The sequence below is a fragment of the Centroberyx affinis genome, unplaced genomic scaffold (assembly GCF_046629955.1).
Source record: "Centroberyx affinis isolate AG114_WGS23_722 - 3 ecotype Tasmania unplaced genomic scaffold, CSIRO-AGI_Caff_v1 ptg000102l_1, whole genome shotgun sequence".
Classification (NCBI taxonomy): Eukaryota; Metazoa; Chordata; class Actinopteri; order Beryciformes; family Berycidae; genus Centroberyx; species Centroberyx affinis.
Genome location: NW_027278804.1, coordinates 299031 through 368976, shown reverse-complemented (window position 1 = coordinate 368976; position 69946 = coordinate 299031). Strand labels below are relative to the sequence as shown.

Sequence of the window (69946 nt, the reverse complement as noted above, 5' to 3'; positions counted from 1 at the left end):
TGAGAGACAATAGTCGAGTTGTTGTTGGTGTCCAGAAACCAAAGAAACCAAAGAAATGTATCACCTGCACTCTCCCTGTCTATTTTCTTTTTTTGTTTTGTTTGGCTATAAATGATAGGAGGGTATGACCAGTTGTTTGTGTTTATGTATTTCACAGATCTACATCACCACAAAGCGCCTCCCCTACTTCCCCATCATCAACTTCCTATTTATTATTGCTCAGCTGCCTAAACTACAGTACAGCGCAAAAACCAAGGTGAGTTGTTTCCCATCAGTTACCTGCATTATAACTATAATCCAGCTGTTGTTGCTATCAAGTTGTACAATCATGTTTAGTGCTGAAGGTCAAACCAGTATTCTATGATGGCGAGCTTCATTTATTAGTTCCTCTTTACCCAACAACATCAGAGGTATTTCTCTAAATCTGGCAGCAGTGTTTCCCCTGGATGTTTTTGTAGCTGTGGAGGTGGGTGTCATGTTTAGCTGGGACCTGGGTGCATTCACAGCCCAACTGAAGTATCAGTTACTGTACCTCTTATGGTTTGAATATGGCTCTTATTTGGATAGGCTACTTATCACGATATAGTGTAAAGATGGATGAAACTCCTGATGTCTTGTGCTTCCCTAGGTATGACATGCAGGAAAGCTGCGGACCCAGTTGACTGGCCTCCCCTGGTCCTAGGCCTGCTCACCCTGCTCAAGCAGTTCCACTCCAGATACACAGAGCAGTTCTTGGCTCTCATTGGCCAATTCATCCGCTCTATAATGGAGCAGTGCACCAGGTAACACAACAGACGTGATTACTTCGGAAACATTGCTAACTTTACAGACTTTTTTTCTGTCGTTTTAAGGAAATTACTAAAATAACATTGTTTCCCTTCATTTGAGTAGATGCTGTGTTTGGCTTGGGTAGAACTTGATCTGAATACTCGTATGAAATGTATCCAGTTATGGCTATGTAAACTTCTATTTAATTCCATTGTAGTCAGAAGATCCCTGACATGCCTTCTGATGTGGTGGGAGCTCTGATGTTCCTGGAAGACTATGTCAAGTACACAAAACTGTCACGCAAGGTAGGACAACATTCACACTAGTTCTAGACAAGACCGGCTTCAGTACACTTCAGTGATGCTCTGAAAATTTTATAAAATAATTTAACAATAACAAGGGGAGTGATGCAGAAGCATTGATTCCTGGTAATTTTACCCTATCTGTGGAAAATTAAGTGCATTACATATTTAATATAAACAAGAAGGATGCCATTTAACCTCCCCTCAAATCACTCTCTGGTCTGGTTATGTGGTCTAATGCGTTTCTAATGCCAAGAAATGGTTAATCATACTGCACCATTCCCTGAATGAGACACAGCTATAGACAATATTGTGAGGAGAATCTCTTGCATTGTATATAGTGTGTTATAGTTATGTAAATGTTTGTAATTCAGTTATTTTATTTTTTTCTGTATTCTAAAGGTGGCCGAAGCCCATGTGCCCAGTTTCATCTTTGATGAGTTCAGAACAATACTGTGAAGATCTGGATGAAGTCTCTTCATCGGAAATTTCTGCTTTTGTCTGTTGAATTGTTTACTTACACATTTCATGGTTTTGACCATCAATGTCTTAATGCACTAATATTAGACTGTACATAGATAGAAAGACAGTTGTTATAATTGCCTATGAGTTGACTTGCCAACTTTGTGTACTATCACTTTGTGCCATTGCCTAATGAAATTCAATAATAAATATAATTGTTCATATTCTGTCATTTTGCTTCTTTTTGCTGAAAATGTTCATTCCCAGTTCCTCAATTTTTGGTGTTGGTGGGGCCTACTGACTTGGCTATACATGTAATGTAGATTTTATTTGCCCCACGATTTTCTTTTCTTTTAACACTTTCTAGAATATAAATTGTACCTTTGATTTAGGTGGCACTTCATAGGTGTCTTTTTGGTCGAGGCTTTTACTTTGGAAAAAAAAAAAAATTAGACCCGGAAGTCAAAGCCGAAATTTCCTCGCCGCTGTTGTGAAGTTTTCCCGGATGTTTCGTGTGTTTTCCAATAACTTATTTTACTTTGTCAGTTATCTTCACATTTATTAGCATTAAAACAAACTGGACAAAAGAGAGATAAAGACACTGCTGCGTCACATGCATACATGTGGCAAGTTAGCTTAGCATAGCAAGTTAGCATAGTTAAAAGGGTAACTTAGCAAGGCAGGTTAACGTAGCTTGAGTTGTGTTTCTGGCTTTAGAAGATTACAGCCATCACAATAATGTCTCTTGCCGCCGTTCATGCAACGCTGTCGGGTCTGAAAGCATGTCAGGTAGACATTGGGACGGGGATGGACATAGTGACAGATGTGGCTATGGACCTGGCGGAAACTCAAGGTAAATTGTTTATTATTGCAATCTCTATCTGGCTGTCTCTCAGACTTATTCTGTTTGCCAGGCCCCGTTTCAGCTACTGTTGTGTTACAGAGGGAGCGGATAACTCTGGCATCAGTAAAATGGAGGCCATGATCCTGGAGTGTGCCAAGCTGGACAGGGAGATAAACCACTTCGTTGACATTGTACAGCAGGTCACGGCAGAGGTGAGAGCAATCTGGCTTGGCCTAATCGCATCATTGTGAAACATTGTTTCCTCTGAATGAGCAGGTCGGTCCACCCTCCCTACAGGAACTGCCACCCTGCCCGAAAGGATTGAATTTGTGTTCATTTCAATGACAAGTTTCAGCGTCACGTTTCAGGCGGTCTTTCTGCTGCCTTTCCATTGTCAAGATTGCCAATTGCAAAAAGATGATTGCTTCCTTGGATTGAAGCACTTCGTACAGTGTAATGTACACTTAAGGTTTCTGGACTGGCAACAGTGAATGTCAAGCTATGGGATTTTCATAAGCACATGGTGTATTGAGCCCAACCAGTTTTGTTTAAAAAAAAAAAAAAAAAAAATTAAAACCATATTGATTTTTAGCCAAAGTTCAGCGCTAGACATATTTTCAGATAGTCTAATCTTTTCATTCAAACTGCCATTTCACACTGCATTTCCATATCTCTTTGACGTGAAATAGATTTAAATAGAGTATTGAATCGTCCTTCTACAGCAGGGAAAACACTGATAAAGGTGACTCCAATTCTAACGGTCAAGGAAATAACCTGACCGGCCTCAATTTCCGTAGGTTAGCGCGCAGCCTCCAGAGGCCATGTTCAGCCTGACAGCCAGGGTGAAGGAGCAGTTCACAGAGAAAATAGCCAGGCTCTCTGATGGCGAGCTGCAGAGACACCAGAAGGTGCTGGCCTTCAAGGAGAGCATCAGGAACTCTCTCAGCCAAGGTGAGACCCACTGATAGAGAGTGAGAAATCTTGGGATGTGTGATTTCTTTTTTTTCCCCAGGATAATTAGCTTATTTTATACACACAACTCCCTTTGTTTACTGTTGAATAATTCTGTTTGTCTGTCACCCTCTAGCCATTATTTCCTGCTTTTTTTTGTTGTCCTCATTACATCCCTGATTAATAAGTTGCCCACACATAGACCGGTGCCATGCATTTGAGATGCACAGTAGACATTAAAAGTGAATATGTTTATATGCAGGCCGCACCAAGGTTATCTTAACCCGACTCAAAAGCAGCCGCAAAAGTTGCATTGGATTAGCTACTGAAAAACGTGAGAAAACTCATTTTGAGGTGTCAGTTGACTGAGATCTTTATGAGATAATTTCATATGCAATACATGTAAATTCTGTATGCTGTGAACCCGCAGCCAGCAAGACATCGATAGCGCCTGTTGGATGAGTGTCAAAAGTATCACCTCATGTTCCCATTGTGGAATACTTGGTAACGCTTTATTTTTTCCAGGTCCACAATTTCCTAATAATTTCCTGTTAATTTGTTAGAAAATTTCCTAGAAAGAACCATGAAATGATGTAGTAGTTATAAAGAAAATGTCAGCAGTCTGGTGGAGTCGATAAGATACTGTACATTTCTAAAAGAATTTCCTGGAAAGAACTGCAAAACTATAAACTATTTATTGGAAAATAATAGGCAGAGGTCAATTATCAGAAGTCACTATTCATATAATTATACAATATAGTTATTTGTTGAATTCTTAATTTCAGTTAATTTCAAATTTTCTATATGACTACTACATAATTTCATGGTTCTGTCTTGGAAACAGCAGAAGATATTGGTGGACCATAATTCCCTATAATTAGTACATAATTTCACTTTCCAGGAAACATCCTAAGAAATTAACAGTTCCTTTCTCGGAAATAATTAGGAAATTGTGGACCCGGAAAATAAAGCGTTGCCGTTGACTTTTTGAATCTTGCATCTGGTTGTTGTGAAGCCAGAAATGAAAAGCATTGGCTGTGTTACTGCATCATAGTCTGGAAGATGAACAGGAGTTTCAGGAGGCAGTGTGCTGAGGTTGATCCAGATTTAATTCGAATATTTAGAAAGCAATGGTGGAACCCAGGTTTTATACCTTTAGCGGCGGATGACCTATTTAATTGATAGTTGAGCGCTGGTGTGCTGGCTGTGCTGGGGCAACAACAGTAGACATTGTGAACTTTGTACGCTGGCTAAGAAAGGGGAGACAGCTCAAACAATGACACAGTGTGTGTGTGTGTTAGATATCTGTGTACCTGTGAGTGGGTGTTTGCATATGTGTGTAAGTAGATAGCTGTGTGCATCTGTGTTGGTGTAAGTCTTTGGGCTATGTGTGGTAGGTGTATGTTCTATGGCAATGTTAGAGTGTGTGAGTGGCAGCGGGTTAGGGTTCGATAAACGTAAGACTACTGACTGGTGGAAAGCGGCTAGTAGTTGAAAATGCATTTGATAATACTTAAGAGTTCTAGATCTACTAAGTGGCACATATGACTGTATTCTCTAGATGGAATTTTACGCAAGCGCACAGCGGGTTGTGTTGGATATTGTCCAGCCTGTCTTGTCAAAGCTCCAGTTCACCATTTCTGACTGTGTTTGGAAATGTGGAAAACATACAGCGTGTCGTGCTTTCAGCCAACCCGGAGTCAGCGGAGAACGTGGAGGATGTGGATGAGGACATCGCTGTCACACAGAGCCAAGTCAACTTCACCTGCCCACTCACACAGGTAGGCTCCTCCAGCCTCACGAATCACCTTGGTTGATTTGTCGTTATCTCTGGTCCAACACTTAAGTATTGGCAACTAATGGTGCTGTTTAGTTATATCTTATCTAATGCACCGTTATGCTTCTGTGCTCAAGGTGGATATGGTGAATCCGATGAAGAATAAGAAGTGCAACCACCACTACGATGAAGGAGCCATCCTGGGCCTGATCAAAACAAGACACAGCCAGAAAAAGAAATGCCGGTAAAACACACTCCCTCGGCGGACCGTTAGAAAGTCGAGTCAGGTTTTTGCAGCGGTAAACAACTCGGCGGGCCGGTGTGGGACCAGCACTCTGCCTTAACTCACATTTTCTTTATTATACCGCTTTGATGTTTGAATCAAATTAATTTTGGCTGGGTCCTAGAGGAAAACAGATGAAATCCCAGCACCGGGCTAGTTGTTGTCAGGGAAACGTGCTTATTGTCTTGACCTTGGTTACTGTGTAGACCTTACATGCTGAATTATAGCTTTATATTCTATTCTCTATTCTCTATATAGTAATATCTGTTCTTTATCGTGAGTAGGGGTTATGACGGAGATTAAAACATAGTCGCACTTTGCTGCACCTCGTACTGTCAGCAGCCCTGAAGACCGGTAATCAAAATACAGAACATCTTGTAGGGTTTTAGGGCTTTCATACAACGGTTACCAACGCATGTGTACTGTTTGAAAAGTTTCCTACAATGTAATATACATCCATTTTTTTAAATAGATTTTTATTGTTGAGTAGAGTAAAACTAACATGCATTGCACATTAATTTACAACAATTGCACCATTTCTTTTTTTACATTTATGCACTTACAACTGAGACTCCCCATTCTACAAAATCATGCAACAATAGTGATAGAGGCAGTATTAAGCTGATACAGATTTGATATACACTACCAGTCAAAAGTTTGGACACACCTGATTGAATGTACTATGTTTTTCATTCTCTTAAAGCCATTTTGATCTAAAGGCTTATGCTTAAATGCTTGAAATTTGTTTCTAAAAATAGTGAAGTTGAATGAATGAATTTCTTTCCAAAGCCTTTGTCTTTCCATCAAGGCAAAGGGCGGCTTCTTTAAAGAATCTAAAATATAAGATAGTTTTGATTTGTTTAACACTTTTTTGGTCACTGCATAATTCCAGTTGTGTTATTTCATAGTTTTGATGTCTTTACTCTTATTCTAAAATGTGGAAAATAGTAAAAATAAATAAAAATGTGTGTCCAAACTGTGTGTTACCGCAGGGCCGTTGTGGCACTTGTGTGTATATTTGCGCACCCTCCTTCTAAGTTTTTAAGCAGCCTTCTCTTTGTCTCTCCTCCAGCTGTCCTGTGGTGGGTTGTGGGAACACAGACGTGAGCCAGTCAGACCTGGTCCCCGACCAGATGCTGAGGAGAATGATCCAGAACCAAAAGAGACAGAGCAACAGGACATAGCACTCCACATCTGTCTGGGTATAAAGTCCCTTATCCGTTTGCACTTGCCTTGTTAATTCTTATTTGTATATGAAGAGAGGAAACTGTTTTTGAGCCAAGTGTTTTCAGCAGTAATGAGCTGAAGTTGTTAACCAGGTTGTGGAAAATTTAGTCTTTCCCTTTTTTTGAGAGAGAGATTTGTTTGTACCCGTTCATGAACATCAGGCAAACTTTGCTGTCCACTTTTGAAATAATCATTTGTTAATATTCAGCCGGAGCCTTTTTGTGTACTTGTTGAATGTAAATAAAACCTGGAGATGTTTGCGTACAGTTGTGTGACTTAAACGCGATTTGTAATGTCAAACTTCAAACTTTGTAATTACGAGTATAGATGATTGATTTGTTTCAAATATTTTCCTCTCTATATGATGATGCAGTGAGTTTATAGAACCACAAGAGAGCAGCCTATGCTTGAGGCCATTGGATCACTGCAGCCTGCACAGCCAGTACAGAGGAGAATCTGCTGAAGGGGTGGACTTGAAAAATCAATTTAACTTCACACCTCTGGATCACACAGTTTCCTACTCTGGCACCCTATAGGATTATTAACCGGGTTCCTATGGAAACTATCACCACACCAGTAGCACCTATAAGAACAGGGAGCGCTAATCTAAGTGTTGGCTTTGGTTAATGATCCTAGATGTACTATTAAAAAAATTATTAATATGGACCCTGATGTAATATATGAAATGACATCACTGACAAAATATGTGATCCTCCCTTTCAAGAGAAAAGACAATCTCTGTCAGAGTGGAATTATTTTAAGTAAAGAGAGGAGATGGATAATTAGCCTAATTTTCCTTAAAGAAACAGGTTTGTGAATGATAAATGAACAAGCCTTTGTATCAAATATGAGGGAATGCACTTGTGTGATTAAATCTCCGCCTGCCTGCTCTCACTCACTGTGAAGGGTCTTTGTTCGGAACAGAAACAAACAGGCTGCGTTGAGATGAAACTAGGTGAAGCTAATCTTTTAATAACCTTGCATCAGGCTTTTTTTAAATCGCTAATTGTTCTTTCCCTCCAAAGTCTGCGTCACGCAGCACTAAGAGCATGTTGGCAACAAATGATCCAGATACTGTTGAGTCATTCATTTCTCCACTCGGTCACTTTGAATTAGGATTCTGACGTTTGCCAAATCAAATCATGTTTTCCGCACAAGATGGTTATGTCACAGGTAATTTCACAATGAGGGTAATTTGTGGGAAACAAACACACACACATGCTCCTTCCACATAGCTTCTACACATAAGAGCTGCTGAGCTGTACCTTGGAGGATTGCAGTGCTGTAAATATCTTAAGAACATCAATCAAAGCATTGTAAAGTACGGACATACAGTGCTGAAAAAAGAGCATAATCGACTCCCAATAGATGCTTGCTTTCTTCTCACCCGTGGTGATGTTTGATCTCTAATTCACATTCATCCGTTCAGCATCTGCTGAACGGAGTAGGAAGAAGGTATAGTGGCTGCCTGAGACACTGTAAGCCTCAATATCTCTCCCGTCCACGGAGGATTCTACCTCTGGCTTCCCAAACTGGGAGTGCTGGGTTTGAATTTAGTCTTTCTCACTGGCACAGTACTCTTAACCCCGCCCCCAACACACACACACACACACCTGGCTGGGCAATACCGGGGCCTGGGTTGAGAGTGTATGGGCACTCATGGGACCAGCACTCTAAAATCCTAGCTTGATACTGGAGTCCTGCTTTCCTTCTACTCCTTTTTGGGGCTGAATCAAAACAGTTTGGCTTTCCCAGCAAAAAGGATTCCAGCCCAAAGTCAAAACTACTTTCCTTAAAGCTTAGTTGAAGTATGATATCACAAATGATGAATGATGATTTTAGTGAAGGGCAAAGAGACAGTCGAACGTCACTGTTTAACATCTGTATGAATCCACTTGAGTGATTAAATCCTTGTCCATTAGGATTCCTAGCCTCACTCTGCTGGTGAGTGGAGAGCGGGGACTTATAAGGTTCTGTCTGGGTAGAGTGCAGGTCTGAGAGATCCAGCATCAAAGTTTGAACATCCCAGCTGGCAAAACCGTTATGTTGTGTAATCTATCTTTATAGCTCAGCAAGGCCTGAGGACTTTTAATGCAACATATCATAGGGAAAATTAGAAATTTTATTTTTTTAAAGGGCCCAAACAAGTAAGTTGATATTGTCATTAACTTGTCAATATTATTATTATTATTATTGCTATTATTATTTTCTTTTAGTTTATTTTTATTACAATTGTAGTTCTTATATAGGAAATACAAACATTACCACCATTTCAGGCTACATTAGCTAGTCTCTGACAAAGGTAGATTTTGATTGGCCCTTGCTGAAAAATTGGAGTTTGTGATTGGATGGGAAATAGAACCTTATAGCACCAAGCTGAAATGTACTTTCTGAGATAGAGCTTTCTTTTTAAACATTTAACTCCAAAAGGTTCTTAAATATAAATAAATAAAAAATACAATAAATAACACCACACAAGCATAAAATAACATTCAAAGATTATGAATATGTGGGTAACTGAATTTTGGTCAAATGGAACCTTATAATTCCAAGATCACAAAATGGAGGTCTATGATGTCTGCTGTTACTGAGCTGACTCATACGGGGTTATCATCCAACTGGCCACTGGTTCATGTCAGTATGACAGTAGAGGAGTTTCTCCTGACTCAGAATAATAACACTTGTGCTGACCACCTCCTTCTCTTCCTTCTCCTCCTCCTCATATCCCCATCGTTCCCTTCTCCTTCGTCTCGCTGCGTCACCCTTCCCCTCTCCCTCTCAGCACCCTCCTTTCTTACCTCCCTGTTCTCTCCCTCCAAACCTGTTACTTTTTATTTTTCTCTTCTCACCATCCACAATAGTTTAGTCATAGATAACGCAGCTGGGGATGTGTCTTCTGACCTTGTGTGAGGAGGGCGTGTTTTGTCAAGCCAGTCCCATCCGGTGCCTGGGTATGGCTTCACTTAAAAGGAACATCAAGAGCTAATCTCCTAAACACTGATAAAGGCCCATCTGGAACAAACATGCCAATGAATGATGCATACCTCCTACTTGCGCAAGTACTTTTTGGCCCTAAATCTGTTTTTGGACTCCTGGAATGGCGTTGTTACAGCTAATGTGCTGGCTCAATTTCAGCGCCCAAATCAGCCTCCATGGCTCCAGGACTTGTTCTCAAGGCTGTTTCATTGGGTCCAATCAGCTCAGTGAACTGTATCAGTAGACCTATATTTGCCGTTTTGCCCCATCTGCACTCTGGTCTATTTCCTCCTGACCCTCTGAGTCTGTAAGTGAGGACGGTCTGGCCGGGTTACGCGGGAAAGCAGCCCAGATAACCAGGGCTTATTCATTATTTATTCCCATAAATTTCAAAACAACATCTCTGCGGCATAATTTGTCGGCTGGGGCAGTGCTTCTCAAACTGGGTGTTGGGAACCTCCCAGGGGGGTCGCGAGATGATTTTGCGGGGTTGTGAGATGATTTATGGGATAGGAAAAAAACATTTCTACCATACAGATTTATTATCATGTGTAATTTGTCTGATTTTTCTCTAGTTTTTGCTTTTGTCTCATGAAATACTGAGCAAATGGAATGACCTGAAAAAGGAAAATCATCCTTTGGTTGAACTGTTCACCACTCCGCACATGCAGCCTGTGATGGAGGTTGCGAATAGGCATCGGGTCACAAGCCAAGACGTTTGAGAACCACTCAGCTGGGGGACAGTTTTAGATAACGAATAGTGCGTTTGATTTCGTGATATCAACATGTTGAGTTAACCCTGACCTTCGCCTTGTTTTGGAAAAGAGGCCTGTCTGTGATGAAGATTTGGTTTACATAACTAACATGTTTGAAGAACTTTCCTGTCAGCTGCTCAAACTAAAGGAAAAGACTTTTGAAACACACTTCAAACACGAGGAAATTTCTGGAAATGTGTTTCCTGGCATCAAAGACGAGAGCTTTGTGGATTGAGATTTCTAGTTTGATCTCTATATAATGTCACAATTCGCTGCTTGTAGGTCATTTGAGTGCAAATGTCAGTGGAGAGTGACAGCCTATACAGCAAGGCTTAGTCTAACTGATTTACTATGTGTGCCATAGATAGCAAATCAGCCTACAATGCTAATTTGATACCAGTGTTCCAGTTTTCTATTGCTGTGTCTGAAAACTCACACTGTACCCTACCAATAAAATGCAGAATGCAGAAATGCACTAAACTAACAACACAAATCAATTTATCATGCAAAATCAAACTTTTAGTCATATTATTTCTTATTCCAATTGACAATTTTGTTGCATTAAAATATTCCAAGCTAAGCTAATATCTCAGAATGCTCATTAAATATTTAGCAGTGTTGGTTTATGAATTTTCAGAGAAAGCTTATAGCTACTAAAGACAGTCAGAAATACAGTAGGCCTACTTACCAGATACAATACTAGATACCATGGGGTTTCCCTTTCTCCAGTAAGTAAGCATAGGCCTTTATCTTGGATGAGAGCTTATTTAAGGTGGTATGAAATAGGACGGCCTCCCCCTTGTCACCACAAATGATGACCTTTGTCCCTCTTATTTCAGGACAATTGACAAACAGAGCAACGGTGTTTCTCCACAACGTCTCCCTTGTTAGATATGAACAGATGTGGTGCTGGGAGTGGGCATTATTAAAAACGATCAGTCAGTCAGATAGCAACACACACACTCACGCTATACAGCCCGGCGCTGCCAGCCTAAAGCTGTATGTGTCTCTGTGGAGCCCCTGATATTGAATAAAGAAATGCCACACTCACAGAAAATAGCTATGCTTTAATATGCAGCAGCAGTCAAAACTATTTTTTCCCCTCAAGGCGTTAGATTTGAGCGTGGCATATCCCACGGTTGGATGCCCTGGTCTACATGGAGGCAGAGTCAAACAGAGATGAGAGGCAGCGACTGACTGGATTTAGGGGAACATTATGCAGGAGGAGGCAGACCGGTATGCTGTTAGAGTTTAGGTCTATATTTGCACATCTGCTAGCCTACTTTCTTCACTCATCTGTTTTCAGTGACACCTATACCAGTGGGTAGATTTTACTGTGATAGGTTTAAGGCTGACCTTGGATCACAGCTGTTTGTAGCTCAAGTCCTTCCTATTATGTTTGCAATACCAGTGTAAGCGTGAGACTGGAAAGTCACTGGTTCGTATCTCCAGACCGGGTGTGAATAAGTCGACTCCCTAAAAGCCCAGTGCAGCATCCTAGTGGCCAACAGTACTAGACCGTGATCATATTGGGAATGTATGCATGTGTTTAACCCTCACTCCCATGTTCTCTTCTTTGATATTTAACTTAGGCCCTAGGTATGTACTCAGTTCCAGTCCTTGATGTCCGGTGTCTTGCGGGTAGTTAATGAGCTACACCTGATCTGTATCTACCTGACACCAGGTGTAGCTCATTAACTATCAGGGAGGAACAAAAACCTGCAGGACACTGGACATCAAGGGCCAGAATTGAGTTGGTTTTCTATCCTATCAGGTAGTTAATTGCATTCACCTGGTGTGTAAATCAGTCTCTGATTTGATGGCTAGAATGAAAACCAGCAGGACTGCTGGTTCGAGGACTGGGATTGAGAGCCACTGATCTAAACTGCCTACTACTAACTCTCTCTCTTTCTCAGCTCAGGTCAGCTCCAGGTGTTTTTTTTTTTGAAAGGGTCTTTTATTGTGAAAGGCTGGGCAGGTTCAAGGCAGGGCAACCTGAGCAGACTCTCTCTCTCTGACTCTCTCTCGCTCTCTCTCTCTCTCTATCTCACTCTCTCAAATCAGCTCAAGGTCTTTTATTTTGAAATGGTCTTTTATTGTGAAAGGCCGTGGTTCAAGGCAGGGCAACCTGAGCAGACTCTCTCTCTCTCTCTCTCTCTCTCTCTCTTCCCCCATCCAACCTGTAATCCAGTGATCGGTTGTCCGGGCAACAGTGCCGGCTACCGCTCCACCACGCACGCCGTGCTGCCGGGTCGGGATGAAAGTGCCTGGAGGGGGCGATGCAAATCACCCTGCTAGCACCCCAATGGAGATCCCCCTAGAAATCCTGGATATAAGCCTGCCCCGGGGTTTTTCTTGTGCAGCGGTGAAACCCCTCTGTGTGCTGCTGGAGCTCTTCTGTGAAAGATCCGTGTCGTTCACATAAATAAATTAAAGTAATACCGTAGTTGGTATTCGTTTCTGCTGGATCAGACGTTAGCGGTGTGTTTACGTGCAGAGTCTAAGATGTGTTTTTGCTTATTTGATGGGACATCTGTCAAATTAATATTTCATCAGCACATAAATGCATATTTCATTCCAGTGCTTGATACCAGAAAATCCACAGTTTAAGTCACCTTGTCATTGCTTTGGAAATGAAACTTTTCCCTTGCCAGCTTTCATGGTATTTGGGCTTATGCAATGCTGGTATGTATCAATTACTATCAATCACAAGGAAAGGAGGAAGCTGTCTAATTGGAATGTGTAATGTTAAGCAACCCCTCCATAAACTCACATATCTAGTAATAAACACCCAAACGTGCACACATACACATCCTGTAAGCACACAAACTTGCACTGTGTGATATGCACACACACACACACACGCAGGGTGTGTGTTTGTGTGGCCTGCTCCCTCACACGCCATCGACGCTCATTTCGCTCACTGTTATTGAGGAATTAGCTCATAACCTTGTGCATTGAAGCTGTAGAGCTCCTCCATAATCTCTCCAGCAAACTTCGTGTGAACTCTAGTGCACATAATACCTTCATTCAGGAGTCAGTGGCATGTGGAACAATTGAATGAAAGCAGAGTTCCTCAAATGTTTTCATAGACTGCCAAATAAATGCACAGTAGGTTTGGGACTCCCATCTGAGGTTTTGTTTCTGCATATGATTTCATAAAGAATTGCATATTCTATACTCTGAGAGGGGAAATAACAGTGGCGAGAATGAAACCTGTGATCTGTATAGCCTCTCCATCATTTTGATCACTTCAGTCAAATGTCAGTGATATTATCTTTACACTAAGCTATATTTTGGTGGGGACCCTCTGGGTGCTCCTGCACATGAATAAATAAATAAATACACAGTATACAGTATATTCACACACATTATGTCACTGGGTCTAACTGTGACAACATACGATCACAGCAAATTACTAAATCCTCGTTGGCACGTTGGAAGCGTGATCTTGACAGGATCTAATTGTTGACAGAACCTGTAACCGGAGTCTGGTTTGACTTGTTAACAGTAAACAGTTGATCCGCACAACCGCATACTGCTCCAGGACATTTATTCACAGTCCACAACATTTCGACCCGTCTTGGTCTTCGTCAGGTGTCGACTGGTCAGGTGTTGATTGTTAGCAGACCTGGGTCAATATTTGCAGATAATTCATATCATAATCTCATTGGAGTACCAGATAGTTGGGGTTTACTGCATCAAGACAATTCATACATATACATTGTGAATCACAAAAAAAGTATACAAAACTGTCTTTCAAGTACTGAACTGTGATTGGCTCAATTTTGTAGATTAGAATAAATGCTAAGAATTATTTGCAATTGCAATTTGACCCTGGTCTGCTTGTTAGCACAAGTTTACACATTTGTCCCTCTTCTTACCCCAGATTTGGGGTAAGTTTCAAAGACATGGAGAAGCAAGGCAGTCCTGGTTCCTCCTGGACGGTGTTCAGATGGGTTGTAGCTGTATGTTTACCGGTGACAGGTCTGGTGACAGCAGACTGTCATGGTAGGGTCACTCTGGCGGTGGCACCAGCTTTCTATTCAAAAAGAGGTTAGATACAGTGCAAGTGCTCTTACAAGGTCCCCACTCTCTCTGTGGCATTTTCTCTCTTGGTCGCTTTCTCAGTCTGTCCGCCTATCCTCCTGCTTTCAGTCTGTCTATCTGCCTCAAAGTGTTTTTCTCACATCACTCTCCCTCTATTTCTGTTGCTCTATATGCATTCTCACCGGCTGAGAAATTACAAACTCTTGTCGGCAAACATAGCTTACATGCCAATTTCCACTCGGGGGTGGTTGGAGTATATTTCTCTCCTACAAAGCGACAGGAAATAAAACACGAAATTCTGTCATTTGAGTGATGGCTGAAATGACAGACTTGGAGTTTAATGTGAATGCAGTGGAGACATAAATTGATTGAATTTACTTTTCCATGAGTTTCACAGACATGTGCAGGAGTACATAGCGTGTGCGTAACCTTTAAGAGTTGTGTAAACTGAACCCATTTGGAGTTTGATGGTTTGAAGTACATACATTAAGAAACCCCTGTAAAGCCTCCTGTCTACAGTAGTGTAGTTGACAGCTCCTGAAAGTCACTGCATTGCAAATCAACTCCCTTTGTGCCTCCTCTCTGCAGCTGCATAAATGACAATGGTCTTCTCAGCGGAATGCGATCTGACACCAAAGACACCTGTATCAGGGTTCGCACTTTCTACAAGCCTGACTCACACTGATTGGATTTGTGCCACTTTGTGAATAGTCTTTTTCACCCCGATCTGTCACTGTGTGCCAGACCTGTAAAATACTCATCCTGGCCTCGAATAGCCTGACTGCCACCAAGATAATCCCGCAGCCTCAGCCTTGAAGAGTGCGCGGAGAAATCCGCCGACAGAGAGAGAGAGAGAGAGAGAGAGAGAGAGAGAGAGACGGACTGTTGGAAGATTCTCCCTGACTTATTTTTCTTATTTATCTCTGTGACAGCGGACCCAGAGAAGGGGATGAGTGCAGAGAGAGAGAGAGAGCAGCTCATTGTGATCACAGGGAGAGGCTGTGATCATGACTGGCAGTAGAGAGACGAAAGCGAAGGGACGGCGGGGCCAAAGACTGAGCCGCGATGGTAATGCATGTCACATCGATGAGGCCGCGGCGAGCGGAGAAGTTGGGAATGGGGTCAGCTCCGCATCCGGCCTCACCACGCCGCCGCCGGGAGCTCTAACTCCGACTCTCGCTCCTGTCATTTGTTTGGTCTTTCTCTATCTTTCTCTCTATTTCACTTTGACAATTCTTCCCTCTACGTGTAAAGCTTCTCTTCATTGGACATTATTCATCTCTCACCCCCCCCCCCCCCCCCCCCCCGGCTTTCTGTCTCCCTCTCTCTCTCTCCGTCTCTCCAAGCTCTTTATAATTCACTGTGTTGTGGACTTCAGCCTTTTGCCTTTGTGACAAACTGTAAAGGGAATGCAGCTCGGATTAAACAAAGCTAGCCTGATATTCAGACTGAATGGCCATTTTGTTCCCACTCTATCACTCAGCCTGAGATTGTTAACCGTTTTCTGTGTGTGGGGGGGAGTTTCCCCTAATCAATCACTAGTGACTGACGTAGTGACTGATGTATCCGGCCGCAGCTTATTTACCAAGTTTACCAAGAATGTTGGTCGCTTTTAACAAAAATATCATTTTTACAAAGACAATATTTGGTTAAGACGGTGATTTCAACAAATCCGTTCTGCCGAAACGCCAATGAAAACTCGTTGCACGAACAGTTCAAACTCAAGTCCCGCCTGCAAAGGAGTTGATTGGCTCGATTGTTTCTCAGAGCGAGAACAAGCCGTTGACCAGAGCAACACCAGACTCTCTGAATTGCTCGCTAAAATCTGAAAAGTGGGCGGGGCGCGATTCAGGAATCAGGAATCTGGAACCAGGCTTAAACAAAGCCCCGTTAAAGCCTAATTGTGTTACTTTGTCCACAAACAACACGATACGCGCCAATCAAATGCTGGAGGATTAAAGCAGAAACACCTGATAATGTTCACCTGCACAGTTCCTCTGCGTCTGCACTCAGTAACCCCCCCCACACACACACCCCCCTCGCCCACAGAGAGCCAGGCGGGTGGCGTGGGACTGGGTGGGCGACGCCGAGGTGCCCGAAATCTCTCTCCAGCCAACTGCTCCACTGAGCCGCACAGAGGAGCTTAAGAAGAAAGAAAACACCGCTAATCATTACCCCTCCAACCCCCACCCTTCCCTTTCCTCTCCCCTGCTTTCCACCTCCTTCCTCTCATTAAAATAAAGTCTGAGCGAGCTAGCCCGCATACTGATGCTTTGTTAAGCACTCTTAATTGAACTTGAGGATTCTTAATGTGCCATCATTCAAACGCTTAGTCTGTATGCTCTCGGCTGCTTAGTGCGAATTGCCCTCTGTGCTGCATTCATCCCCACCTCCTCCGCTGCACGTCCCCTCAACAGCATTAGGAGGGAGAGGGAGGCATGGTTTCCGTGGCAGAACTGTAATGTACGGCCAGCGAGGAAAGGCGATTGACTCTTAATGGAACACGGGGAACAAAAGCGCTCGCTCGGTGCCAGCTTGGAGTTTCATCATCGGCCAGGAGAGAGGGGACAGAGAGTGTGAAAGTGAGAAGAGAGGAGAGAGAGAGAGAGTGGGGGAGGTGAGGGGGAGACAGGAAGCGGGAACAGTGGGAAAGAGCGAGAGAGTGTGAGCAAAGTTGTTGGGCTGGATGGGGTAGGGTGACATCAATAGCATCCCAAGCAGGGCCACAAATTAGCCGCGCGAGAGGCGGCGCAGCATGGGAGCCGACAGCTGGGGCCCCCGCGCGCACTGCCACCAGGGGATTAGCAGGGGTTCGGGATCTGACACAGAGGGGATGAGCATCACGGGTGGAATAAAGAGCAACGGGGGGATTAGAGGGCTTCCCGACACTCCACCAACACTCATGAAGGGCTTAAAGGGCTATAGATATCATTAATGAATGGACAGACAGACAGAGAGAGAGGGAGAGAGAGGGAGAGAGAGAGAGAGAGAGGATGGGTAGGGAGTTGCCTTTTTTCTTTTATTCAGCCTGACCCCCCCCCCACACACACTCAGCATTTTAATGATCATATATTCTACGCACATTCATTAAAACTCAACGAGAGGACGGGCCGGAGAGGCAAACGGTCCGTGTGTTGGTTGTTTAACATAACACACAGCGCACCAGACAGAGGTGGCCCGGCGCTGACTGGCGTATGTTCAATTCATGCGACTCTCTGAAGATTACGCCTGAATTATTCATCTGAAAGTCGTGGCGAAAATGCCAAACATGTATTTGTATGCTTTTGTGCGGCTATACCGGGATAACGAGATCGGAGTCATTCTGGTGCGGGCGTGTGGGTGTGGTGCGATACGTATCAAATTCTGCATTCAGAGGTCTGGCATGTGGTGATTTGAGGGGCCAACGAGGCTGTGTCTTGTTTTATAAAAAGGAAATAGCCGAGTTCTTCTGCGATAAACACACAGTGCCTTCAGAGAGGCGCCGGCCGCGCCACCGCGTCGAGATAACCGATGTGGCGCTTGGCACGGAGATAACCTTTGTACTAGCAACTAAAGATGAGATGAACTCACGGAGCTAATGTGATTTGGGAAGACAGTCGCCGCGCAGAACTGAAAGTCTGCAAACTATCAGCGCAATCTGCGAGTCTTAAAATACATAAATACCCCAGTCCATGCCATGATAATGACATTGCCTCTGAGCGAATGGGATATCCTGGGAAGGAAGGCGGGGGGAGATAAGTCTGCATGTTGTTTAGGAACATGGAGTTATCACCCTCCTCCTCCTCCTCCTCACTAAAGCACTGGGTGTAGCACTGATGGGGTCTTTATCATGAAAGAGGAACTACTTATCACTGGTGTTCCCAGCGAGCGATCAAGAGCACGACTGGTTTTGCTGAGGGGGGTGAATGCTCTTTTATGAACTTCAAAATTGAAAAAGCTTGATGAGAAGTTTTACGAAATTGATTTTGCATCCATGTTAAGGTCTGCTTTGATAAGTTTAAAAAAAAATCTATCACTGGCGATTCATTCTCGAGGTTAGGGATGGGTGTTATGTACCATGTAGGACAATGACAGAGCTTTGTGTGTGCCTATGTGTGTGTCTTTTTTCCAGTCAGCCCAATGGGAGTTTGCGAAGGTTTATTTTGCCATGAAAAGAAATCCACATGGGTCATGGAAAGTTCCCGGAGCCAACCGTTTCAGTTCAATTGTTCTCCCGTCTTGAGAATGAAACAGAAAAGGTCCTCTGCAGAGCTCTAATGCTTTTCTCTTCCATCTTCACAGTATGGACTGCGGTGCGACGGACAACTCGCATCATTTGGTGTGTTTGGGTCCCCGTCTCCCACTGTGGCCAAATGGTCTAACTGTGTCAGAGAAGCCACACCTTGTCCTTGCACACAGTATCCCACCATTGTCCTCAGAGTGATCCCCTGAGATGCCCAGGAAGGGTGTGTATGGATGTGTGTGTGTGTGTGTGTGTGAGGGGGGTTCTTCTTTGTCCCTCGCATACGTAAGCAAACCAAAAGTGCGTGATCTGTTGTGTATGCCTGAAAAACAAAGAATATATGCTCTGCATGTTGAAGTTGTATTCATTTACTGTACTTCTTGTTTCCTGATTGATGTTACACAGCCGAGCCTTGTTTCAATTATTGTGTTGCTTGTTTGAGCCGCACAGCACATCTCAGTATTCTCGGTGACAGGTGTGTAGGACAAAAAAAAAAGACTTGATTGGAACTTAATTCACCAGAGGGAGATCTCATAACTGAAACATTGCAATACCAATAAAACAAGTTTGTTTTTTAAATTGCAATGAAGATTATGTAGGAGTTCTTTTTCGAAGTTTGCATTCAAAAGCTGTAATAGCGAGGTCTGGAATTTTGAATGCGGCCTAATTGCTTCTTCTAATTGCTTCTTTGTGTTGTCAACGCACTTGGTTTGTTAAGAGCAAAATCAGAAACTTCGTTGACCATAAATGTCAGAGCCATTAGCATCACTTCAGAGAGAACTCTACCTATGCTAGCTCATATATACACCACCACCTTCCATTTTCACTGAGCACATTGAGACTTTAATCACAGGCTACAGTATTTCTTAATTGTGTGTGTGTGTGTGTATATATGTTTGTGTGTTTGTGTGCACAGACACATGTGTGCATGCGGGGGGTTGTAATACATCTTTGTAATTAGTCTCATAATTATAAGGCAATAAACTGCAAGTACACAAGGGAGACTGATCCATCTCCGGTATACCGCAAATACCCTGGTAAAATGTGTTGCTATGACAAAGCTCCAGAAGCAAGCTGGAGCTCTGCACACCAGAACAACACATGGGGTTGTTCTGGTGTGTCTGCATTCATGTGTGAGGTATGTACTATATTGATGTGTAGAAACAGCCATTGAGAGGGTCTGCATTGTTTATCGGGCCTGCTTCGTGGAATGGTCTTGTGGTCTTGCAGTGAAATGACTCACTGCCAACCGAGACTCTGATCCTTCTCCAAAACCTCTCCCTCGTAAAACATCAGGGTTACACTGATTTGATTGTCAATTCCACTCTTGTTGCCACCTCTTTCTCCGTGCAATTTTTTCTCTCCTGTCTAGACTGGGCAATCACAATTCTTTAAATGCTGATGCACAACGGGCCCGTCGTCTTGGAGTCCTCGTCGATCTGGTCGATGTGCTTATATCAGACGGCCACTGAGTGAGACTAAATTGGCTTTGCCTCCATTAGTTCCAACGGTGCCTCATTATCAGCAGCCAACATCTAGCCTGCAGGGCCAGACCTCTGCTACCGCACCACCCACAATTTCTGTATCACACACACACACACACACACACAGACACACACACACTGAGACGTGCATAAATACATACACAAAACTCACAGGTATGCACAAGCACACATATAGAGATGTTCTTCCTCTGTCTCTCTCTCTCTCTCTCTCTCTCTCTCACACACACACACACACACACACACACACACACTAATACTCCTATTTCCATATCTTTGATTGAACCAGCAGGACGTTCAGGTTGCTACTGAGCACACCTGCCTCCGTAGCGGACACCCACAAAGGATGATGGGATGCTTATCAGCGGGAGGGGGAACAGAAAACAACCCAGACACATCCTTCCCATTGGCGGGCGGCTGGGTGAGGAGGCGTGACGAGGGATCGTGATGACAGCGGGAGGTGTCACCGGTGCACTGGAGGTGAAACCGGCGCCGCCATGAAAGCTGTGTAACTATCAAAGGTTTAATATGAGGCTAATGAAGGTGAGTAGCAGAAATATGTGATCATGTGGCCTCCCACTAACCTGCTGCATGTGTGTGTGTATGCATGTCGTGCGTGTGTGTGTGTGTGTGTGTTTTCCCTGTAGGCTATTAGTCAGTCAGCCCCCACTCTGTTTGCACAGTGGTGAAACATCAACAAGATTCCTTCAAACGGACACACACACACACACACATACAGACTGGAGAATATGTTTCTTTGTGTGAAAGTGACTGGTTTCTTAAATTTTCTTACGCACGAATACCCATGCATGCCCCCCCCCTCCTCCTACACACACACACACACACACACACACACACACAAAGTAAATGTCACTCAGTGCGTAACCTTTTTACAACAGCATGCTGATATTTTCCCATTCGGGATCAGCGGTCGCAGTCTGAACATAGACATTATGCCTGCGAGTCAAACTCTCGCCAAGCCAAGATTCGTGATCACGTATGTCGTTTCAAGACTTTTGATGCCATTTCTGCTTTCTTCGGTTTAATACTGTAAAAAAATCAAGATGCTCAGTAGGGAAAGGTACAGATAGAGTCAAAATCTGGATTCAAACCCACAATATCATGAACGCATGCTGTATCTCTAGCCTAGCCGTAATGTTGAGCCCATAGTCAGTTCATGACGTGTTTGCACCAGTGTTTACTCACTGTTTTGTATGGCTGCGGGTGGGACCGCACTTGTCTAAACCTCCTGTGGCTCTGCCTGGATGTAAAGGATGAATTCCTCTGAAGAACTGTCACTCATCCAGTCATTTAAAGTCTGGTCATGGACATCATCAGGTGTTAAGTGAAACGACACAAAATAAGGAGAGCAGAGCAGAGGCAGGAATGAAGGAAGGAAGGAAGGAGGGGAAGGAGGGGAAGGAGGGAGGGAGGAAAGATACACCATAAGAACATCATAATGGGTTGCCTGATTTATTTTCAGTAAGGTGCATAGGAAACACAGTTGTGTCCCTGACAGGGCAGAGGAGAAGCAACATGGAATGAATATTAAAAAAGGGCAAGAAACTTGAAAGGCAGTTGATTCGCTGATATGTGAGTGATTGTTTAAAAGATGAATGAATGAATGAATTGGGAAACACAGACTCTCAGAGGATTATGACTATCGCTACTGGGTGTAAACTCCACAGAAAAAAAATCCCACTTTTCCAAAATAGTACAACTACTATTTTCGCTATTCTTGTGTTTTTACTTGACTTAATTGGTAATTTCTGGTTTATATGGGTTACTTACAGTACAGGTTTAATGACCCTGTGGCGACTGAAACCCATTGAAACCCCTTCAAATATGCATGAGGGATCCGGAGAAGGGAGACAAAAAAATAGAAAAGGAGAAACTGAGAGAAAGCGTAAAATGGAGAAGAGAAAGAGGGTATATAGGGTGCATAGAGGGTATGACAGCGAAAGAACAATTTCTCCTCTTACGAAACCTCTCCCAGATAAAAAGCGCCTGCTACTGTATAATTTGCATGATTGTACTCACTTAAATCCCCCCTTTTTGTGATTTTTAACCTCTGGTGACCCGCGCGCTGTTAGTCATTTAGTGCAGCCGAAGATGCCGGGCAGAGAATTCTGAGATGAGTCAGGATAAGGGCGGCGTTGATAGTCATCGAATCAGCCAGCCATAAATAATTGAAGTGACAAACAGGGCATAGTGCTTTGAGGCAACAATTCTCAGTCGCATCTGAGTTCAAGTATGAGGAGGAGGAGGATTTATGTCAGCTGTAAGCCTGTCACCATTTTAATAATCACTGTTGTTTAGGATTTCTATTGTGTGTCTCTCTCAGGGAAAAGCCTCCTATAACTGTCTCTCTTTCATTCGTTCATTCATTCATTCATTCATTCATTCACCACCCAAAGAAACAGGGTCAGCCTATTGTCCAGGTTTATTTAGTCACTTCCTTGTTGTCTGGCTCTGCTTATGTAAACCAGACACAGCCTGGTTGACTGGACAGGACAGCTCAGACTAGAATAACGCCTGATTCCATTCTGCAGAGCTTGTCCTCTCCTCATGAGCTGCTGCCTTTCCCCTATTAATGATATTCTCACATATTCGTACAAAGCTATTCTTATATGCGCTGTCTTGGAACGTGTCACTGTGCAATATAGGAACATGAGCACTCATATCTTGTCTTGTATCTTCACCAAGCTCGACTCGCTCCAGGCACCCAGCTTCTTGTAAAAGAAAAGTGAACACTTAAAAGTGAAGGAGAAAGAGAGAAAAGTTCACTCCTATACACTGGTATTCTTGTTTCTTCATATTTCCTTTGAACCTCCTTGATTTCCTTGAACTGATCGTTTCTGAGCATAGCCATACCCCAGTTATAGTTTTTAACAACGGCTTTTACCCACACAGCCCCTCTGCTCGGTCCTGCAGTACCACATTTGTCAGGGAAAGTGAAAAGAAACCACAAAGGAGGGAAGGGAACATTGGTTGTGTTGGCTGCCTGCATGCGCTCCACACCACAGTAGCATACAAACTAAATTCAATTGTTGTGCGGTAAAAAAAAAAAAGTAGCTGGCAAAGCACAAACACTTTAAAACTAGGCTATGGGAACATTGCTTTGAAATGGAACGCTAACCTTGGATCTCTATGGGACTGGGAAGGTAACGGCGATGGACTTTGCCATTGTGCGGCTAAAACAAACAAGCCGTCATCCCGCGCCGGGACAAGAAAGGATCACAGCGGAGGGCCGGTCTGAAACACGCAGAACAGTAAACACAGCACAGTCCAAGTCAAACTGCTGGGAGTCCCGGCCGGAATATTAACCCCGCGTTGGTTGTTCTCGAAAGTTTACAAAGAAATGTAAAAAAAAAAAAGTTGAGTGTGAGTGTGAGTCACAGCGGTGTGGATCGATGATTGGTAATGAATGCGGTGTAGTTAATTTTAGAGTTACAAGGGCTTTTGGAATTTCATTATGCTCTCTCTAATTCACGGGAAATAGAACTGTCTTCCCAAACACCAACATAAACATGATTCAGTTGAGTGGGCGGTGAAAATGGCTTTGATAAACAAAACCCCACAGCGCCGGGCCCCCTCGTCTACGGCGGGCCATGTTAAAGGTGAGGAAACAAATTAATATTTTTAGAGTTAACCTCAACCATCCATGTGAAGAAAGAACAACAAAAACACAATACAGAGATGCCAACTTCGGAGATGATTAGGGAGTGACCTCGTTTTCAGAGTATCAGCCACTGTATCAAACAAGGAGAAATGTAGGCAAATTTTGGATTAGAAACTCATTTAAACTTTCGGCATGGCACTGCTCATCAAAAGCGGGTGTAATCACGGTAATCTGTCTGACTATCTTATCTTACGAACACACGCCCTCGCTCTCCCAACAGCCATTAATAAATCCCGTTCTTCACTGGCTGAAGAGGATCCCTATCTGCTGGCAGCCTCCCTCAGCGGTGCAGAGATGCTGCTTGAGCTACAAAAGATCAACTAGCTCTCTAATACAAACCCCTGAGGTGGGATTCAAACGCTAAATTGTCTATGATGAGCACACCTGAAATCGTCAAACCACCCTGTGACATGCATCCATTGGTCGGATAACAATCTTGCGATAGCTGTAGGTTACGTCTAAGAGACACTCCCAGTTCCTGTAGGCCTCAGATAGAATCTCTTCCCAAGTTCGCTCTTCCAAAGTTCAGACTTCAGTTTGTGCGTGTGGGGGAAGTGGAGGTTTGCAGATAATGACATTTTGTAAACATAGGGTGGGTTTGATTTGAGCTCTGGCTTGTCCCCAAGGATCTGTAATGTGGCCAGATTGCCAGAAGGGCATGGGCTCTCCTCCAATCCTCCAAGAGAAAACAAGACAAGAGCCGCCATGCTCTGACTGACGGAGCCAACACGCCGAACTAAAAGCTTCCCTCGGTTTGGCACTGTTTGGAGTCAGCTGGAACGCTTTCCAAATGGTTATTTTAAAGCTGATCACTCGCACTATTCACGTCAAAACTAATTTGATATCAGAAATCCCATTGGTGGCCATTTTGTGCATTCGGTTTAATTCAATCAGGGATGCAAAATGGCACCGGATCTGGACTCTCCCAAGACTTTTCCTACACCAAATTTCTGTACAAACCAATGTTTGATTTTCGAAGTCATGTTATTGAAATAGCAGTTACAGTCATATTAACCCCCTTCAATTGACGACTTTTCTAAGACCCCCAAACTCCACTGGCTTTTCAAGTGTTAGCTATGTATCTGTTCTTCATAGCACATGGTATAATATATATGCAGAGACCGGAACAAGGCAAATTTCTATTATGTGGCTAGTAAATCCAGTTCAATGTAATTATAATTCTATTTCAACATTATCACACATGAGGAGAGTGTGAATAGTATTCACCGTTATACAACTCTACTGCTAGCTGCTTTAACATATCTGCAAATACTGCTTGGGCTGTGTCGGTGCTGAAACACTACTGATTGTTTATCATAAATATGCATCACACACACACACACACAATTCATATTTGATCTGTGTGCTAGACCACAGAGAATTGAAGAGATGCAAATGTGTCCAGCAGCTTTCCTCTTCGGTACCACTGCTGATGATCCTGCCTTGGGTCCAGTGGGACGTTACCTGCAGCAAAATGACTACAGCATTATCTCCATGCAAATATTACCATAGCAAAAACAAACAGGCAAAGTGACTCATCTACATACTGGCTATGAGAAAGAGAGAGCGTCGTCATCACCTCGCTCTGAAACACAGAGGGGAAAAAGACATACTCCTCACAGTTAAAAGTGGCCTGTTTTGATTTCTGTTGACTTGACTGTGAATTTAAACTGTTCCGACAGCAATGCTTTTTTCCTTCGCACTAATCACAAATCATTTCCCATCATATATATCCTGTACTGCATCATTTCATGACATTTATCAGTTGGAATCATTTAAAACATCCGGTCATATACATCATAGCTTTCCTATCTCATGTTTTCTATCGTATTGTAGATCACTTCCCAGCACAATAAAAGCATAAAATCAAATCATAGCAATTCCATATACACAAATATATCAGTCGCCATTTTCTATTCTTATTCCCATTCTTATATCTTTGATAGAAACTCAAGACAATGGAGGGGAATGCGATTCAAGCTGAGCCCGTTTGGGGGACTACACAAATAAAAACGCGCCTTTCCCCTCAGTTTAATGAATGCTGTGATTCCAAGGGACGGAAGGAAAGCAGGATATGGGTGAAGAATGTTTTAAGCCTGTGGCTAAACTTTCAAATATGGCTTATCTCGGGTCGCCAGAGGTGTAAACAAAACAAAAATGTCCAGCATGGTGGGAGCACAACTTGACACAAAGTAACAAAGACATGTAACTAGTTTCAGGGAGCCGCTCTGAGCCAAATATTTAGATCAAACTGGCTGTGGTAACAATTTTAACTCGGGGGCAGCCAACATTCCTCACCACGCAACAACAAACAAATGGCACGAGTCTTACTAGCTGAATAGGTAGAGCTGTGGCTCCTTCAGGGTAAAGACTGGGATTGTAATGGTGGTGGTGTAGCTGCTTTCAAAACATTTCTCCAGCAAACTGCTTTGAAATAGTCAAAATATAATGATGGTGTTAAGGTTGCAGGCTTTGGTTAAACTGTTAGAATAGAGCATCTTCCACTTTCAGTTGCTGATAATTCTGAAAAAGTGTTTAGCACCGTTCCCATTAATTCCTCATTAATTGGTCAATCAAAAATTCTGTACTAAAAAGAAAAAACGTATTGGTCAAATATATATATTTATTCCTTATTCCTTCATACAAACAACTTTTTTTCCCCCCAAAAATAAACTGTTGAAACCCATGAATCAATAAAAGTGCACAGTTGTAGTTGTGAACAGTGTCCACGAGATAGTCAAGAGTGGGTAAAGCTGTGTGATGATTGGAGGTAAAGCAATAGAAGGGAGTCTTTAAGGTTGACATACAACACTAGAAGCAGGAGTTTTCTTTCTTCCACTCTGTATTGGTCTCCAACACCTGAGTTGTACAGGAGCAAGCATTGTCAGCACCCTCATCAGGCTAAAGTACATGGGAGAGGCTTTGCTCCTCTGTGCAAAGATTCATCAGATAAGGTTAACTGTCAGTGGGCAACTGAAGTCTGACTTCACCCCCAAAAGTTTAGTCTGCAGGCAGCAGCTTCACTGCAAACCTGTCCATCACAACAAGTCATGTAATCTAATATTGAGTATGAAAATCTTATTTTTCTTATCAGAAGTAAACAAAATCTGCCAGTGAGGTAATTTTAACTTATTTTCAATGCAAATCAATTTGTTTCAACAATTTTCTTGACCCTGCCATATTTCCAGGTACTGACACTTCCCTAAACCCCCATCAGTAGTTTTTCCTCACTTATTTTAAGAAAAATAAAATTTTACGACTGAATACCAAACTCCTAGTATTCACTTGTTATGATCGACGTTCTTTTGCAGTGCAGCCCATGGGCAAAGCACTTTATTGGTTGACGCGAGGCGTAAATGCTCTCCACATGCTTTGTTTGTTTACGCACGAAATTGTGCACTGACGCTGAGCATCTCCATCTCGCTCCAAGTCTCGCCCTGTCACTTCACATGTATCCAGTATGAATCAGTTGACAAAATGCTCATCTTTGATTTCATGGGCTGTGTTGAGGTGGTTGGCGAGCTCCTGCATCACGGCATCTTTGCCGATCTGATCGTTCCTCCTCTTTTCCATGATCACGTCCTCCAGGCTCTGAAACTCCAGCACGTGATTCTTCTTCTCGGTAAAGAGTAATTTCAACCTGTACGGCTGCTTCCCAATCCTTATCTCACCGCCGATTTTGAACTCCCGTTTGCCATACCGGCACCAGGCGGCGAAACACTCAGAGTTTCTCCAGTACAGGTCTCTGTCTCTCGCCCCGACCTGGTCCAGGGCGTTGCGCACTATCACCTCCGGCGGGAGCGCGCGGTATCTGTAAAGCCCGTTCACTATCCTGCCTTTCTTCCCCTGGCTGACGTCGGTCAGAAAGTTGTTCTTTATCTCCGCCCGGTGCAAGTGAACCACCTGGAAGTCCCCGACGTAAACAGCCCAGTGTGGATACTGTCCGGTGGCCACGAACTCCACCACGTCGCCCGGTCTGCACTTGTTCAGGAGACTTTCCGCCGAGTGAGTCGCGCTCATATCCGCGGTCCCGGTGTTTCTCTCGTAGACGCACTCCTCCCGGTAGTAAACCGCGCACTCCAGCTCGTCCTGCTGGTCAAACGGCTTCTCTTCCTGGTTTGTCCGGTGGTTGTCGGGCGCAAAGTGGTCCAAATTGTCGTCCTGCTCGTCGTCGTCGTCGTTGGAGAAAATGTAGGACACGCCGATCCGCCGCCCGTCGTCGTCGCCGCCGTCCGGGTCGAACCCATTCGGGTCCGAGGTTGGCACCTCGGCGTAACTTAAATGCGTCAGTTTCTCCACCTGGTTCCCCATAAAGGTGCAAGGTGGATCAAGGGGATAAAGAAGCAACACACAAACAGGATCCACCTGTTCCTGGCGCGCTCACTTCGGCCGAGGAGGAGACGGAGGCACGCGCAGGGTTCTATCTCAATTTAACTAAATCCAAAGCGGTGCAAACGGCCGCCAGTAATCCACGTCCAAGCGAGCAGCCACCAAACGAACTCCAGCTGTGCCGACCTAAAGAAATAAAAAAGACAGCCGCCTAAATAGTGAGTTCAAAACACGACTGAAGCCATATTTCCTCAAGTCAATACTATGCCTCGTCCTATGACATTTCCAACAGGTGTGCAACCTACCACGCACCTGTTGGCTAGCAGTTTCTTCGATTTGTCTTCTACGAAAAAAAATCACTATAATCTTCCTATAGGGACTTCCAGTGTGACTGTGCTGCTCAATAGTGAGTTTATCGTACTTTACCTATTATTTAGCTGCTATTATATCACTATAACATTCCTATAGGGACTCATCTACACTTTTACTGTCATGTTTGCATTATGTCATTGTAAAATTGACTTTAGGATTACTATGGTTGTTTTCCGCAAGGGTAACCTGCCCAGGAAACTCACCGGGCAGCAGACACACTCACCTGCAATTTCTCTGCAAAACTGGCTATTCCTGGCTATTTTTAAATCCAAAAGAGAGAGAAAAAGGATGTTTAAGTGTGTTGTCAGGCTCCCCTCCTTCCTGTATGGAGTGGTGTGGTTTTGCTGTGCTGACAGTCAATAGTGAACCTCAGCGCTTGTTGCAGCGAAACTCAGCCAGGATCCTAGTGACTGGGAGGGTGGTGTTGTCATTTAAAGCGACAGTGCGCTTTCTTTTACCCCCTTTATCATCCAACAAGTGAATCACGACCATTGTCATTTATTAATCATGCGTTGACGCTTACCAAAAAAGAACTGCAACAAGTCACGTATTCCCGTATTCAGTTTAAAAGTCTTATTTTTCTTAATACAAGTGAAATAGTTCTAACAATGGGGATAGATAATTTCGCTTGTTTCCAGTGCAGTTTAACTTGTTTCAGGACTTTTGTAGAAACAAGTGCTAATATCTTGACACAAAACAGAATAAGGCAGATCATTTCACTAGTATGTAAAAAAAAAAAAAAAAAAAAGATTAATTCAAGAAAATTATTGAAACACGTTTATTTGAATTGGAAAAGTGAATTATCGAATGAAACTATTTATACAATATGCTATAGGAATATTATGCATATCATAGGAGATACAAAAAAATACCATAAAGTATGATAAGGTCACTATAAACTCACTACTAAGCACCACAGACACACAATATAATCATATAGTCCCTATACGAATATTATAGTGATTTGTCATATTAAAAACAATGAAAGACAACTCTTTCAGGGCATATAAATGGATTACACATCCAGTTTATAGTGCATGATCCATATACAAAAAACTACCCTACAAAACAGTCTGTGTAATTCAATACAACCCTCACACACCCCAAATGAAAAAGATCTATAGTAATCTGATAATAATAATAAAAAAACAAACATTCATTTGGTCTGTTTTGAAACCTAAAATTTTCACTCTCTGTCCCTGTATCCCCATGTCCATCCATTTCTCAGCCTGCCTGCCTGTCTGTCTACCAGGCTACAGAAGCAGAGGAGAGTCACACAGGCCTTTAAAGACCAACCAGTCATTTCACCTCCAGAAACCTCCCAATGTGCTCTTTCTCTCTCTCTCTCTCTCTTTCTCTGTCTCTCTCTCTCTCTCTCTCTCTCTCGTTTCTCTCTTTCCCTTTCTCTCTGCAGTGCTTTCCTCTCTGTGTGTCTCCGTCTCTTCATCTCTCTCTCTCTCTCTCTTTGTATCTGGACCTCTCTCATGGCTTCTCTCTTTCTCTCTCTATATATTTCTATCTCACTCCCTTTCCTCCCTCGCTCTCTCTTTTCTGTACCACTGGTAACACCTGGCTGGCTGCTGAGGGCTGACACTTTAAAGACATTGGCCTCAGCTTCTGCTGCAGGTGGAATATCAATACTAGCTACACACACACACACACACACTCACGCCTCCCTCCTACACACATACATGGAACACATATAGCACATGTGAAGGCACACACACAACATCCATGAACCCACACACACATATGCAGACATGCACGCACACACAGGTAACCAGGGAACCAGTGCAGCTGACTCTATCACAGCAGACATAAAGAGCTATGTGTATTGTCCATGTTCCACACAGGCGATGATTGAATGACTTCCATACTAACAGGTGAATAGTGAAGACGCCATGGGAGAGGCTAGTGGAGGGCACGATGAGTAAACACAAAGCATCATACACACACAACCATACACACACACCTTGCATGTTCTTTTTTTTTTTTTTTTTTGCTACAAAGCACTTTTTGTTTCCAAATAGCATGTGCAGTGTGTGTTAGTTACATCAGAAGAATTTTAAGCAGCTAACAGTAAGCCCTCTAAGACCTCATCCCCGCTTGAGCATGTGTGTGTATGCGCACACACACACACACACACATATGCAGACACACCAGCCATTCCCACCCTACCTCAACCCATCTTACCCCACCCTCTCCCTCTCTCTCTCTCTCTCTCTCTCTCTCTCTCTCACTCGGTTGATTTGTGCCTGGATGTCTCTCCATCAAAGCTAGATTACAGTTCTCAGCGTTGCTTGGCATGGATCTCTTTGTGCTTGGCCTGGGAGTAACACCCCATGGCAGCATCGACTGAAGAGGATATCAGATGATTTGCACCGACTGTTTCAATTGTTTTGGCTATCTGTGTCAGAGTAAACGGCCATTTCCCATTTCAAACACCATGTGCATATATTTGCTGTTGTAAATACCTGTTAGACCATATCGGAACGGATTAATAGATTCATTTGTTTCTTTGTATGTTTTGTAGTGGCTGCCTATAAATAGCTGCTGGAGAAACAATTCTTATTTCACCTGTGTATGCATCTATTGTGTTTTTTTTTGCACTGAGTGTAGCCTTGATAGCTTGTTGGAAGTCACAGGGGAGAAAGTCAGCTTTTTACCACTCTGAAATTTGCATAACGTTGGCCTGACACCTAGTGGATACAATGACCAAGTACTGTGTCTTAGTGAGACACTGAAAATTATATTCAATTCTTAATCTCCAGTTGTTTTCTATGCAATCAACAAGCCCATACTTTGATTCATTTGTAATCTATATACAACATAAATGCTGACTTTGCTTGAAGACCCCCTATGTGCACTCATGTTGTGCATGCACTCTAGTGCAAAAATCAACAGTATGCCAGTGTTTCTATAAGTCCACTCCCATCAGAGTTAATTAAACACTTGCACATAGTTTTGAACAGTCTCCCTGGAGCCATATCGGCTCTATAAGCAGACAAACCACTCTGCAATCAACACTTTTCAACTCCAAAAAAAAAATCAACATTTATTAACACTGCTAAATTTGCTGTGCAGAAAATAGGCCATGTCATCTTTAGCCGCTTTTCTACAACTGGACTAAGAAATTTTAGAGACAGGCTCAGCTTCGAGTGTTTCTAACCACTGGATCGAAAGCACGGTTTGTTTATTTGACACTAACCTGGGTAGGCTTTAATTTGACACTATATAGCTCAGCTAACAATCCATCTCTGGTAGCAATGTGACACAATCTTTTTCATTCATGACAAAATCAGTGGTGCAGATAACAAGTAAGCCCTGGCTAGTCCTGTTTGACTCTAGGCCAGTTGGGGCCGTACGTCTCTGTGGGCTCAGTCAAGCGCAGAATCGGCGCCCCAGTGCCAGGGCGCACTCTCTAAACAGAGACGACAAAGTGACACACCAGTAAACTTCAGGCCAAAGACAAAAGCCAAAGACTTATCATAGAGCAACGAGGATGAGATTCAGGGAGAAAAAAACCCCACTCAATGTCATAAATAATCTCGATAGGGCACCTTATTGTTTTTTAACTCTTTTCCTTGATGGCCTGTGGAATAGCATTAACACAAAGGGTCTGATTCACTTTGAAATTGATTAAAAAAAAAACGCAGGGCCTTAATTGAGCAGACACAGATGAAAGGGAATCATTATATAGACTTGTTTAGGGCTAAATGTTTCCTTTTTCTCTGTTTATGGCGAATATTATCTTTGTTTTCTTGGCAATGAGGGCCCACTGAGGCTTTTTGCCTTCACAGCATGTAGGCTTTTAAAGAATTTTAATATTGGCCATGATTTAAGGTCAACAGTGGTATAATTGAGGGCTCCATGCAAAACAAAATATTATATGCAGTCATGCGCTGAGCGGTCTTGCGCAAGAAAATAGGTTCAGTGTAAACTGACTGTCCGTGTTGCTTTCAAATAGTCTTTTATGTGACCAAGGAGAGCTGTCTGCCCTTCAAATTGAATTTCTTGTGTCTTCGCACACACTCAGACACCAACTGCACACACACCCGCACACACACACACACACACACACACACACACATACACATACACAATACTAATCAGTGGGATCTAAATCCCCTGGGTATAGGCTCTATTAGTCCATGTGCTTATGAGAAGATAATCATTTGGTGATATGAAGACACAGTCTCAGGGGGTGGGTGGCAACAGTAATGCTGTTGCATGAAAATGCTCTGCTCCAAATAGTGTGTATATTTAATATATATATAAATATATGTTGTTGCCCAAGGCAGACAATAATGAGTCTTTTTCGCCAAGGTGAAGGAACAGTGATAGCAGACAATGTGCCTAACTTTGAAGGATGCAATCACAGCTACACTTTGAATATGAGCAGAAAGTGTGGGTAATAAAATGACAAGCCATTCCCCTGGGCAAACAACAAGTTCACATGGGTTAGGCTTTGTCCTTGACTGTAAAGATCTATAATTACAGATGTCCTTTTATTGTCAGTATCCTGCAGAAACTTTATATATCCAATTTTGCCATTTTCTTTTATTGTAATTTACAGCCAACATTGTCCAACATTGTGTAGAAAACCGTTTGTGACGTTAGGGTCAAGCCAAACTGTTGACTATGTTTTGTGAAATCCCAACCATTGACCATACATTGCAAAATGTCAACAATACATGGGTGTTAATGAGAAGATCAACCAGTTTTTTCATAATTGCGCAGTTGACTTTTTCCAACTGCAGTAGACGTTGTCTGTAGACATGAACACTAGATGGTGCTGTTTAGTTTGGAGTATTTGCTGGATGGAAGCAGGCCTGGTTCCATAGTATGGAACCAGGCCTTACATATGGGAATGTTGCAGCTTCGCTCAATATCGCACCTCCAGAGTTTTCAGTCTGCCCTTATTATTGTGAGACATTTGTGCCCCTCAGCATAGCTTTGGGCAATTTAAGGGGCTTCTATGTTTGTATGTGCTGCATTGTATCCCAGAGACTACAGCTGCCATATACTGTACACTGTCTTAGTTGGATAGCAAGCACAAGTAGCTCAGAGACTATACTTGTGATTTTGTTGTGCAGTCTGCACTGGATGAAAGCACTGGGCACAGACATTGATTGCTGCAATGATCCCACTGGCTGAACTCTAGTGGTCTGGTAGCTCAAGTAAGCTATTCAAGTGTGACTTGCCAAGCTCTGTAAACAACCATGAATACAGCAAAACCTTTATCACATTTGGAACTACGATCATGACTGGAAATTGAATGCATATAGTCCACAGCTGCTTTTGTGGACCTACATTTTTCAAACAATCCAACAAGCGTTGCATTAATCATATTGCCACCTTCTGGGATCTCCTCCTGTTGCTAGAGAATAGGCTATTTCTGTTGCAGGGAGCACTAACACACAAAACAGGTAGCCACATGCATTTATTGTTGGTCTACAATTAAATGTGAATAGAACATATTTTATTCCACTAAACAGATGAATACTCTCCGAGCCTGTGTAACACTGCATAAACATATAGCAGTCCATCATATAAACACAATAAAAACATTTCATTTTTTCCCCTAGGCCCAAGGGTGCCTTACAAGATGAGATATAAATGTAAACATGATTGACTGGACTCACAATGATGAGCTATAGTAAAGATTTATTAGTAATATGAATTTTATAATGGTTTGTTGTCAGTTGTTTACGTTTCCTCTGCAGTAACCTGATCCTGTTTTCTATCAATGTGTTCAACAGGCCAGCCAGCCAGTGTGAGCAGCCAATAAAATGACTGTTATCAAGTATCAGTGCTGTTTTTTCTGCTATAATCACGCTAGAGCATGTGGCTGAGGGAGAGAGAGTGAAAACAGAGAGGTGCAGGAGTAAAATGAGAATGCAAAAACAGAATGGGAGAAAAAGTGAGTAAATAAGAATATGAGAGGAAGAAGGAGACAGAGAGACAGAGAGAGGTGGATGGAAAGATAGAGATTGAGTGATAGAGGCAGACAGATACTGAGAAAGCATTCAGAGTCACATGCGAGTCTGCTGCGGTGTTGCCAAAGAGAGGCCCTATTTTTAGGGCAGGAATGTACACAGAGGCCTCGTGGAAGGAGACCATAACAACAAACAGCGCTCCTACAAAGAGACGGCCCCCTTTGGAACACAGTCACACAGCATCAACACGAGAGACGAGAGGGAAAAGGTACAGGAAAATGTCAAGTCGTCACATTTTGTGCTGAGATTTTGCTGCGAATACAGAGTAGGATACCTGGAAAACATATACAGAGAGAGAGAAAGAGAAGAGGAACAAGGTAAGAGATGTATTGCAACCTTGCACGCACATACAAGTATCAGTGGTGTTGTTTTGTCCAATGCCTGGTGTTGGCATGGCTTTGAACTAATTTGATGTAGATGGAAAAAAGCTTTACCTGTTTTTATACTTAGTTTACATGCTGACAACAATATTTTATAGCATTACCAATCATGTGTAAAAGTTGTGTAGTATTTTGTAGTATTCGTATGTTCATTCATGCATTTGCGTTATTTTGTCATGCAACACACTGGCATATCATATGTAATCCATGCCATGGGTGAAAAATAAAAGCTTCTCAAGGATTGTAGTTGCATTCATCCAGTTTGAAAGCAAAAAAAAAAAAAAAGCAGTTTTGAGGCTCCACATAAAACACCACCACACAGCAGAAGCACACTGGTCCCATGACAATGACACACCGGCAACAGAAATAGTTATGCAGGTGTTTCTGCAGTGATCTGCTTAGGCTCTGGAAAGTCATGGAGTCTCCTGGGTGATCAGACAGATGCAGGCCCTATTCATAAAATATCTAGGAGTAGCAGTGCTGAACCAGGCCCAAATGCCTTCAGTTTCTAAGAAAAGGAGTGCTGATCTAGATCGGGACATATGACAATGTTGATTTCACTAGTAGGCCTATAAACTGAACTGGATTCAAATCAACACGGTTGTAAGACAGTAACAAAGACATAGAATCCCTGATTTTGGGTAAAGTCTACCTGTATGCTGAAGTTTATGGTAAATGACACAGTAAAGCATCTGTTGTACTGAAACTAATTCCACCGGCAGCCTGGCAATAAAAGGTACTTTGGGCATCTGACTAATGACTCCAGATTAGCATTCTTATTCTTAGAAGTCTCAACAAAAACATTCCTCTTTCTTATCCCCCTGTGAGTCAAAGTAATGTTTTATGCTCATGGTCATAGTCCTAATCAGTATGAGTAATCGTTATTCTAAGATGCTTTATGAATGTTGGCCCTGGCCTTGTATAGATAACAGCTTGGGTCTTGTTTACCAAAATCATTCTAATGCGAAGCTCATCTTTATTCATTGGCATACAAAGGACCAAACATAATCTTAAGTCTGAGACACTTTTGGGAAGTCAGCCCCCAGTTTACATGCACTAAAGCTGCTGCTGCCGCTATTCAAGGGCACACTAATTTGACGGCTGCCATCATTAGACAAAGTGGCCACTAGCCTCTAGCAAGCCCTGGAATGGCAGCTGATCTGTCACCTCTCTGATAAGTACGCAATCACATAACCAACAGGCTTGAATTCGAAATCGTGTGGTAGAATAGGTGAATGCTATGACAATTTGATGGAGGAGGTCACAACTTAGAACGCATGAACTCCTAAAGATATGTTCTCATTTGTTCTTTTGGTTGATATTGCTGATGGTTCATAGTACTATACTGTTGAAAACAACAGCAGAAACAAAAGTCTGTAAACCTGATGAAGTCACAGAAAAACAGTGACACTAGCTGCTGTTGAACAATGAACCCAACAGACAACTATAACAGCGTGATCTCTCTCCTTTGCAGCATGGACCGACCAGCAGTCGAGGTCTTCCACTACAAAGACAAGGAGCAGTCCTCAAATCTCCTCCTGCAACTCAACAGACTGAGGCAGGAGAACATTCTGACCGATGTGTCGCTGTGTTCAGACAACACAGAGATCCCATGCCATCGCAATGTCCTGGTGTCCAGCAGCCCCTACTTCAGAGCCATGTTCTGCAACAACTTCGTGGAGAGGCAACAGTCCAAGATCGACTTGAAGGGCATCACATCAGCCATTCTGAGCAGTATCGTCGACTATGTTTACACGGGACTCATCAGCATCAGTGTGGAGATTGTGCTGCCTCTGATGCAGGCGGCATCCATGTTGCAATATGGCCGCCTTTTTGAGGCCTGCTCGACTTTCCTTCAAGAGCAGTTGAACCCGGACAACTGCTTGAGCATGATAAGACTCTCTGAGATCCTGAATTGTAACAGTTTGAGGGACAAAGCCAAAGAGATGGCCATGAAGAGCTTCTCCGATGTGTCAGCGTCCGAGGATCTGTGTGAGCTCTCCTTGCCGGAGCTCATGGGATACCTGGAAGACGATAGTCTTTGTGCGGAGGAAGAGCAGGTCTTCGAGACGCTTGTTGCTTGGATCCACCACGATCCTTTATCCAGGCGCGGCGCCATCAGTGACCTTTTCAAGAAAGTTCGTCTTCGCCACATCCACCCCACCTACCTCTTCCAGTTCATCGCCAACGACCCTCTGATCCAGTCCTCCACCCTCTGCACTGAGCTCATTGAATCCGTCCGACGCCTCATGTTCTCTGTCAGCACCAAATGCATTGGCGACACAGCGGTTGACTTCAAACCTCTCTGGGTTGCGCCAAAGCGCTACACCTACCGTGAGGCATTGGTGGTAGTGGGCGGGAGGAAGAACAACGAGCAGACCTCGAGGGAGGCCCTGCTCTTTGATGAGACGAGCCAGAAGTGGCAGTGGCTAGCCAAGCTGCCCATCCGTCTGTACAAAGCCTCCTACGTCTGTCTCCACAGTGTCCTCTACGTTCTCGGAGGCCTGACCACAAACACCAAGTACAGCCAGGTCAGCACAACGGTGTACACCCTCTCCCTCAAGACCAACCAGTGGCGGACGGCAGAGCCCATGCTGGAACCACGCTTTGCCCATCAGAGCATCTCCTACCTCCACTTCATCTTTGTCCTGGGTGGCATCGGGCCTGACAGACGGGTGTGTGACAGTGTGGAAAGGTGAGATGGAATTCTATAAGATCAAATTGATCTTTATTATGTCCCAGAGGGGAAATTGGTTGGCAACAGCCTTGATAATATGCTAAAAACACATGTAAAACAAACAAATGCAGGGTAGCAGACAACTATCCCAATGGCATTTACACTGAATGTACAAAATATTTGGGACAATTACTCTTTTCATGAAGTAGACTGACGACGTGAATCCAGGTAAAAAGACATTATCCCTTATTGATTTCCCTTATTAAATCTATATAAATCACAAAGGAGGACATGTAGAGAAGCAGACGAATTAGAGAGGGATTTTTACGCTCTGAGACAATCGAGATGTGGATTGTGCACAAGGGGCTCAATATCAGGAAGATTTATCTAATATTCTGTACATCCAGTGTATTTCCCAGGGGAAATTTGTCTGTAGAACATTGAAACATTGAAATAATACATATTATCTAAATAACACTAACAGGTACAACAGTATGTTCAACCAATGGGAATCTATGGCGCCCATGCCTGAGGCTGTGCTGCATCCAGCAGTGGCTGCTACTGACCAGAGGATCTATATGTTTGGAGGAGAAGATGCCATGCAGAACCCAGTCAGAATAATACAGGTAAAATACAACGTCCTACTCGTCATTCATAGTTTAAGTGTTCATTCATTTGTTGTTTCAGCCATCCATCCATCCATCCATCCATCCATCCATGTACTCACTCAGTCTATGTCCCTTGGCTTCTCTCTCTCTCTCTCTCTCTCTCTCCCCCTCTCTCTCTCTCTCTGCTGTAGATATATCACATTTCCAGGAACCTGTGGTCTAAGATGGAGAACAGGACAGTGAAGAATGTGTCTGCTCCCGCTGCTGTCCTCGATGACAAAATCTACATCATTGGAGGTGAGGTGAACCATTATGACAGTAGGGTTCAATGTACAACAGGAGAAATCAGATACAAGTCATGTAATTGAATCATCTGCATGTCCATATGTGTGGACACACATGCATTTGAACTTCGTGAGAGAAAAACAAGCCATCCATCAGTGTGTTGTACACTGTGTAGTCAACCAACCCACTGTCTCAACATCAGTTAATAATAATTTTGTTAAATGGGCAAAAGGTAGCATTTTAATATCAATAAAGTAAACATGTTTTAAAAAGCCACATATTGCACCTTTAACAAGAACTTCTCAATACATAGAGAAAGAGAATTTTGAAAAATTAACCATATTCAACAATATTCTCATTTCTTCTTTCCCTGTCACAGGATACACCAGGAGAATGATTGCGTACGACACCAAGGCCAACCGTTTCATCAAGTGTGCCAACCTAAAGGAGAGGAGGATGCACCATTCTGCCACCGTCCTCAATAACAAACTCTACGTCACCGGAGGTCGTTATGTCAACGGCCATGACACCATTGAGGACTCAGACAATTTCGAGTGCTACGACCCAAAGACAGACACGTGGACATCCAAGGGAACTCTGCCATATAAACTGTTTGACCACGGCTCCCTGACTCTGACGTGTGTCTCACAGACTTGGGCAAAATCATAGTCGATTAGCATTTCAAATAGTTGGAGAAAAACATGATTTAACTTATTGCTGCTAATGGATGAAGACCTTATAACTCCAGTTTTGGTGTTTACTTTTTTACATGTGGGTTAAAAATGTACTTATATGTATTTCAGGATCCACTCATAGCTCCATGGTCTTTGTTCATAACTCATGGCATCAAGAATGAAAGGCTGTCGATCTGAAAATGAGGCTTCTCCAAATACCTGAAAAATTCTAAAATTCATATACAGGTGTGGTGTTTTTGATGCTGCTTTTGTTTACACCAAATCCTATGAAAGCAGTTGAGCCTGCCACACGGTCCCAAACACATTCTGAACCCGTCTAACGCCTCACAAGATGAACGTCCTATTTTCAGCCTGCTCTAGATCATGAGATTTCACTTGTCACGCTGTGTATTGTTTGGTCTGAGTCTAAGCTATGCTCAGCTGTTTAGCTACAGGTCGGAACCTGTTGCTGTTGCTTGGGAATTTTTGTGTCACTGTCTGCTGCTTTTGTACCAACATAATAATGATGAATTTATTGTTATAACCTTGTCCCCAAGTATTTCATGCAGTGGTAATAGCGTACTATTGATGTGTTCAAAACATATGTTAACAAATGCAGAGTTAGAAGGTTTAGGTTCTGCACACTTCAATTTCTTACTTGCAGTTTAACACACTAGTAGTGAAACATTGTAAATGGTCAATATCAAAGTTTACAGTTTTTACGTTGTTTTTTTTCCTCGCAGCCCTGGCCCTGTTACACTGCCATACTATTATATACAGCTTAGTGCAGTACATCATCATATAGGCTATATCTTAATAGATTATGCATGTGAATGGAATTACAAGTTAACTATAATTGTAAAAGCAGGTGTGTGCCAGCATGATTCATTCAACATTTATCTAAAACATTCCTTCATTTTGTTGTATGATGCTAATGAGTCAGCTTCAAACTTTTATCACTTATTTCATATATACAGAGGGAAAAATAGATGAACTCAAAGCGAACAACAATAAGAGTGTGTGCATGTTAAGTTGCCACTATATGCCTTTATTTGAAGGGTAATTTATTTTTGTTGGATATATGAAAGATTAGTTTAAAAAAAAAATTGTAATTGTTTATTGATGTTTTTGTACTGTTATTTCTGGTTTGAGTTTTCAGTATTGCTGTCATATACTGTTTTTTTTTAACATCAACATCATCAATAAAAAGTCTAACCTTCTTAGTAGCCTATGCTCTCTCTGTCCTATCTATCTATCTATCAATCAATCTATCTATCTATCTATGTGTGTGTGAGGTATGTGCTTGGTCAGTTGACACCAGATGCAGTGTGAGCAGCACATGTGTCCTGCGTCTCTCGTCCGTCTATATGTCTTCGGTCACGCTCCTGTCCGCACACGAGCTATACACGCCCAGACTGGTTCCTGGGATCTGCACAGGCAGGGAGACACAGAAGATATGACAGAAAAGCTATCCATTTACAGAGGACAGCATATACACTATCCAGCAGCAACATGTCGAAACAGCTTGCCCCCTTTGCTCTGCGTCCACCTGTTGTAGCTCCAAGTCATGGGTGAAATAAGACCTGTGAATGACCTAAGAGCATTACAGCTTTGCTAAGATGAGTTTTTTTTTATGTCTGTTTCTGCTCTTCTAGAAAGTACACAGCAGAAAGTGATAGGGAAAATGGGAGAGTAACATGTGACAAAGGCTGCAAGCCAGATTTTAGACTCACAGTGTAGCCAGCAGGTGGCACATGCACTGGCCAAAACATCCCACTTGTCATTTATATGAAGAACTTCTTCAAGCACAAGTGTGAAAAAGATTCTGAACTTGGAGATTGCTTGGAAAATGAGCAATAATATTAATATAAAGAGATGCTGGTAATTCTCATCACTGTAAAGAGCTACGTACACAACCTCCTTTCAAATGAGTGTAATGCTTGATTACGTAATTTCACCCATCAATGACTTTCAGAGACCAGTGTCAGCTATTTCATACGGAGTAAACATAATGTGACCATGGGACTCTTCGTTGAAACCTAAAAGTCACTGGGTCAAATGTTGCTCCTAGTTGTGCTTACAGCCAGCAAATGGAGTCTGGGGGACAGTGGGTGGAGTGGGTGAAAAAAGGGGGGGGGGGGCTGGAAAAACTACAGGTGATCCGGTGTTATTTTAAGAAACAAACAAGAGGGCGAGTGTTACACCACGTGAAGCATGTGGCCCAGTGCGTTGCTGTGCTGGTTGGCAGATGTGAGAAGACTAGACATACACACACAGAGAGAGAGAGAGGTAGAGAGAGAGAGAGAGAGAGAGGGAGAGAGAGAGAGAGAGAGAGAGAGAGAGGGAGAGAGAGGGAGAGGGAGAGAGAGGGAGAGAGAGGGTGTACCAGGGTTTCACAACAGAGAATCTGAGCAAGTGATGAAACTCATCCACGAGGAACAGCAACAGGTGTATATGTGTGCGAGCGTGTGTGTGAGTGTGCGAGTGTGTGTGTGTGTGTGCGTGTGTGTGTGTGAGAGAGAGAGTGTGTGTTTGTGTGATTATAGTTTTTGGGGGGTCAAGTAGGACTGAGCAGCTGTCACGTCTGACTGTCACAACATCACAACAAAAACAGGGACGGAGAGAGAGAGAGAGAGAGAGAGAGAGAGAGAGAGAGATGTGACATTTTTCATATTGATTCACTACCAACCTTTTAAATCTTTTTGATTTGATGTCTCTTCTGTTAAAAGTGTCTTGGTGATGAGTCTCTGCGATGTTTACATATTTCATATTGGAAACATGAACACACACTCCAACATCTTGGAAATCCCCCTTTGCCATTAGTCACCTTCCATGCAAGTTATCTTGGCCAAAGATATGATATAAGTTGTTTGTATTGTTGTTCTAATTCAGGGACTTTTTCATCTAGAAATGCTACTGACTTAGCACTTTTTGCTAAAGACAGAGAGATAAAACACATCAGTGCTTACCTTTTTGATTATGCATAGCACCAGAGGAACTTGCAGGAAACCACTTAGACAGCAGTGTCAGCTATCAACAGACATCATCTATGAGAAATTTACCTGAAACTAATAAAGTGACCCTCTTTAGCTTCCCTGCTGCCCAGACCAACACTAAACAGCTGTACCATTGTGATTCATTGAATTAACTGAACATGAACTGTTTTGAGCCTTAGGTCATATCGCCTCCTACTCAGCCAGTCAGTCATCAACTGACCAAGCACTTGTTGGGACTTTCCAAGTCATGTTTTAGTTTGGCCTACTCTAGAAATAGATTTAAAAAGACTCCAGGGAACCACAACGCCATACAAACTACCATCTAATCCTGCAGTTCACACAACAATACAGTTTTAGTCCAAAATATGTAGTGTTCATATACTTTTTACATACTGGGGTACATGTGGGGACCTGTTTGGAAAATCTTGCGGGACTAATGCAGAATAGATGCAGAGTGGGATAACTTCTATTAAGTCACAACCAATACACTCAATCAGACTTCATCTGCACTATGTACCTTCATGTATTCTCATGTGATGCCTTGTTGACATTCTCTAACATGCAGCGTGTGAATGCCCTTTGACCTTTTGCATATATTAAGGCAATCCATAAGACTCTCAGACATGAAGCAGCGAATGCACCTGTTCTTCAGCGACGCAGGTCCTGCAACGGCTAGTGAACTGGTGATGTGCAATTTGTTCATTTTGAGCTCATTGTTTCAGTGAATTGAATGATTTCCCCCATTAATGACTGGCTAAATAGGTCATTGTGAGAATACAGATGTTATCATACATAAATTTGTTCATTGGTCACGAAAAGGCAACTGAGTGAAATGAACAAGATGGCCCGTTGGTGCTTGGAAGAACTGCAGACTTACAACAACAGAGAGTGCAACGTGTGCTGTTGCTGACGTGTGTTATAGTGTGCCATGAATTATGAGGATCAAGGACTTCCCTCTCTCTTTCTTCCTCTTCTCACTGCATATCAACACAGACAGACATGTAAGCATACAGTCATTCACTCGCATGCAAAAATAGTCTCTCACACACACACACACACACACACACACACACACACACACACACACACAGCACTGCACTGCACTGCAGTTTACTGAGACTGGATAAACATTACCACAGAGCGTAAATGTTTCTCACGCTGCAGCTACAGACAGGACTTAGGAAGTGAACTTTGCATCAGCGGTCACATGACATCAATGATCAATGGGTTTGTTTCAGGTGAGGGATAACATGACTACAGCACTTCCTCATTATCATTCTTACTGTGTTGATGACAAAGGGGTAGGGCTAATCCTACACACACGATTGCCCCCCCCCCATCATTCAACAGGCACAGGCAAGGTTAACTGACATGAGGAAGGCGAATCATCACCACAAACCAGGAATAGACTTTGAGCTTTTTTCTTTAATGAGTTTCCCAGAAGCCTCCTGACTGGCTGTGTGTCTAAGCGTAGATGTGTTTTAATTGAGCTGATAAGAGCTGACCCAGTGGCCTCGGCAGACCCAGTTACACTTTATCTGTCATCACACACTGTGCCGTTCCAAAATAAACAAAATGCTCTATCCCGTCTTCACGGATCAATTGTCGTTTTGGGAGAATTGAGACACAATGTTGCCCCCTGTTCTCCGAGAAAAAAAATCCACAATGCAACCCAATACTCTGGTGAAATCCTGAGAACAACTTGATCTATTTATAATACCAAGAGTGACTAAGAATTAGGGGACTTCACAGCTGCGGTGCTGTGAGGCTGGAATGTTTTTTTTTTTAATTTTTTTTAATTTACAGAGCGATATAAAGACTATCCTGATAAGCTGCATCAGACAAATAGAAAAAAAAAACATTTACTAACAGAAAAAATAGCAATACCAATGCCTCATAATACAGTATGCTATTCTCAAAGTGGGGTCTGGGGACCATCAGTTGTACAGAGGGTTGCCCCCATGCAAAATGAGTAGTACAGTAGTTTAATTTCACTGTTATTTCACTCACTAGCACGAGAGAATGTATAAGAATGAATTTCCCAAGTTTCACTGAAGCCCACTGCTGCCTCCCCACTCACAATAAAGACAGTTACATAATTCTCTACCAAGTCACGTTTAACAAGAAAAACATGCTTTCATATGGGGTTCCTCGTGCCAAAATCATATTAAGCAGGGCTCCGTGGTTTCATGTGTATCTATGCGGGGGGGCATGACAGGAAAAGTTTGGGAACCGATGTCCCCGAGCAGTTTTGCAACGCTGAAGATGATAAACAAAGCCACGTGTTGCGGGGAAGTTTCCAAAGGGGGCGGGCCTCAAGTATTTCCGGGTTCCGAGTTGGAGCATATAAGAAGAGCTGCGCAATGACAACAGTAGACAAGAGACACGTCCAAGACAAAGCACTTTGAGGAAGGGATACACACATTTGAACTCAACTAGACGCGCTCGTGCACCTTGAGCCGTTCAGGGACTTTTTACCTGACACATTTCTTTTCTTGTTTTAACCTTATCATCAAGTCGAGATGCCTTTTCTCGGACAGGACTGGAGGTCCCCCGGCCAGAGCTGGGTTAAAACCGAGGAGGGCTGGAAAAAGACAACAGCCGACGACAAAAACAACAACGTCTCCGTGGAGAGGTTTGTCATTCGCGATGTGTTTTCGTGATGTGCACTTTTGAAATTGCGCCACACTTTTGAGTGCGCCATCACTTAAAGAGGGGGGGGGGGGGAAGTGACACAGTTGCATTATGAGCAGGAACAGGCCCACAGCACAACTAAAGTTTGCTTCCATCTCCATTAACTCCAGGGTCTTTGTTTTTCTGGGCCAGTGTTCCCTTTCCAGGCTAATCACCGAGCTATTAATAACCACACAACAAGTGACTGGATTAACAGACGTCTGTTGAGTCTGTCTACGTTCCAATATGATTAACCGAACTGAACTGATCTGAACTGAGCTGAATGGTGAAGCATTTGCAAAGCACACGCATTAATAAAGCCAAGAAGTATTGGAAATGGACATTTGATGCATGTCTGTTTTCTGAATACAGATGACAACAGCTCATGTAACTCAGTACTGCAGCATAAACTTCAAAGAAGTGAATTTGTCCCGCATCCTAAAATGATTTGTTGAGTGACGACGAGGAAATATGTCTTTGTGTTGTTGCAGCTACTGCAAAGCCGAGGAGGAGGAGGAGGAGTGTTTCAACAAGGAGAACCTGCTGCTCTCTCTCAGCTATGACATGGCTGCCAAGAAGAGGAAAAAGGACCTCATGAACAACAACACCAAGGTCCCCTGTGAGTCACAATGAAAAGAGCCACAGCATTTGAATTGTTTAAACACGCAGAGGATAATATTTTGTTATTTTATGTACGGGGGTTATGGAAACATGTAATATGATCCCAAGTTGGGTCTAGAGGGCCGAGAAATATTAGGATCAGAGACTCACGAGGATGTGTTATGTAACATTCATGAGGGTAGCAGTTCACAAAAATATGGCTTCTGAATAATTTCATATCATATTTCATACTATAAAATAATACTGTGTGTGTGTGTGCATATATCATATAACTTATAAGCCGCTTAATGAGGGCAGCCACTAATCTAAACATTCTGCTTCCCCACAGATTTCCACAGGGAGAAGTGGATTTACGTTCACAAAGGAAGCACCAAGGAGGTAACAAGAGGCCGACCCTCATTTTAGTTTCATATCAACTTTTCAATCATCATTGCTAATGTAAACATGCTGAGAAAACTCTATAGCCCTGCCGAGGATCGCAATCTAATACCCTGATAATTAAATTCTCCCAGCGCCACGGATATTGTACCCTGGGAGAGGCCTTCAACCGCTTAGATTTCTGCAGCGCCATCAAGGACACGAGGAGATTTAATTACGTCGTCAGAGTGAGTCCTCATCTCTTTTTCTTTTCTCTTCTCCTCGCCCTGGCTCCTTCCTTCCCTTTCCGTTTGTCTTCCTCTGTGGGTGTTAAGTGGCATCCTGATGGCAGATGTTCTTGTCAGTGGCAGGGAAGGGGTTAAGGTTCATGCTGAGGGTGTGTGCAGGCCTCTGCCAGGCTCTTATCAATGCTCTCCAGACAAGGGTTTCTCATTGGAGATGATATTGACCCAGGGAGTGTGCGTGTGTGTGGGGTGGGGGAGGAGTGTGTTTGTGTTTTGGAAGTGTTTTTTTTTTTTTTTTTTTTGGGTGGTCTCGGTCTCACAGATATACAGAAATGATTGTGAGTCAGTTCCTCAAAGTGGAACTGAATTGAGTAAAGCAAGAACAGGCTTCTCTTGGAGAGGACCGGCAGCATACTTGATCACACAATAAACAGAATGAAATACTCTAAACAGCATACTTTGCTATTTGGCATCCCCGGTGGAACTTACTAGTAGGGATGCATAATGGCTGCCGTAAAATGTCTGCCACCTGAGGGGAGATGTGACATTATCGCAAAGGATATGGGAGGGTGTGACGGCATTGCATTATGGGATACTGACAGAAAAAAGGTATATTTAGTTCCATTGGGAATCTCCCCGCACACACACACACACACACACACACACACACACACCACACATCACCACACAACCCAGCAGCTCTGCCACATGTGCTCCCATGTGAGTGGAAGGCAGTAAGCGGTACAAGACACAGAGTCAGCCATGTGGTCTTGGCGGGGAAAGGTCATTGTTGGGGTGGAAGGGGGTGGAGGGGGGCTGACAGCTGTGCATTGAGGTGCGACCGGGCCGACAGGGGTTTATGAAACCGGACCCGGTAGTCAGGCGACTCGGACCCCTCCTCCCCCTGCTCCTCCCCCCCTCACAAGCCTCGTCGTCCTCCTCCTCCTCTGTGTTGTCTTCTTCTGTTCTCTCTGCCTTCCCTCCTAAGCTCCTCTTCTCTTTTCGCTCTCTCTCTCTCTCTCTCCCCTCTTCACTCTTCCTATGCTGCACCTCCTCGCTTGAACTTTTTCCTCTCTCTGTCTCTCTCTCTCTCTCTTTTTTTTTCTCTGTTTTTCTCCCATTCATGGCCTCTTGTAAACTGCTATTCTAATCAATGCTGTGGATGATGCACCACTTTAGTCTTGGTCAGGAGACAGATTGGCTTTCCATTTTGGCAGGACAGCATGACTGCAGGGGATCACTGTTTATGACTGTTTTGGTGTTGCTTTTGTCTGCTATCAGAAACCCATAAACACAAGTGTAATGTCTCTGTCTGAATCTGATCTTATGAGGTGTAATAATATACCTGAAATCAATATTCATTTCTCTGCTATTCTATCTCTTAAATGAATTCCTTGAGTTTTCAACAGCCGTTTTAATTTCCAGAGTCACAGATAAATAGTTGATATCATGTGTTATTGTCACGGTTAAGAGTTTCGGACTGACCTTTCAGTGCAGGCTCTGGCTAATAAGTGCAGTGTAGTGTGGTAAGCCCAAAGAACAATATGGCTGTGTAACACTAGCGCCTAGTCTGGACACGCTGTCCTAGGTCACCACTCTTTACTGGTTGTGTCTGATGGCATTTGCGGGGTTCATTTAACTCCGTCTCAGTTACACAGATCAGTTTCTCCCACAGAGAGACAAGCAATCCTCTCTTCGTTCAGACTAGAGGGGTAAAAAAGGTTAGTTCAAGGAGAAACTAGCACAAACCTTTTCTACTACCTTGGTTTATCAGTGACATTGCACAATACCACAAAGATGTAGTGCTTCTAATACTGTTGTGTTAGTGGAAAATGTGTGAGCTGCAAGCCAAGTTATGAAGTGCAGTTTGGTTAACAGCAGGGGCTAAAAGTAGACGCGGAAACGCACATTGTTCTGCCCTGCTGCTCGACAAAGAGAGGAACACTTGATGGGCTGTGAAAAGGAGGGCATGGGATTAGGTTGTAGGGATGGAGCTGGGCAGAATGAAGAGGAACAAGGAGGGGGTGAAGAAGCATGAAATGAGGAAAGAGTACAAGAAGGTAGAGGATGAGGGAGAGGGGTTTAGTTGGGTATTATTAACATCCCCAAGCTTATCGCCTTTTTATTCAGGATTTGGTTGAATTCTTGCCTAGGTGCAATTTTCCAGTAGTCAACTTTATATATTTTCCACTTGCCAGGTTTACTAGTTCAGAATATGCAAGGAGGAAAGCACATGCAGTGTGTGCTGTGTGTGTTGTGTATGTTACAGTTGCCTTTGCTCATATCTGGGCTGCAAACACTGCTGAGCATCTTGAGCTTTTCTAGTCCTCCACAAAGTAGCCCACAATATGTCGATGTATTGATGTTGGGTTGATGACAAAGGTCACATGCTGTGGTTTGAGGATTGAGCAAGCTGAGTTTCTCCATGATGTCACAGCCTCTGTTGTTACATGCCAGACATGCCAGCCTGGAACCCGTTGCTTGCCCGCTAGCCAAGGGCCACAAACATCCACATAAACACACGCGCATGCATGCGCACATGAACACACAAGCACACATAACACTGTCAAATGATCCAAATAATTAAAATGTAAAGATGATCAGTCAAATGATTAATAACAATTTGTCGGTGCTAACGTTGTTGACAACCTGGGTCGACTTCCAACACCTTTCCAGCAGCTTCGTCCCTAAAGACCCTGAGTCTGCCAAGAATGCTGTTATGTGCTGCTTGGATCCAGCCTCTGTCAGAGTAATGACCAGGTGGAACGCCTCCAAATATGCCCTTTGCCTCTCGAGGCAGCATTTATCGTTAGGAGTGCGAGCGCCTTTTTAAGAATGCAGCATTACAAGCAGTAAGCAATGAAGGAACAGAACGGAGTGTCTTGGAGGCTGACAGAACGAAATTTATGTTGTTTCTCTCTCTGACTCTCTCCTCTCTGCTCTAGCTGCTGGAGCTTATCGCCAAGTCCCAGCTCCCCTCGCTCAGCGGAGTGGCGCAGAAAAACTACATGAATATTCTGGAGAGAGTGGTCCAGAAAGGTGAGCGCTCTCTCTCTCTCTCTCTCTCTCTCTCTCTCTCTCTCTCTCTCTCTCTCTCTCTCTCTCTCTCTCTCTCTCTCTCTCTCTCTCTCTCTCTCTCTCTCTCTCTCTCTCTCTCTCTCTCTCTCTCTCTCTCTCTCTCTCTCTCTCTCTCGTCTATGCTTTTCATAGAGGCATAGACCTTAACCACATAATGACGACCAAAACAGATGAAACATTGCTGCTCTGTTGGCACAGGTAGCAGAACAAATATGTTTGTTTGTACCAGTAGGTAAGGAAATGAGCCCTGACGACATCTAAGGAAGGCAGGGGAGCGGATTTAGAAATTTAGTGGCAAACTGAAAACACTGACAATCACCAGAGCCTTCTGCAAGCGATAGTGTAAACCAAATGTTCCTTCTGCTAAACAGACATTCAGGTTGTTTAGGTGACATTATGAAACCTTTTGGCCAAATGTTATGAACAGCACAAGGGGAGAGCAAAGGAACTCAAAAACATTTGGTTTTATAATAATACGTTTTTCAATGATTCATAATAAATACTTCACTTTTCTGCCTGTCTGCTACGAATCTTACGCATCGCCTGGGAATTCGGCCTTTTGGCTTCAACAAAAACAATAAAGCCACACTCGAGTTCATGATTGTGGCAATTAATTGAAGTCGATGAATAACTTTCAGTGACTTTTATTTGCTCAAGTCTGTCTCATTCTGTCCAGCTACTTCAGAAGGCGAAAATATGGCAGGGCTTTGAACCTTCAACTTATCTGTTTATGCTAATGGGAAAGACTAATCAGACCCAGGAGATTCATTAACTGGTATACCCTGTTATCATCTCCACCTAAACCCTTGTGGTCTCTCCACAGTCCTGGACGACCAGCAGAACGTCCGTCCCATCAAGGAGCTGCTGCAGACGCTGTACGTGTCGCTGTGCGCCCTCGTCCAGGACATGGGCAAGTCCGTCCTGGTGGGCAACATCAACATGTGGGTCCACCGCATGGAGAACATCCTGCAGTGGCAGCAGCAGCTGGACAGCATCCAGATCAACAGGGTAGGCATTTGCCCAACACACAGGACAAGACCTGGGGCCGGATTCACAAAAGTGCTCTTAAGATAGATCTTAAGAAGTTAGCGAAGAAGACATTTTAGAAGATTCTTGTAATTCTTGTAGATTTTTTAATACTTAAGTTACTAAAAAAAGTAACACCTAAGATGTGTTTCCCCTAAGAGGGTTTTGTGAATCTGGCCCCATTTTTCTAAATATCTACTTGTGAAATATCTTCTGTTTTCCAGATAGCTTTAATAACTTTTATCAAAATGGTTAGACATTTTCAACATATTTTCTGATGCATACCTTTTTTATATATTTAGAAGAGGTATCCCTATGTAGTCTCTAAATTATATGAACTGTGCCAGACATATGCTCTAGAAGGCATATGGATTTTGTGATCACAGATTACTTGTAATAGTCTAATACATAACGGCGCATATGTAACCACGGTAACTATAACTGTAATATATTTTGACCCCGGTTGCCTCGCTTGTCCTGCAGCCCACATCTAAAGGCATGACTCTGACCGACCTGCCTGCCAGCCTGCAGCTGAACATCATGCAGCGTCTGTCGGACGGCCGGGACCTGGTGAGCCTGGGCCAGGTCTGTCCTGACCTGGGCGGCCTGGCTGAGGACCGCCTGCTGTGGAAGAGACTCTGCCAGTACCACTTCACCGACAGACAGGTACGTACAGATCCCATCCCTAACAGACGATGAAACCAGAGGGAGTGATAAATAAATGTGGATAGCTATGACGTTGGTTAAAGAGGCAGGGAGGATGCAGAGAAAGATGGACAGACAGAGTGTGGGCGAGAGAGTGTGTTTCTCCCTCTTTGCCCTTAAGCTATCTCAAAGCTGCATCGATTTCAGATGAGCTACATGGCACATCCTTGAGATGGGTAAAAGGACTTAAAAGAACGGGTCTGCTTCTTAAAGCGCACGTCCCAAAGTCACTCCACGAGGAGGTCAAGCATTTCTGATAAACAAAACACCGGATTGGAAAATGGGAGGCAGCATAGTCTGCATACTGACACTGATAACATGATGCTTATAAATCAAAGGCATCCACCTGATAAGCTTGTGAGATGGTCATGTGCTTTGAGCTAGGTTGTAGTGGAGCTTTCCTACAGGTTAGAGTCACACTCTTAGGTAGTGGTTGTCTCAATCTCCCATTTATCTAATGTCTCTATAATGGTTTGTCTATACCATATGTTGTATTCAGGGGTGGATCCTCCCAACTTTTTGAGCACTAGCCCAATTTCCTAATTTCAATACAGCCTCCTTTGTTCATAGTTTGGCTAGTGTGCATTTTATACTAAACAAGATCAAGAAAATGATTGCCACATCCTATTAGGCTAGTAATATTTCCACCCTTGATTATTCATCTGATATCTTTTTCTTTAAAGATATGGAGCTGCTTTGCGATGCTAGAGAAATGATGGAGGCAGCTGACATTAAAGTAGATGTCTCCAAATATTTATTTTACCTCCCTTCAGAACCCTAAGCGTCTGATGGCATCGGAGAAATCTGACATTATGCCTGCTCCGTCCCGTCTCATCTCTTCCTATCTGTTTTCTTCTTCTTTAGATCCGAAAGCGCCTGATGGTGTCAGATAAGGGCCACCTGGAGTGGAAGAAGATGTACTTCAAGCTGAGCCGCTGCTACCCGCACAGAGAGCAGTACAGCGACACCTTGCACTTCTGCACACACTGCCACATCCTCTTCTGGAAGGTAGACCAGATTTTTTTTGTCTCAATAAATTGCATATGAAACTAACATGTAACAGGTCACTGTGGCTGTGCATGGGATTTAAAAACAGAAAAAAACTGATCATTGTATGTGTTTGTTTCTGTTCCCAGGACACAAACCATCCCTGCACAGCCAACAACCCAGAAAGCTGCACTATGCCCCTCTCCCCGCAAGACTTTATCAACCTTTTCAACTTCTGAGACACCACACACACACACACATGCCACACACACACACTCCATCCCCCCCACCACCCCAAAGCCAGATAAAACTGACTGTACATACTGTACATAGAAATGTACTATGATTTTTTTGTTGTTGTTGTTAATGGCACAATCAATTCCTGGATGTATATTTAGACATGGTAAGAAGGGGGAGGGGGGCTCAGGCAGCGGGACAATTATGCAATCGGGTTTCTTTTGAAAGAGCCCAGAGACTTCTGGGAGATTCGCCGTTGAAAGAGAAAGAATGTGACGGAGAGCGAAAAAGAGACGTAGAAGCAGTAGATCTGTGGATAGAAGAGGGAAGTGTAGTGGAAGGGAACACTCAGCTGTCTAAGAGAGTTTGGTCCTAGTTTAATATGGATTTGAAAATACATTGGCTTTAAAGTGTGTTTTTTTTTTTTTTTTTTAATTGCAGAATTTGATTTGAGTTTTGGTTTTAAATCCTTTTTGGTCTTTCTTTTCAACACGGAAAGTAGGAAAATTATTCAGGCTTGATTGGTGTAAGGTTTGAAATCGTGATTTTTATTTGACATCAAGACTATACTAGGCCTGCTCACCTGTAGGGATGCAATGTGTTCGATATTCTGAGAAAGTTTGCAATAATGTTCTGTTTGTTTTGCCACTGGGATGGTGAGTAAAGCTGAGTTGCTACAGTACAGTAGTTAACGAATCTAGAGGAGAGGAGCGGGTAATTGATCACCAGAGTTTGTGGTGTGTTTCTTTGATATGTTGACATACCTGTCTTTTCTATTTTGCTTTGTTCTTTTACACTTTTCTAAAAATTTGATATTATGTTGTTTTTTATAGATTGTGTGTGTTCAACTTCTGCTGTGGCTGCTGAAGCTACAACAGTATCGGAGTGCAGTATTACCAAAGATTATAATCAAAATATGGGAGTATGTTGTGCCTTATCATGACGTGGTACAGCTTAATATTTGTTTGCGACGTTTTCAGAACCTGATGCTGTTTTCATCATTAACGTTCTCATTCACAAGAGAAAGAATGCTATTCAAGATCGAGGGCTTTGAAACCAAAGTAGGAGATATAACTTGACCGATTGAAACATTTTATTTCCTAGGGCCTCCTGCATGATGTTTTTTTTTTTTTATACCCAGACAATTGTGTTTACTTATTTATTGGGTTCCTGGCAAGTGGCACACTTGCACTGTTGGGTATCGAAGGCATGGAAGAATTTGTAGAATGGTGCGATTTTTGACTTGACTTTCATCTGTCGCTGCTTGGACAGTGAGGAGGGATGTACATGCTGTGCAATGCATTTTGTTGTTCTATGTTCTGTTGAATAAATAAATAACTGAAAAGAAAACCTTATTGTTGGTGCCACTAATTTGTAAGTTACATCCCTGCGTATTATTTGCCTGAGCACACTGTTGAAGATTATGTACTGTGTAAGAACACCATCAAAATGTTATTTACAGGACTGGGAATGCACATGGGCTTTTCACCACAGCTGAACTGGAGCCCCCAGTGGAGCGGCCCTGTAGCTCCATCTATTGTTAATGGCAAGTGTGCTATCTGTTGGGCAAAGCATGAACTGCAAGATGGTAGTTGGAAAGAAAGCCGTTTCTTTGGTGAAGTAATTAAATCCTGGCAGCTGCTGGTAGTTAGCACCAGTGCATGAACTTTGTTACAACATACCTTCTAGGAAAGATGATCTTTTCTCTGATTTGAGTTTTCATCACGGCACGAAGTTTTCATTGAGTGTTTTGTCCCAGGATACAGTATTTCAATGTGGGGTGGGAAGCTGAAACAGTACTTAGAAAATATCACACGATAAAATTCAGTGGGAGTGGTACCTCCTTCCAGGCAGAGTGGGCTGCCCCTCCAATACAAAGTTAGGGGAAACACACGCTCTGTGGACTCTATTGTCTCGTGGCCAAAATGCACTCGGGGGCATCTTAGGTACTACTACTATAACAACACAACCGTTGCTAAACAACAAGCTGTGTGCCATCAACAACAAATACTGTGTTCATGTCATGAAGTTCTGAGAGAAATAAGTTTTTATTATTTTGATTTCAGTAGGACAATTGTAGTTAAAGTCAAAACAAAATTTTAAAAAAGCAAATCTATTTTTTTTTTCGCATGAGAAACAAATGTTATACACCATGTAATAAATCAGTGCCTGTTACAAGCTGTTTTTTTTCTCATAAATAATATTCATACAAATATTATTCAAATATTATTCATTCTTCCTAGAAATATGATTTAGCACATGAAAGGTTCGTTAACATCATGGAGTGCATCTTCCACTGCAGCATTGAACATACAGTACCGCCCTGATCCTCAGGGTTCATCATAGGTAGCGTCTATGGAACAGTTAGAAACATGGAAGCATAATGTGTATGACTGGCAAAGGCATGTTAACACTGTGAAGGCAATGATACACAGGCATCATTTTAAGGCCATAGAAACGGGTCATTTTTTCCACATTTACAGCCAACCTCATCTTTCGTTATACTTTTTGTTCTCTCCATCTGTTATCCACATTGACTTGAACCCAGGTACAAATCCCCATATAAGCAATATCGCCTGTAACCGTTATGTGAAAAAGTTGCCAATGTATTATTGCCTTAACAGCAGAAAAAGAAGGCAATGTTCAAGGGACATTCCCATTTTTTCCCAAGATAAAAACAATGTAATTTCTTTGAGTCCCTATCTAAAGCTGCATTAGCAATTCAGTAGCTAGCTACCACACTACTCATTTGTCTAATTACACATTACATGAGGTTCTATATCATCACTATCAAACTGTGTTATACATTACAGTGTGCTGATTTTCCTTGTAACCCCCTTTTTTTTTTTTATATTATCATGCAAACGCATCATGTGTGCCCCTTTTGCTGAAACACATAATAAGCACCAGTAACAACTTGATGATTTTTGACAGACATCCCTGCTATGGGAGCCACCAGTGTGTGACAACGTAGAAGAATGGCATCAATTCAAATGAACGTTATGAAGTTTGCTGCATATTTTCAACGTGGCACTGCGTCTCGTTTTCAGAAATTCAAGTGTGTGTCTACGCATCGCATCTTTCCTCTGGTCCACAGCAACATGAAGACATTTCCCACAATACTGTATGCTCCCATTTCATGAGGTGCCTCTAACCCGTCATTCAAAACTGAAGATATTAATTCAGAGCAAAAGGGAATGTGGGGGTGGTAATGTTAAAAGGGGATCACTGAGCGAAGTCTGGTGTAGGCTCAGGACATTCATGTGGATGGTGGACTGGACAGCAGCATCCTTGACCTCTAAACCATCTGCCAATTCATTATAGCATGTTAAATGGTGTTAGTCTCCTCACTTGCCTCAATTTGACTGGTCGTTAATGGAGAGGGGTATGGAGATCGCGGTGAACCAGCCCAAAACAAATCCATAAATCCTACCCCAAGTTCAAAACACAGAAATCCACCGATGCTCTGATTCTCATGCTCCCTCTTCATCGTTCAGGGAGGCGTTTTGCGGCTTCCAGTGCAACGTACAGTAGTCCAAGCTGATCCCAGATGGAGGCGAGAGAGGCGGTGTGGGGTGAAAAAAAAAATCCACCGAAAACCACACGGCCTCCCAGACGAGGTGAGTGGCCGCTGGAGGAGGATCCCGAGTTGCAGAGGATCCCCAGCGTGCGTGTGAGGTGAGGAAAGTAGTCGACACTATAGAACTGAACTGCAGTCCTGTGTATGCAAAAACAATGAGTGTTAGCATAGTGGACATGAAAATAGGGAGGCATGGTGACACATACTGTATGCAAATATCGACACACACATTATATTTAGAAATCCCAACTGTCCAAGAGAGAAAAGAGTGGTCATGCTTATAATAATGTGCTGAGACTGAAGGGAAACGATGCAATGGAAAGAGAAGAGAAGAAAAGTTACCAGAGTTAGTATATGTCACAGAGTGGCACGTTCTCTCTTTCAGAGTTCTGAATAATCCACTCAATAGCATCCCAGCCCTACAGGTTCACACAGAGGGACAGAAGGTTGAAGAGGGAGTCAGAGGCACCGGTGTAGTTTCAGAAATACACACACACACATACAACAACGAGTGTGCAACAACAGAGGAAACGCACTGAGAATAGGATTCACTTTGAGAGAACTGGCCCCTTGGAAAGAGACTGTCAGACATTCAAATAGATAGGAAAGTCTTTTCATGTGGAGATGAAACAGCACGTCAGGTCAGAGGGCATGCTGAGAAATCATCAGAGATATATGAATCCCTTCATTCTAATTTCAGAGTTTGTGAGAAAGATGGAATAAGTGCATACATTTACTCTTTTTTAATTGGACGTTTTGGCTTGGGCTTGTGTGTTTGTTACCTTCCTCGCGTTCGCTGACATCCTCCTGGCCATCATTCCCTCCAGGTAACTGCTTAGACTCACTCCCTTCACTGTAATGATGGCCTCCTGGGTGAGGACAGTGCTGGAGGGAGAGAGAGAGAGAGAGAGAGCGAGGGAGGGAGAGAGAATTCAATCTGTGTTATAATCATGCTGAGAAATACCTGAGTTACCATACTTTTATGAACATCTTATTACCGTGAAATAAATCTGACTATGTACTTACACCTCGGGGTTGTCTGGGTGCGGCCGGTAAACAAGCCTCTCGTCAACTGACACCAGGTTGGTTAGAGTAATCTGGAGGACGAAATAAGCTTTGACTTCCCTATTTGTTTAAGATATTACAGGTAATATGATGCAAAGACAGTACACACTGTTTACATGGCAACAGCAAGAGCTATTACAGTGTACTATAAACTCCTTTCTAAGTTGAAATACCCACTGCATGGCTTGAAGTGAATACATTTTTGGCAGCAGAGTAGTTACAGATGGCTATGAACACCCGTATGTGAGAAAAAACACAAGCACATTTTAATGCCTTGCATCAACGGAGTCACGTGTGCTTGAATACAGAAGGTACCAGGATTGAAGCTCAGTGTGAGTGGGCAGGCTGAAGTTCAGGCCTTATTTTAGCGCCTGATTAATGCTGATTGAAGTAATGGTGATGGCTGATGAGGTGAGCGTTGACTTACATTAGTTGAGCACAGCTCCATCTTTTTCTCCTCAGGGTCGACTATAGAGTGTTCCTTCACATAGGTCCTGGTCTGGTTGGTCCCCAGGAGCTGAGATAAGAGGAAACTGAGTCATGAACAGTGTGTGTATGTATCTGTAAAAAGTTGGACGACAAAATAAATAAAAAATGAATTGACTGAGGTGTGCATGTGTGTATTTGCGTGTTTTTGTGTCCAAACTAAAACTGTGACACCTGGAAGAAAATCTTTTATTGTGCTAATTTCTAATGAATTTAATTTAAACTCATTTTAAACCCTGGAACCCCTTCATGCATGCGTATGTCTGTGCTGGTGTGTGTGTCTCTGTGTGTGTGTGTGTGTGTGCTGAGGACTGACCGCCCGCACGATGCCCGGCAGGCCCCACTCTGTGCTGAGCAGGCGGTGGCTGTGCAGGCGGCCCTCTGTGTCCAGGCCGCGGTCCAACACGTCTACCCCCACCACGTTAGGGTTCATGGGGTTGGGGTACTTCCTCATCGCAGCCTTGATCACCGTCTCCCACGGGTAGCTGCACACAAACCCATGCAAAATGATATACAATATGATATACTGACATAATTATGTTTTGAGTTCTCCAACATCCAAGAAAATTCAGGTCTCCAGAACATGTAGAATGAGACATTTCATATAGAAAAAAAACATGTAAATACTCATGCTAGCTCAGTGTATGCTCAGTAATATAATGATAATCTTTGTTTATATAGAACCTTTCGTACAGACAGTGCAGCTCAAAGTGTTTAACACAATGGATAAAAGCATAAAACAACAAAATAAAGAGAAAAGAAAAACCACAATAACAGAAAGGAATAAACATCACAATAATGATTTTTTTTAATTAACAACAAAATCAATTAAGCAAGCAAAAAAAATAAAATCAAGAAAAAAACATGGAGCAGACAAAAAGCATGACAAAGTACACAGAAAAGTAAAATTATATAAATAATAAAATAAAATGCTGAGAGGAGGCAAGTATAAAAAAAAGTGTATGTTTTTTTAAAGGCCTTAACAGGCACTGATTGTTTGATGTCAAAGGAAAGTGTATTCCACATCCTCGATTAATTTCAGATCAAATCCACATCAGTTTACATATTTATAGTTTGCTGTGACTAAATGAACAGCAGGCACTGTTATACACAACATCACAGCTGGTACGACCATTTAATTACACTGGCATCGATGCATCATCAGATCGGAGAGGTGTGAGTGAGTGGGAATGACAACTGGACACTGGGTGAGTAATGGCTATAGGCTGGGAGACTGGAGAAGGTCCAATCCTCAGGAGAGGTTCAACACCAAACCATGGCCTGTACTCTATCTTACTGTCAGTATTTACAATGAATGACATATTCAAAATATGAACCCTCATCTAATATACTCTCAGTGTACAAAACATGAGCAGCACCCTCCTAATACAGAGTTCTGTCCCCTTTGCACAACCCATCCATTCTTTTGTCTCAGTAATCTGTCCCCTCTCCTTCATCTACATCTCCTTTTAATTCCCTCAAGTGGAAATAACAGGTGAAACCATGGGGCCATAGCTTACACCTGGTTTCACTTGTCCAGTGGTTCTCAAAGTGGGGTGCGGGAGCCCCCAGGGGTCCTTAAGGGGACTCCATGGGGTCCCCAGCAAAATGAGGAATCACTGTTATATAAGTCACTAGAAATTAGCTGTGTTAGAATGACCACTGTAATCAGAGGTTTCACTCTCATCACTGCAAACAGTTATAAAAGTCAGTGCTAAATCCCATATGGGGGTCGCTGCATGGGACAAAGTCTTATCACATCGGGGTCTGTGGCCTCATGTGTGTCTATTGGCGATTCTTGACATAAAATGTTTGAGAACCTCTGATCTTGTTCATTGAAAGGGACGCTGTTCCTGTTGTTCCTGGTGACTCACTGGAAGTCCATAGGCCTATAATATGGCTTTAAGAGCAGGTGGAATTGAACAGGCCTGTATTACAGACTATTATGCTATGGTCCCAAACGAGTTGACAAAGTTGAAAGTCCCATCCTCTTATCGGCCTAGGCCTGCAATGATTGTCCGGTTAATTTGAGCTATAATTGCTCCGGACTCGAGCTTAATCATTTTGAAAGCTGCTATATTCTAAACAAAACAACATCCCGGTGTCGTGACCGACCTGAAAACGTGTTCCGTGCTCCAGATCTTCATTTTGCAAACGACAGTCTCGACCTGATCCGCGGAATAACCTCCTCCATCCGAGATGCTGTTTCACCGGACCATTTTTAGATGAGGAAATAGCTCCAGTGGTCAGCGGGTAAAGGCCTGTGATGGGACCTCACCGCCATCAGTGAAGTGAGTCCAGAAGCGCTCTCTCTCTCTGCTTTTCTCTGCATATCAACCTTGCGTAGAGACTGCGCAAAATACTCCGGTCACCCCCTGTGGCGCAGGCACAAGAAGCAGGGAAAAAGCATGCAATGTATAGCTTGCAACGAAAAGCTCGTACAAAGAAGCCGGTAACGGCGTAGCCACCAACGTCAAGCGAGCCAGAATAAGAAATAGGACCTCCGATCACAGTTTTCAGAATAAAAGCCTTATTGACGACCGCGTTGCAACGTTTAGGTTGTTCTGTCTGACTTTCCACACTGGAACTCCCATACTCTTCTTTAGGAGGACATCCTTAAAATACAGGAACTGGACCTCCCATTCTATACATTTAGGTAGGATACAATTTTGCCACTGCTACGGATGATTAAAATAACTTTTTGTTTATATAATGGACACCCTTCTAAGTGTACAGATGTTTTTGTGCTTAAGTCATCAAGCATGGAGTTTTGCTCCATATCTAATAACTCCAATGAGAATTTTGATTCGTTTTTTGTGTTGCAATCCGTACACCCCTTTTTTTTAATGACAGATTCTACGCATTTATTTTGAAGGTAAAAAATCTCTACACGTCCGGTCTTATTGTGGCTGTCTCCGGCTGGCTTGACGCAGCTGGTGTTGATAATATGGTATAGCTGGTTGCTGCATCCGTCTCTTGCTGTGCGCATGCGCTATGCATCTCTCCATCATCCCTGTCGGTCAAGTGGCATCAAATGAGCAGAGCTGTATCAAGCTAGCCAGAGTTAGCCAGAAAATACCGCTAATAGAGTGATTTTTCCTTCAGAATAAAAGCATCAAATCGGTCTGATTTTGGCACCTTGCATAGCCATTGTAACTCCCATTCTATAGACTTTTGTATTGTGTAGGCTATATAGTGTATATATAGGCCTACTACATTTAGGCCTATTTCTCCTTAAATATATAATTTGTTTTCACTTTGGTACTTTGTAGCCTATTAAGGAAGCTGTTTTGACACGTTCCTCAGTAGGCCCACTGATTTTAGGGGTTTTATTTTGAAAGTTTGATCGGAATATAATGCTTTATTGTCGCTGTCTTGACGCTGTATCGGGGCTCCGTAGAGGCGTTCGTTGAACCAGAAGCGCAGCAGAGACGAGTATGGTCCCCTGATAAGAAATTGATGCCATCGCCGTTCATTCTAACGGCCCGTTTATTTCATATTGGTTAAGGGACTATTCATCTATTTTTTATCAAATCTGCTGGGTCGATTACAAGGCGGAATAGCGCATACTGCATGACCTTGCACTGAATGTCACTATAGACGTTTTTTTTTTATCCACCGACACGGTAGGTAATAAGCATCTTCATTCGCATAGACTATATTAGGCGAAACCAGTGTTGGCATATGTCGCCTGTTGGCGGGGTTGATTGCACGGCCCAAATCTGTTTGTTAAGATTCATATTGTTCTTGCAGATCGAATAGAGGAATATCAGAGGGGTATGGAGGCATTATAGATAATAGGACTGTTGGTGTAGCCTATACTTGAAGGCCAGACTGCATGCCGCAGAATGCAAATTCGCCATTCAGATTAATGAAATTGTCTATTGTAATGAGACGCCTCTTTTAAATCTGTAATATGCTGCTAGATTCCTATTCAAACAGAGGAGCGGTTTATTCACAGCAGATTATGCGGGGAGCGCATGGCAGACTATGGCAGATGCTGCAGCAGCGCCTCATCCGCTCCGGGCTGGAGAGAGAGAGAGAGGAAGAGAGAGAGAGAGAGAGAGAGAGATAGGAGAGAGGGGGGGCGTCATCTTTTTAGGATCATTAAATCACACTGTGTGACTGACTATGCATTCTGGTAATTATCAGCCTATGCGTCCGTCTGGCGCCCCATAAACGATGACCCATTTCAATGTAAAGTGGGCCACAAGCGAGGCAATCCCACCAATGGTAAGCAGTGCTAGGTCGGCTGGTGGTCGTGGTCAAGCCAAAAATCTGCTGACACATGCGCTCTCCTGCCCAGTCCTCCCAGCCTTTGTGCGCAATGAAGCCTATATAGCCTATCCATCATGGCCCCATGGGGCCTAAGTCTCATATAGGCCTATAACCCGCCTTCTGTTGGCCTGGATGGGCCACTAATACTGGCTTCAGTAGGGTCTGCGTCTCTTAGGCCTACATTCTCCTCCAAGGTTACTCATTTTAAATCAGTTTCACCAATGACTCAAAATGCAGTGACTGTTATGTTCTAGTTTTAAAAAGATTCAGCACTTTGTTAGAGTCAGACTGTTGATTTCTGATCTCTTGGGAGACATGACACACACACAGTGACTCACTGGCCTCAGCTGTATCTTTGTAAAAGTGCTGGCTAATAGCTGAGTTTTAATGGCAATGACATTTTACAGACCTCCATTCTTACACCTCTGTTTAATTTCAGGTCACCGGCCGCAGCCATGGAGATTGTCACACATTTAATAAATGACACCATAGAATTCTACAAATGGAGCCTAACTATTGCAGGTGATAATTTTATGTATTTGGTGTATGTGTGTGTGAGTGAGAGAGATCTGTTTGATAGAAAGTGAATGGGGGCAGGGTGTTGTGTGGCTGAATGCACGTTTCTTTGTGTGTGCACGTGTGTAAAGTAAATGCATGCTTGTGTGTGTATGCATACAGTACATCTACAGGTTTGTTTTCCTCCCATGGAAGTGAAATCAATAAGGGGTTATAGCTTTCATCTGGATTCACCGGGTCAGTCTATTTCATGGGAAGAGCAAGAGGAGCTAATATTTTGTTCACTAAGTCTTTACCGCATTTGAGAATCATAGTTTACACACAGATTTAACCAATACACATTATGAAAGTATAACTTGTGCCATTAAACAAGGGTGAGTGTCTATGTGAATTTGACCTACGACCCCTCCAAAATCTGGTGTGTGTCCCCAGAGCCACCAGCCTCTGCACTCGACCACACTTCGCTAAACTCCAGTAAACTGACATTGTACTCAGTCACACTGTGCCAATGTGGCCAGACTCTGAGAATAGTTATGTAATGCTGTGAGAACATCTGTCCCGCAGACAAGCGAGTGGAGAAATGGCCTCTGATGGACAACCCGCTGCCCACGCTGGCCATCAGCACCTCCTACCTGCTGTTCCTCTGGCTGGGGCCCAAATACATGAAGAACAGAGAGCCCTTCCAGCTCCGCAAGACCCTCATCGTCTACAACTTCAGCATGGTCTTCCTCAACTTCTTCATCTGCAAAGAGGTACAGTGGGTTCCTGTGAGAATCAGTTTCAGCAAACATGATTATAGCCAGGAAAATATGTATATATTAGGGATAGAACGATATATCGAAATTCAATATATCGCAATACAAAAAGACCGTATGACCATAACACTTATTAATCAAGCGTTTTTTCATCCCCTCTGCATTTCGCCCCCGCTCCACCGCCACAAATACTCCCTCCCACCACTCCACCTACTTGCTATACACTGCAACCCTGCCCAGTCGCAACTGTGAAGTAATTGCAGTGAGCGATTGGAATGTGTGAAAGTCTTTTCCCAGTGTAAAATGGTCCTGTGAAACCATCACTATCCATTCAGAGGAGCACATTACATCCGCAGCTCTCCCCCCCCTGGGTTTTGTCTAACCTTATTATCTCTCTCTCTCTCTCTTTCTCTCTCTCTCTCTCTCTCTCTCAGTACGTGTCTCTGCCTTTCTCAGTTTATATCAGTGTTTCAATGGAGATGTTTTCTCGTTTTTTTTTCAGCTGTTCATGGCAGCGCGGGCGGCAAGCTACAGTTACATTTGTCAACCGGTGGACTATTCAGAAGACCCCAATGAAGTCAGGGTGAGTGTTTGGAGCTGAAGGCTGTACATAGATGTCACACACACACATACACACACACACACACACACAGAGCATGCACACACTTGAGCGATAATGGAATATCTACGACGAGTTTCTTACTGTTCACATATCTGCATATCTGGGTCCACTTTAGCGTTTTTACCCCCTCATGATTAAGAACAGGGCTGCCATGCTAAATCCTTGTCAGCATGCCAGTGAAACTTCACTCTCATGATGTTTTAGAAACATGATCGGCTTCCATTCATTGAAACATGCCGCTGTTATCAGAGCATGGGCAAGATGGAAAAGGCAGCGCGGAGGGTGTTCGGTTTCACCCGCCTTCCATCCCACTGCTCCATGACGTCGTCACACACCTGACACACACACCGCGAGTCGGTCGCGCTACGCCGATCCTGAGGTCAAGCTGTGATAGAATACAATAGAATAATAGCGCTTTTCCCAGTGGGACCTTAAACGGTGTGTGGCATGCAGGTCACTTTACACAAGCGTCTGTGTCAGCTCCTGATTATATGAAGTCAGAAATCTGTATCTGGATGAACTCGTTTTCTAATTTTTCTATTTGTCTCTATGTCTGTCTCTGTCTCTTCTCTCCACCTCTCCCCCTGTGTCCTGTGTGAGGCAGGTAGCAGGAGCGCTGTGGTGGTATTTCATCTCCAAAGGTATAGAGTACCTGGACACGGTGTTCTTCATCCTGAGGAAAAAGTTCAACCAGGTCAGCTTCCTGCACGTCTACCACCACTGCACCATGTTCACCCTCTGGTGGATCGGCATCAAATGGGTGGCCGGAGGACAGTGTGAGTAATATGTTGTGATGTAAATGTCTGCCTCATCTTGGCAAAAAAAAGTATGATAAGGGCATTAGAGCAACAGTGAGTTTTGAGACTTTGAAAAATATCCATCTGATTCTGTTGCTTTCTTTCATGCAGCGTTCTTCGGCGCACACATGAACGCAGCCATCCATGTGTTGATGTACCTGTATTACGGCCTGGCCTCCTGCGGACCTAAGATCCAGAAGTACCTGTGGTGGAAGAAGTACTTGACCATCATCCAGATGGTAAGATGGGACCGATTTCCATTCGGTTCATTCAGTTAATGTATGTAGGATGATTAAAGTCCCGATGAAATTAACTCCCATTACTTTTAAGTCCTGGAAAACAGAGTGTCTTTCATGGTGACCTCATGCTGCACTAGTAGGCATAAAAACAAATTTCTAACCAATAAAAACATCCGATTTTCAGCAATCCCGCCCCTCCGCACCCCTAAAACTCAATTCAGCTCACCTCAATTCCCCTTTTTTCTCCTTTTCCGTCCCAGATCCAGTTCCACGTCACCATCGGCCACACGGCCTTGTCCCTCTACGTCAACTGCGACTTCCCCCACTGGATGCACTACTCCCTCATCTGCTACGCCATCACCTTCATCGTCCTCTTCGGCAACTTCTACTACCAGACCTACCGCCGCCAGCAGCCCCGCCGCGACGCCTCCTCCTCCTCCTCCTCCTCCTCCTCCAAACCGGGCAAGGCGCTCTCTAACGGGACGCTGAACGGGCTCAGCAAGGCCGCCAACGGGGCGGCGGTGACGGGCGGCAAGGAGGAGAAGCCCCAGGAGAATTCCGGGAGGAGGAAGAGGAAAGGAAGAGCTAAGAGGGATTAGAGGAGGAGGAGGGAAGAGGGGTAGAGGTGAGGTGTGGCTGACGGGCCGCGCTTTGGATTCTAGGTTGGTAGTGCAAAACACACGAAAGACTTCATTTTGAGAAAGATATCAGTGGATGGATGGATGTGTTATGGTGTGATGTGTTTATTTGAGCCATGATTTGGGTTGCTGTAGATATAAGATGGAGACTGGCCTGTAATGAGAGAGCTGTTGTGGGGAGAGAGGCGCTTTCTGTTTGTTAGAGGGGTCAAAGGTCAAGCCTAAGGCGACCGCTATCACAAATAACCCAAAATACAGTCGTTTCCGGTACGGGATAGATCTTAGTATTCCTTCTCTTTATTGTGGTGCCAAGTCGATAAGGGTCAAAAAAGCATCAGTGGCTTCCAACTGCTAAAAATTGAGCCTGAAAAAGGAATAGACAGAGAAAGTGTTTACCCAGCCCATTTGGCGCGCTGGGAAAGCTAAATTAAGCGCGCCCGAAGTACTTGAAAGAGAATATGTACCGCTGTTGTTAGTGATCACTGCTGTACTGAGACAGGAATACACAGCATCACACTCACACACACACACACCAGTCAATTTATATCTGAGCTAATTTTTTATTTTTTGTTGTCCTTCTACAGATATGTAACTGATGATGATGTATCATGTCGTTTTCCTCCTTAATTCGGCGTCTGTGTTCATGCTATTATTGGTGTTGAGAGACAGAGAGAGACTTAAGTTTACACGTCCACTAAGGAGACACTCCTGCAGTTATCAGCTCATTGGTGAAGATGAAGTCGTCTCGTTGACTCTTCAGGAGGAGGATTGCTACCACTCGCCTTTGAGCCACACAGGAGAACAGTAAGCTCTCACCCATCTCAAGCATACGGTGACATTCTAGAGATGGAAATCATGTCAATGTCCAATGGTAAGATGTATGTCGGAGTAGAAAAATCCGATTTCTAATCCTTTGTGGGCCGGATCTGATTTTTTCATCACTGGTTTAACATGGAATAACCATGAGATGTGGCTCACAGAGGGTTAAAAAAAATCAGATTTTCTACTTCTGTATAAATGCAATCATTACTGGTTTTCTACTGTATATCTCTAACTGTGCGTAATGTGAAATAACTAACCAAGTGGACACTTTATGTGATGAGTGATGGAGAATTTGAAAGGATGTGCTTTATCTCAGTGGTTCCCCTTTGGACAGAGAAACCGGTGGAGTTTAGTCCCAGATGTTTGCAAATGTTTACCTGTCTTTTCATGTCCTCTCTGCCGTTGTCCTTTGTCTTACACGCTGGTGAAAAAATGTTGTGTGCTGAACAAAGTAGAAGTGGTTGTGCTCTGGGCGCTTCTGTGATTAAGGAACATTCAGAACTATTCAGCAACTTGCAGCCAGTTTTTTTTTTTATCAGATGTGAGCTAAAGCCTACTCCAAGGACTGTTTTTCTTTTAATGAAATATCTTCCAATATCCAATACAATATCTGTTGTGTCTAGTTTTTCAGGCTTTATTCATGTGCTGAACTGGCCTTGTATGTAAATCTATCTGGGGGAAATTTGGATTTGAAATAGAGGAGTTATGATTTATCTACAAAAAAAGGAGCTGGTGAACCTCTATAGTGACTTTTTATGTTATATCACTATGAAGAATAACATCGCTCTGCCTGCATTATATAGAGTACAACACAGCGGTCAGCTCTATATCAACAACTCCAGCTTTATGTCATTAATCAAACGCAAATGCAATTTGGTGTTATTTATTGGTTGTTTTCTATTTATTTTTATGTAAATATAAATTTTCATCAAGGTGAAAGTGCTTGTCTATGTATTTGTGTTATTTTTGAGTTGTACATAATACATTGTGATATTTTGTACATTGCGCATTCGGGAATGTTCCCAGCTTATCATGCTTGGACATTTATGTGTCCACATTGCTTCTGTGTTTTTTTTTAAAGTATCATAACTTCTTTGAACTCTCTTCAAACTGAATTAAACTGAATGCCTGTAAAAATAGCAGCTTCTTGCCACTTCATTTCACCGTCTACTAAGGACATAGATTACTGTATATTCTTTCTACATGGGGCAAGACCATGCTGTTTACATTGATGACTTGGGTGGTTCAATGATTTGTGATGTGAGGAGACAGTATTGACAGAATATGCCCAGAGCAAGGCTTGCAGCTTTGAGAGTTGTGTTGCTATTCTCCTCAGGAACACTAGAGAGCGCCATGGTCACATCTCAGCATAAATCAAAGTTACACAGTCACACACATGCTGGAAGCAATCATTTCCATCTGCTCTAGTGATGGAAATGAATCCTTCCTCAAGATAAAGAGCTTCCTTTATGTAGAGAACATCATAATTACTCACAAATGGCCTTTCTAATCTGTGATCTAAGATATGATGGCTAATCCATCCATAAATCAATCTAAGTTTATTAGTGGTATACTTAGTATTATATTCTAAGTATCCTCAGTCTGTTATATATTAACTCTTTTCTGGGTGTATTGGTGTATCATTTAACCCAGCCCAGTCTGATGTCAGTAGCCTGATTTCCACTAGAGGGCCCAAACACCACAAACATTTCTCTGATACTTTTTGCATTGTGGTCCCAGGACAAAGAGATCATTTGTAATATGGGGTAAAGTTTGTAAGATAGGTTGAAGCCAAAATAGACATACTTTGTTAACATCTTATGTTGTTACTGGCTAGGCCAATTTGCCCTGCAGTGAAAACAATGGCGATTATGAGGGTCAATTTTCATCCACCTCCTCCAGCTATTTATGTTGCCATGCAGCGCCACCTTTAGCCTTTTCTGTTTGCCTGTGCTTTGCTATTTGGGGCTATTTTGTCAGGTCACCAGTAAGGTCAATAACACAGCTAAATCTTTCATTCCATTTATACCAGACTAGTGTATCATACTCTTTAGCAATATAGAAGGGCAGGTCCGGTGGGGTGGGGTGGGGTCATGTCTGTCCCGTTTTCATGTCATATGTTGTTTGTCTGACCTGAATAAAACAGAACTGCATCAAAGACAATTTTCTGACAACATGTTTGATAGACAATAAAAGTAATCCCATTCAAATTGAATTGAACTGAATTTATGACTCTGCTCATCCCTGTCTGAACCCCCCTTAGACCCTCCTCCCATCTCACCCTGACAGGACTAGACAAAGGTTTCCATGGCAACTGTACACAGCGGCTGTCTGACAACCCCCCCCCCCTACACACACACACACACACAAACACACACACACACACACTCCCCACCCCCTCCTCCTCCTCCTGCTTCTGCTGCTGCTTCTTGAATCAGCTGGGGTCCATGCGGGATGCAGCACTGACAGGAAAAACTATTAAACAGGCTTTTAGTGTGTGTGTGTACATGTATGTGTGTGTATGTATGTGTGTGGGTGGGTGGATATTGGTGAGGGGAGGTTTTGTGTGTGCGCTTGTGTAAGAGATAGAGAGATTGAGAAACACTGTGTGTGTGTGTGTGTGTGTGTGTGTGTGTGTGTGTGTGTGTGTATGTGCCATTCCCCTGCAGAGTTTATGAGTGGGAGGCCTCTAATAGCAGAGCGGGGTATTATATGAATGATGTCTGTGTTATTCTCCAGCCCAAAGCAATAATTTCACAACTCGGTAACGGAGAATCGCAGCCTTATCAGCAGCCCTCCTTTAGACGGTGGCCCAATATCCTCGCAAATGTTTCAACACTTTCCTCCAATATTATCACTACAGCATGAACGCTCTGCGAATGTGGTTTCTCAAATGACAAAATGATTTACAAGGTGGCTGCTGATGAATCCCAGCCTGCAGCACAAGGTTCAAATGAATGAATACGGTTGATGTCCTATAGAAATCTCAAAAGGTTCTTATAAGAAATCGGGCAAAACTGACTGATGTTTTTCCTATCATTTCCTATTTCATAGTATATTATCAATGGTTGATCGTTACACATTTCCTACCATATTAGACACAATGTTGGATATCAACCACAGTAAGAAGTATGCCAAGTATGCCAATCCATGTGTTATGCACCGGGTTTAACTCTCATCAGCCTCATTCATGTGTTGCTTACTGATTTCATATCATTCAGGCTAACAGAAATGTTGCTTTGCATCCAATGGTTGGTCCAGGATGAAAACAAGAGGACTTATTCTCTTCTCCACACCTCCACACTCCCACACAGATACTTAGAATATCAGGACTAAAGCTATAGGCAAGCCACAGTTTGGTTTGTGCATGTGTGTGTGCATGTGAGTGTATCAGCACATACAGCATGTGTCTATCAGAATGTGTGTGTACCTAGGTGTGCAGCAGAACTGCCTCCTTCAAAAGAAATCCCCCCATGGATTCCACAGCAAAGTTATCATTTCCTTGCCTGTCAGAAACTCAGTGGATATCTAGAGCACAACAACTGAGACCGGAGACAACAGACAACCTATATTGCACCGATAACTTACAAAGCACCAGCTTAACAAAGCTTTCTACTGCCTCCTTGATATGTTTCCATATCTCGTCCATGAAATGTAATTTTGCTAAGAAATATTAAACAACCAAGCTGTGAAAACTTCTGCATGTAGGTAGTTCTCCCCCCTGCTGTTATACGCTGCGCTTTGTTTAGCTTTTCATCTTTTGCAGAAAACTGGAGCAGCTTTCCACCTAACAGAAATGCAACATTTTTGCATCATTTTAACTGAGTTTTGAGGTTTTTTAAGTGAGTTTTGATGTCACATACACTCACAGAGACTAGAGGTTTATTCCAAGAGGCCTTTCCTGTCTATAAATATTTCTGGGGGAAGCACTGCTGAGCACAGTTAGGTCCTTGGCTGTAACTATAAGACAATCAGGGGTCTGAATTTAATTGTTTGACTGACAATCAATCAACTCCTAAACTTCATGAACTTTAGGCATTGAAGGTGCTACATTAATAGCAATACTGTATCATTCTCAAATTAATTGTGACAGCTCGG

General features: G+C 43.1%; 7 protein-coding genes across 14 annotated transcripts in view; 5 read left to right on the top strand and 2 right to left on the bottom strand.

Moving 5' to 3' along the window:
• washc5 (WASH complex subunit 5) overlaps positions 1-1730 on the top strand; it is a 15642-nt gene extending 13912 nt beyond the window's left edge. Inside the window, exons 26-29 of one of the 2 annotated variants that reach the window (XM_071523786.1) lie at positions 158-249; positions 624-782; positions 986-1073; positions 1473-1730. In XM_071523786.1, coding sequence (XP_071379887.1) covers positions 158-249; positions 624-782; positions 986-1073; positions 1473-1529 — 396 coding nt within the window. In that variant the 3' untranslated portion in view covers positions 1530-1730. Of the gene's footprint in view, positions 1-157; positions 257-623; positions 783-985; positions 1074-1472 lie in introns of those variants that run through there. The other variant, XM_071523794.1, reaches the window with a different exon arrangement.
• Positions 1731-2011: 281 nt separating this feature from the next.
• On the top strand, positions 2012-6869 carry nsmce2 (NSE2 (MMS21) homolog, SMC5-SMC6 complex SUMO ligase). Its single transcript, XM_071523976.1, has 6 exons — positions 2012-2385; positions 2476-2588; positions 3174-3327; positions 5017-5108; positions 5242-5348; positions 6460-6869. Exons 1-6 carry the CDS (start codon positions 2271-2273, stop codon positions 6569-6571), a joined length of 693 nt encoding a protein of 230 aa, XP_071380077.1. The 5' UTR covers positions 2012-2270; the 3' UTR covers positions 6572-6869.
• Positions 6870-26414: 19545 nt separating this feature from the next.
• On the bottom strand, positions 26415-28864 carry lratd2b (LRAT domain containing 2b). The gene is made up of 2 exons (XM_071523922.1): positions 28726-28864; positions 26415-28316 (listed from the first exon to the last, which is right to left on the bottom strand). Exon 2 carries the CDS (start codon positions 28110-28112, stop codon positions 27267-27269), a length of 846 nt encoding a protein of 281 aa, XP_071380023.1. The 5' UTR covers positions 28113-28316; positions 28726-28864; the 3' UTR covers positions 26415-27266.
• A 7492-nt stretch (positions 28865-36356) lies between these two features.
• Positions 36357-39495, top strand: klhl38b (kelch-like family member 38b). The gene is made up of 4 exons (XM_071523704.1): positions 36357-37576; positions 38043-38184; positions 38358-38463; positions 38831-39495. The coding sequence occupies exons 1-4, from the start codon at positions 36357-36359 to the stop codon at positions 39118-39120; spliced, it is 1758 nt and encodes a 585-aa protein (XP_071379805.1). The 3' UTR covers positions 39121-39495.
• A 5019-nt stretch (positions 39496-44514) lies between these two features.
• fbxo32 (F-box protein 32) lies at positions 44515-53373 on the top strand. Of its 5 annotated transcripts, none has more exons than XM_071523715.1 (9): positions 44515-44756; positions 45286-45413; positions 45744-45793; positions 45928-46020; positions 48963-49056; positions 49919-50103; positions 50605-50787; positions 51691-51834; positions 51963-53373. In XM_071523715.1, exons 1-9 carry the CDS (start codon positions 44644-44646, stop codon positions 52050-52052), a joined length of 1080 nt encoding a protein of 359 aa, XP_071379816.1. In that variant the 5' UTR covers positions 44515-44643; the 3' UTR covers positions 52053-53373. The 5 variants fall into 5 exon arrangements, with proteins under 5 accessions (XP_071379816.1, XP_071379839.1, XP_071379831.1 ...); XM_071523738.1 differs by having other exon boundaries at positions 44515-44760; positions 45317-45413; XM_071523730.1 differs by having other exon boundaries at positions 44515-44760; positions 45314-45413.
• An 810-nt stretch (positions 53374-54183) lies between these two features.
• prelid3a (PRELI domain containing 3A) lies at positions 54184-59516 on the bottom strand. Of its 2 annotated transcripts, XM_071523932.1 has the most exons (7): positions 59297-59516; positions 57498-57666; positions 57123-57212; positions 56657-56727; positions 56413-56515; positions 55973-56049; positions 54184-55768 (listed from the first exon to the last, which is right to left on the bottom strand). In XM_071523932.1, exons 1-6 carry the CDS (start codon positions 59326-59328, stop codon positions 55978-55980), a joined length of 537 nt encoding a protein of 178 aa, XP_071380033.1. In that variant the 5' UTR covers positions 59329-59516; the 3' UTR covers positions 54184-55768; positions 55973-55977. The 2 variants fall into 2 exon arrangements, with proteins under 2 accessions (XP_071380033.1, XP_071380041.1); XM_071523940.1 differs by lacking the exon at positions 55973-56049.
• A 2398-nt stretch (positions 59517-61914) lies between these two features.
• elovl4a (ELOVL fatty acid elongase 4a) lies at positions 61915-64987 on the top strand. 2 transcript variants are annotated; one of them, XM_071524059.1, is made up of 7 exons: positions 61915-61981; positions 62540-62727; positions 63233-63313; positions 63957-64128; positions 64261-64388; positions 64649-64894; positions 64928-64987. In XM_071524059.1, exons 1-7 carry the CDS (start codon positions 61915-61917, stop codon positions 64985-64987), a joined length of 942 nt encoding a protein of 313 aa, XP_071380160.1. The 2 variants fall into 2 exon arrangements, with proteins under 2 accessions (XP_071380160.1, XP_071380152.1); XM_071524051.1 differs by having other exon boundaries at positions 64649-64987.
• The last annotated feature ends 4959 nt before the right edge of the window (positions 64988-69946 follow it).

Coding starts and splice junctions, on each gene's coding strand:
- lratd2b (XM_071523922.1), bottom strand. CDS start 28,112: ATGGGGAACCAGGTGGAGAAACTGACGCATTTAAGTTACGCCGAGGTG.
- klhl38b (XM_071523704.1), top strand. CDS start 36,357: ATGGACCGACCAGCAGTCGAGGTCTTCCACTACAAAGACAAGGAGCAG. Junction 38,185..38,357: donor ACCCAGTCAGAATAATACAG/GTAAAATACAAC, acceptor TCTCTGCTGTAG/ATATATCACATTTCCAGGAA. Junction 38,464..38,830: donor CAAAATCTACATCATTGGAG/GTGAGGTGAACC, acceptor TCCCTGTCACAG/GATACACCAGGAGAATGATT.
- nsmce2 (XM_071523976.1), top strand. CDS start 2,271: ATGTCTCTTGCCGCCGTTCATGCAACGCTGTCGGGTCTGAAAGCATGT. Junction 2,589..3,173: donor TACAGCAGGTCACGGCAGAG/GTGAGAGCAATC, acceptor CAATTTCCGTAG/GTTAGCGCGCAGCCTCCAGA. Junction 5,109..5,241: donor TCACCTGCCCACTCACACAG/GTAGGCTCCTCC, acceptor TCTGTGCTCAAG/GTGGATATGGTGAATCCGAT.
- fbxo32 (XM_071523715.1), top strand. CDS start 44,644: ATGCCTTTTCTCGGACAGGACTGGAGGTCCCCCGGCCAGAGCTGGGTT. Junction 45,414..45,743: donor CAACAACACCAAGGTCCCCT/GTGAGTCACAAT, acceptor GCTTCCCCACAG/ATTTCCACAGGGAGAAGTGG. Junction 49,057..49,918: donor GGAGAGAGTGGTCCAGAAAG/GTGAGCGCTCTC, acceptor GTCTCTCCACAG/TCCTGGACGACCAGCAGAAC.
- prelid3a (XM_071523932.1), bottom strand. CDS start 59,328: ATGAAGATCTGGAGCACGGAACACGTTTTCAG. Junction 56,728..57,122: donor TGGAGCTGTGCTCAACTAAT/GTAAGTCAACGC, acceptor TTCGTCCTCCAG/ATTACTCTAACCAACCTGGT. Junction 56,050..56,412: donor TGTCAGCGAACGCGAGGAAG/GTAACAAACACA, acceptor GTGAACCTGTAG/GGCTGGGATGCTATTGAGTG.
- elovl4a (XM_071524051.1), top strand. CDS start 61,915: ATGGAGATTGTCACACATTTAATAAATGACACCATAGAATTCTACAAA. Junction 63,314..63,956: donor AAGACCCCAATGAAGTCAGG/GTGAGTGTTTGG, acceptor TGTGTGAGGCAG/GTAGCAGGAGCGCTGTGGTG. Junction 64,129..64,260: donor ATGGGTGGCCGGAGGACAGT/GTGAGTAATATG, acceptor TCTTTCATGCAG/CGTTCTTCGGCGCACACATG.